The sequence below is a fragment of the Strix aluco genome, chromosome 4, assembly GCF_031877795.1.
Source record: "Strix aluco isolate bStrAlu1 chromosome 4, bStrAlu1.hap1, whole genome shotgun sequence".
NCBI classification, from domain to species: domain Eukaryota; kingdom Metazoa; phylum Chordata; class Aves; order Strigiformes; family Strigidae; genus Strix; species Strix aluco.
This window is the reverse complement of record NC_133934.1, coordinates 34270845-34342933: the sequence shown is the minus strand read 5'-3', so window position 1 is coordinate 34342933 and position 72089 is coordinate 34270845. Positions and strand designations below refer to the sequence as shown.

At 39.4% G+C, this 72089-nt stretch overlaps 2 protein-coding genes across 3 annotated transcripts; both read left to right on the top strand.

Annotated features, from left to right (window-relative positions):
* Positions 1–33542: 33542 nt before the first annotated feature.
* FRG1 (FSHD region gene 1) lies at positions 33543–41073 on the top strand. Its single transcript, XM_074822685.1, has 9 exons — positions 33543–33681; positions 34058–34125; positions 35462–35584; positions 36515–36572; positions 36750–36864; positions 37252–37356; positions 38121–38212; positions 39260–39370; positions 40258–41073. The coding sequence occupies exons 1-9, from the start codon at positions 33620–33622 to the stop codon at positions 40292–40294; spliced, it is 771 nt and encodes a 256-aa protein (XP_074678786.1). The 5' UTR covers positions 33543–33619; the 3' UTR covers positions 40295–41073.
* Positions 41074–44586: 3513 nt separating this feature from the next.
* On the top strand, positions 44587–61852 carry ASAH1 (N-acylsphingosine amidohydrolase 1). Of its 2 annotated transcripts, none has more exons than XM_074822684.1 (14): positions 44587–44781; positions 51044–51090; positions 51282–51372; positions 52591–52677; positions 53678–53756; positions 54612–54686; positions 55490–55535; positions 56975–57119; positions 58303–58357; positions 58564–58645; positions 59247–59378; positions 59618–59741; positions 60299–60355; positions 61025–61852. In XM_074822684.1, exons 3-14 carry the CDS (start codon positions 51352–51354, stop codon positions 61112–61114), a joined length of 993 nt encoding a protein of 330 aa, XP_074678785.1. In that variant the 5' UTR covers positions 44587–44781; positions 51044–51090; positions 51282–51351; the 3' UTR covers positions 61115–61852. The 2 variants fall into 2 exon arrangements, with proteins under 2 accessions (XP_074678785.1, XP_074678784.1); XM_074822683.1 differs by lacking the exon at positions 44587–44781 and adding an exon at positions 46183–46335.
* The last annotated feature ends 10237 nt before the right edge of the window (positions 61853–72089 follow it).

The following is a 72089-nucleotide window of genomic DNA, read 5'->3' as shown; positions in this document are numbered from 1 at the left end:
GATAAAAGGGTAAAATCCTGATCCAAAACATGCTGGTGTCAATGGAAAAACTGATCAAGCTCTGATTTCCATGGGCAAAGATGAGACTAGGGGACAGGTCAGGGTTCAGGGGATGGATAGAGAAATAAATTACTGAAATGTCAGCTAGAGCATGAATTGGGATCTCATCAGCTATTCTGCAGTAATTGTCCCAGTGGAAGGTATTTGTTCCCTATAGCGCACATGAAATAACTTGCCTGTGCCCCAATGATCAGCAATTTATTTACATTCACTTCAGGTATCTAAGAAAGGCATGTAGACACTTGCCATGATACAAAAGATATGTTGCAAATTTGCACCTAGCCTACCATATATTAACCTGTTTAAATAGCCACACCCTTCCTTTCCAACATATTGTTTGTCCTCACTATTACAAGCGAAGAAGAGAATTCTAACAAAATGTCAATAGCTGCCATGGCACTTATGACTTAACCAGGCTAGACATTCGCACGATAACCATCATTACAGTATTAGGGGCAAAATACATTGACTGAGAGTAGCAAAAGATTTTTTTGCAGTCAGTTCTGACTCTCACTTGCCTTCGTACTGATATCTGAATGTGCCTTTTTCCTCCTTCCTCACTGAAAGTCTAGCCTGGAATACTAAGTATGCCCTAGTCAGCAAGCAGGGAAGTTTGGTCAGTCAGGGGCTGGAGAAAAACCTCACTTTCCTCCTTATGGACAGTTTTGCATGGTGTCTGGCCATGGATTCAGCTGTACAGGGGCAAATAATCCTCAGAATTTCCTTTAGCAGGTACCATTAGTTATTTTTGTTCAGAGGTAGATAGAGTTTCACAGATATGAATCCCAGTGGAACTGAGTTTGAGGCTCCAAGAAGCACTCCTCACTTAATGTTTGGGAACAAATCCCAATTGCTTGTGAAGAAAATAACTTAAACTACACTCTCATATAGGCACACAGTCTCACTCTCAATCCCTGAAAATCAGGAAGAAGTTCCCAAATATGACCTATGTACCAGAATACCCACATGAGAGAGAGTTGTATTTTATGTGATGATGAATCACATCAGTGACAGGAAAAATCTGGAATCTTTAATTCTAACTCAAGGAAGTCATGTAAATCACATACAAGGAATGATAAACAGATTTGAAGATTCAGATTAATATGACATCCCAGCCCTGTATACTCAGCAGCTTACTATGCTACTTCAATTTACCAAATAGTTTTAATTGAGAGAAAAGGAAAGTTCTGCTACATTCTCAAAACCAACAGAGAAAAAGTGATTCCCTCTTCACTCCTGATATGAATATGCCTGACATATCAGTACCAGCACTTACCAGTATAGACCTGAACCTAGATCAGCAAATGTCTAGTACTCTTCCTATGCAGATGTTGGCATTCCTGAAGTTATTTCCCTGGACTATGAGATGAGAAAAGAAATAAGGAAATGGGACCACTCTTACAGAGAACCACAGACCCCCTTGCACAATGTCAAAAAACTATTCACCAGGGCAAAATCTCATGTCACACGTTTTTGAGGATTATATTTCAATATTTCTGCATGTGAATTATATACACACAATCCCACCAAACTATTGGATTACTACAATCAATTTACTATGGGATTACTTAAATACCATACTATGTATCCAATGACTAACTGCACATAGTGTGTGTGATGTTCTGACTTGAGTGAGCTCAGCTCAAAAGGCACCTGCACAAAGCTTTTCAAAGCAACTGCAATAAATTTTACTGGATGTGGGAAACCTTATGAAAATTAAATAATGTCATGCTTTACAAGCATTTCATTCAATGTGACTAAACACATGGATAGCATTGAGGATGATATTTAACTTTTTCCATGTGCAGATTTAATACTGCACAAAAATTTGAGTCCCCTATTGCTAATTTTCCACCATGTGGTAACTATTTAGTTGTTTTTTAAACGTTACTGAATTACAGAGTTGAATTACAGAGCACAGCAACTACCAGTGGGCGTTGGATGGATGGATGGATGGATGGATGGATGTCCCTCTGGCTTAGCACAGGGTCACATATACTGGCATTAAATCATGACAGTATTCCTGTGGCAGTAGTGGTTAGGTTAACATGCTAGGTTCCATGCTAGTTTGCAAAATCACATGCTTATGTACTTCTAAAAATAGAGAATATTAATGTCAGATTTGATTGATGCAACTCCATCAGGTTTCCGTCATTTTTAGTACACCTGTGACAATAACATACTGTACAGAGGTGGAAAGTCCTGTTAGCATACATAGCTCAATTAAATCAAGTTAGACTAATTTATACAGCTGTGCAGGTCCAGATGTAAACTGAGAAGTGTCCATGAAATCTGAGGTTAGAAGCATTCACAACATGGAAATCATGGAAAATGTACATTTTTCAGCTTCTCTTTAGTTTACAACCTTAATCACTCTTTTTGGAGAAAGAAGCACTTTTACAGATCCACTGCAAACCACCACAGGAGAAAGAGAAACAATCACCACAAACACTTCATTTTTTCAGTATCAGCGATGAAGATCATTCATTTCTAGTGAGTGCAACAGATCTTAGTTGCCTTTAAAACATCTTTTAAAATGTAACTTTTTTTTTTTTGTCTACATTATATACTAATATACATTACCGCTGTGGTATCTGAACATGTTCCTCAGAAGCATGAAAAGATCTGCCACATCTTATGCACCCCAAAAATGTGTACAAATATACCGCACTACTACAAGATTTATGGAGTATTAACAACTCTCTTAAAGCATCCAAATTCATATTTCCTAAATTATTTTATTTCTTTACTTGCAACATCCTTGGTGGTGTTTGAGAGAACACTCACTGCAACAAAACAGACCATAATAATAATGTTGTTGATAAGAATGGAACAAAGAGTCCAATGCCTAGCAGTGTGAGCGTGAAGATTTTAGTTATTCTTTTTAGAAGAGTCAGTGGTAATTAATGGAGCCTTAGCCAGGTTTAAATAATTCTGTGCTAGTCAATGTCTCTCAGTATTGAGGAGAGCAAAGATTTCTCTCACAGTTTCTACTACCCAATATTTGTAAACACATACATAGTAAAAGACTGAGTAGTAGTTAAATATATGTCCCAGTCATCTGCCACTGTATTACAGAGACATTGTACATACAGCACAATCTACCTAAGGTAGTAAAGGGAGCAAGGTGTGAGCTAACTACCTTATAAACTGCCAGTTCCAACTTATATCTGCCAAAAGTCTCTGTATTATTATTATTATCAAGAATGGTAAAAGGCAGAGGAATGGATAGAAGTAGACCCTCCCCTGTAAAATGGCAACCGAGATGAAAGGTGGTGGGATTGCAAAGAAGGAATAAAGAATAAAGGTATGGGGAATACCCACGGGGGGGGGGGGGGGGAAGATAAAGACAAAAGTAGAAGGGGCAAAAAGATTGTCAAAGTAGTATCCATTCCTATGATTACCATAAAAAATTTCTGTTCAAGACATTGTACAACATTGTTGTACTGAATCCGCTTCCATACATCTGTTCAGAAAGGTCTGTATTCTGCAGAGGTTTATGATAGAAAAATCACTACTTTTACCCCAGGACACAAAGGGGCTAAGCTTCAGAATACACATTAATTCTCAGAATATCCTTTGTCCTAAATTGGTACCGAGACCCTTGAATTGTGTCCCTGTCCTTGTATCAGTAATTCCCCATGTGTATTTTGCTGGAGAGTATTATGTATATTAATAGCCTTTGATAGGCATTTCCACACATTTTTCGCTCTTGTTTTATTTAAATGTTACTGTATTTTACTTATCATTTTTGTTTACAGAAGAATCCTTGGAACTATTAAATTGCGTATAAACTATTGGAAGATTCAGACAGCATTGGTCTGGCCTTTCTACTTCTTTGTGCTTGATATCAGACATAAACAGTACTTTCCCTGGCTAACTATTTTTTGGCATGAGGCATATCGAAGACCATAGCATTTTTAAAATATTAATTAGATACTACAATTACAACTGTGTCGACAATCAGCAGTACTTATTCTTCTTTTGTTAATAATGCCGAGCTCCCAAGAGCTCATTAACAGTCCTCATCTAGACAATCATTAAAGCATCATGTCTGATGAACAGGATATGGGTCAGTGAATTAGCAAGTAGTCTTTCACTAAGACATCACTCCACAGTTACAGCATGGCTTGTTAGGCCAAGTACAAAATGAATGTACTCCAATTGCCTCTTGCTCAAAAGGCAAGTTCTTTCATCTGTTGTTTCCACTACAGGCACTAGACCCTTTGCTCTACTCTATCAGCCTCTAGTGTTTCAAAATTTCACAAAATATAGGAAAGAGGACTACATAGCATGTGTTTATAAACAAGTAGTTCCTGTAGAGAGAGGCTTATTTTTCAATACAGACATAAGATTGTTTGTAATAGGTCTTATCTGACTGTAATGGTCAAAAACCTTAAAATAGCTCTTCCAAACTGACAGACCTTCTGTATAATTCTTGCATTATAATAAGAAAGCAGTTCATTAGTACCTAAAGAATTACATCTCTGCAGGAGGTTAATACCATTCTCTTTCTGCTGTTGACGCGATAATCTTTCCCAGGATTTCAAAGCTCCTCCTAGCACCCTGTGGAGGACAAAGCTTGTTGTAGGTGAAGGGAACTGAGTGTTTCTACATCATACTACCATTTCCTTTGTTTGGAAATTTAAAAGACATTGTTGTAGAAAGCTACCTAATAAATCTATCATTTGTTGTATTATGTTCTATAGAGAGAGAACCTATCTTTCATTATGTAGAGGCCAAAAGGCCAAAAGTACAGATTTGTGTGTGTGTGCCCATCACCGCAGAACAGAAAAAAGAAGCGCAATGAAGTAATCTCTCCCAAGGAAAAGAACATTGTCATCTGCCTTAAAGAAAAAAACAAAGCATTTCAAAACCCATCTCAGAGATCAGTTTAGAATGCAGACATCATAACACCTAACCCAGAGAAACTAACATCTTTCCTGCACCTTTTTGCACATATCTTATTATTTTCTGCATCCTGTATATAAGTATTTGCCAGTTCAATTAATATTGTAAAGATATTTTCATCATAACTGAGAAGGCAGACATGTATTCTCTCATTTCAAACCGCTCTCTTAAAGACTGAATTGATCACATGGGGTTTACATATTCTGTGCTAACTTCTTATTGCAACTGCAATTAGACTGTAAAACAGCGAAGAAATGCTAGTGAAGCTAACTTACCTCTGTATGAGAAAAGCTTTTTTCTGCCTCCCTGAGCAAGTTACAACACCAGGCATCAATATTTATTCATGGGAGGAGGAGGAAGGAGCAGGAGCACCTGCAATCAGGTATAGTGCAGACAACAGATGCTGGGCAAACTACAAAAGAATGCTACTGACGCAGTGGGAGTAGACAGCCAGACCTTTGACAGCCTCACCATCTAGCACTGAGCCAAAACACCCAACTTGCTGAGCAACATGCTAGCTGAAACCAAACTCAGACTGATCCAGTGCAAAGGTGAAAAGATGGTGCAGTAGCTTCAGAGTGACACTATGCTACTTATGCTCCTGTGGTTTTATTTCATCTGGCTGAGCTGTTATTTTCTTCACCAAACATCTGTTTGTCATCTCTGCCTCTGCTTATGGATCTACACTGGTACAGTGTTGATATGGGAGCACTCAGAGTGAAATCAGATACCGAGCTCCTGAACATCCTTCTTAAATCATTTCCTGGCATTACTGGATGAGCTGCCTACAGTATAGATCTAATGCCAAAAGCAGCTACTGCTGTTTTATGTTGCTCTGATACTTGTCAGGGAAGAAAGCAAGCAGGCACTTATAGCTGCTGGTAACTACCTTAAAATACTTGCTGGGGAAATAAGATTAACCACAGTTATCAAAATACAATGACAAGAATCTTGTACATATAAGCATGCACATCAATATACAGAATGGAAGATTAATCTAAACCAGAAACTTTCTTCACTATCTCTATTTAAGTCTTAGAATCTATTTTTGCATTTGCATTTTATCCATACACATGATTTAATGAATACATTTGTCCCAAATGCCCAACAAATTAGCACCATTGTGGAGAAAGCTATAACCCATCTGTCCAGGCACAGGGTGTAGGATAATCTCTGCACATCAGCTACTGAACTTGTTACCAAAAATTGTGGTGAGCCCACCTATCTGTCAGCTCCTATTCAAATCCAAGCCTTAATCTTCAACAGAAATGAAAACATTCCATTCTACTTCTACTCCCAAATCTACCTGTGGTTTGAGACAAACAGAAAGGAACAGCAGGGGGTAAGGAAAAGTGCTACAAAAGGGAAAGAGGCAGAAGAGAAAAAAGGGAAAGTAAATAAAAGCCTTTCCCCTCCAAAATTATCTTTCACCAAAGGAAAGCGAGAGATTATAACTGTGGGAACAATTGGTTTTGTCAACAAGAGTTGTCAGATAACAGCTTTGGACTTGTTTAAAGTACCATAGATGAGAAATCTAGATGTTTGCATTGTTCTGAGGAAGAAAAAGCAGTAAAGAGAAGTGTTTAAGTGTCCCTGACATGTAAAACTAAACTCTGCAGTTTAAAGACAGATTGCTTTGATTCCTAGTGACATTACCCTGCCACTTTTAAAGATCAGAGGGGCTTTGTGAAGCTCTGTGATTGTTGGCATATTCACCACATAGGAAAACTGACTATAAAGCAAAAATATAAATGAACACTGAATTGTTGAGTGTGACGGGAATACTGCCTCTGTCCCTGTTTAGATAGACTGAAGACTCAAATGGGGAAGTGAACAATAAAAAGCTGAGTTTTCTCATAATTTACATCCATTTTTTTTTTCCCTACATGCTGCTGCTGCTCATCCTCTCGTGTGTTGTCAAACCTTATGCACCCATAAAGTAGTGGGAAACAGGTGAGAAGAGTAACAACACGTGGGACACAATACACATCAGCCAGGAAGGAGCTAAGAAACAAAAGGCAAAAATTGCTTTGAAAACTAGGAATACTACAGGGAAATAGAAGTTCTTCTTGAATTTTTTCTTCTTCAATATCCGATTACACTCTATTGAAATGAGATCCTGTGTTATATTTTTATCTACTACATCACTGCACATTTATCATTAGATTTCTCTACTTATACATTGCTCTCCAAGTAGATTCCCATTATCCTTCTGATATGTACCATCTAGAGAGCAAACTAAAATGGATTTCATTATCTATCATCACTTTACAGAAAAAAAAAAAGTATCTCAAAACCAATTACATAAGTCAGTTTCTCTACAGTACAGCTAAATGGGAGGCCCCTTTAGAACTGAACAGTTTTCTCAACGTTAAAAAGGATGAAGTTTTAAGTTATGGTCAAAGTTACAAGGCCACTATGATATTTAAGCAGCTTTCCCTCACATTGGACCTGTACATAAACAGGTGATCTTCCTTCCCAGTGCTTTCAGTTTCCAAGCCTCGGGTATTGATGTAGATTCAGAAAATCTAGTATCAATGGTGATTGGATTTGACACAAAAAAAAAAAAAGTCTAAATACACATAAATATGAAAACAGGATACATGAACCCACCAAGAAGAAAAGATTTTGAGGATTTTGTATGTAACATTTCTAAATTTTGCAATAATTCATTAACTTTCAAAACACTCCTAATCCAGGGGAAATGTAAAAGAATGTAATATAGCTAGCACAAGCAGGGCTGAACAAATTAAGGAAACAAGCTTCATTGCCACTGCATGGCCTATTTCACACACATCACCACCCTGCTAAAACAGAACATGCATGGCTGAGAAAGCTCTTATCCCTGTAAGAGGGTACTCGTACTTGGAAATGCAACAGTGCTTCACAAGTATATAAAACACATCTCAACAGAGAGTCATATATATACAATTAGTTTCTATACATGTGAATGTTGATACATGCTATACTACAAGTACAAACGTTCCTATGGCAGTGTAATTTTTAACGTGTTTTAATAGAAAACTACTTCTGTAAATATTAAGTGTAATTGTATGTGCATATATGGTATGTGTAATACACACAATTACTCAGAACTTTCTCCATCTTGCATTTTTACAAATGGAGCACTAGAGCCTCAATACTAACCTCAACACACTTTCCTCCCAGAAGCCTTCCAGCAAAGATGCTTGGGTATTATATGAACTAAGACTTGAACACAAGTGAAGGATTTTGGTGTTGCAGAGTGTTCTTAATATTTCTTATTCCTTGCAAAAGTACTTGGATATGTTTTCAGTGTGATTATGTCATGGTTTAAACCCAGCTGGCAGCCAAACACCACACAGCCGCTCGCTCACCCTCCCCCCCCGAGGCTAGTTTATGCTCATTTAAACTATAGCTATTATTCATATGTTCACAGAATACAAAGCTCTCCAAGGGCTGCACTTGGAAGCAGCAGTCACACCAGCTTTCCTGGCAATTTCCACTCTTATAAAATCAGCCAGTGGAAGCACTGGGTATCCAGTCATTATCTCCCTATATCTTCATATAGGAAACACATCTTCATATGTTAGGGAGGAACATCTTCATATTCCCCTTTTCCAGCTTTCACCTCTGCAGCTTTTTCTTCCCAAGTCAAGCACAGTTTGGAAAGGAGATACATTAGGCAAAGAAAAGAACCCTTTTGCTCCAGTTAAATAAATAAATAAATAAATAAATAAATAAATGAAACTGCCTCCCCCTCCATGTTTCTCACATGTAATCTTGAACTGGTAAAGAGTTTGTATCAAACCACTCCTTGTACCTATTTAGAGGATGTGGATGTATGCACGCACTTAAATGCACATGCACATTGCTGTACTACACATCTAAAAGCAGTGCCTCAAGCTAAATGAGAGAATTTGTCTTTTGTTTGCTTCTTCAGTCCAGTAGCAAATTATGCCTAAGAAAAAATAACAGGGCATAGCAGTAGGCTGCTGTGAAAATTACTAAATCAGAAGCAATCACTGCTTTAGCTCGGTTTCTCAAGTGCTGCTTTGTAAGTGATCTTTGAAAGGCTTGGATAGGCTGAATAGCCTTTCTCTGATCACAGGGGATGAAGCTCCGTCTACTTTGCACAAAGCTTAAGTAGCAGAAATTCTTCAATGTACCAAAAGGAGGTGTGGAGCACTTGGGATAAAGGGGACAAGGCCTTCACAGAGCTAGTTATCAGGCTGTCATCCACACCATTACCCGTTATATAGCTACTGTTCATTCTCTAATTACCACAGGATAAATTGGTACAAATTTAAAGTGGGTGACAACAGCTACACAGTATCTGTCCATTATTAATGCAGTGGTACCCCAAGATCCATGCTATACAGCTGATCTCCTAGGGACAAAATAAAGTTGCCTTACACAAGCTTCAAGGTACAATTGTAACAGCTTGTCTGCATCCCTACACTTACATAATATTGTCCCTTTTCTCGTTTGTTTTCAGAGACAGCTGTGGAAGCAGAGAGTCCACAGCCCTCCTGTGGCCTATTGCATCGCCTATGCAGCTTTCTCAAATGGCTTAATTATGTACCCTTGGGAGATTTTAACATCAATTAACTAAAATTGTTCTACAAAAGTAAACAATGGACAAAATCCTGTTTGCATTACTCAAACAGTTTAGAATACTTGTTACTGAATGAGTGGCGAGAGTGTATTTTCCAGGCCCTTTTGTGCCTGATTCACATCAGTCACATCCAAAGATGAGCTGATAACAGGCCCCAGTAGCAGAATTTTAGCTTGGTGATCAAGATGGAGCAGTTCAGTTTAACTCTGAAAAGCCTTTTATCAGTTCCTGTTTGTTGGCCCAGAGATGATCATCAAACAAAGCAGGATTTGGCCCACAGTGTGCTCCATTTTGAAAGTACACAGCTGGGATTGCCAGCATAAGCAAATGTTGGCAATGTTTAACTCTGACAGGGATGCTCTGCTACATATGCTATGGGACTGTCCAAATCCCTGGCAAAAAATAAAGTTCCAGTGTTTAAGTAACCAAAGATTTACAAATTCCACATTTGATTATTTTAGAAGCTCTAACTGTACTCCCAAGGATGGCTACAGCACTAGAAGAAGATTGTTCTGAGGATGATTCATTGCCAAAAGAGAAATCCTTATCAACCAGAAATCAGCAAGAGACAGTTTCTCAGATTCGTTGCAAGAATTAGCTCTGAAGTGTTTAGTTTTTAAAGGAAATCTCCTTCCACCCAGAGTCCTGGATCACTTTTATTAAAGACCAAACCTTCCTCACTTTATCACCTAAGTATCTGCTGGTACTGGCTATAAATCAGGAACTCAGAAGAGAAGCTGAATCTATATCATGGTTACTGTGGCCAGCTCGTCTCCGTTTGTTTAAATCGCCTCCTGTAACAGATTCGCTGAAATTGGTCCAGGAATGCTAAAGTGTAACAAATTTATGTATATTTGACAAAATGGGCTGCAGCTAGATGGAAGTTATGTACAATAACCCCAACAAATAAAACCTCTTCCTTTATATTTATCTTTCACAAGCTCACATAAACACCTGCCCTCTTTTCTGCACCTTATAGCACTCCAGAGCAGAAGAAAGTTAAGACTGAACCAGCAGACAAATGAAAGCCACCAACACTAAAAAAGACATAAAAATCTAAACTAAATCATAAAATTCTAAAGCAATACCCACTCAATTTCATTTACAATGCTTCCCAACGTAACTCATTCATCCTCTCACTCTATACTGTCTAACTACACAGTAAGCATTTAAAAAAACTTTTTTGTCCTTTTTGATAAAGCACTTTGTACAGTGTTGGCTTTCAACTATTAATAACGATAACCTGTAACTAATGTTTACGTAAATGCAAGTCCCCAAAACACTAACTTGGAAATGGATGGTTATTTACTTAACTTCTAATGAGTACAAACATTCAATCATTAAAATTGATTTATTTCTAAACGTTCATTCTTCCCCATTTAATTTTCTGACAGAAATTACCCATAGGTTAATAGAAAAGTAAAGCTGGAGTAGTCAGCTACAGAATACTGAGCTAGAGGATTTTTACTGTAAATGCAATTTCAAAGACAAGTCTTTTGCACAAGCTTCCTTTCCATTCTTTTCTAACATTTTCTTTTCTTGTCTTTAATTACTTTCAGCAATATTCCAACATAATGAGTTTATTTCAATTTATATTCAAGATTTAGTGCTCACTGAAGAAAAAATTTGCAATAAATGCAAATAATGCACCTTGTCTAGTTCAGGACTCCTGGTCAGGAATCATCATGTGACACTATATACAGCTGTAAGGCACATCTGTATTTCTAGTTCATCTTGCATGGGGCCAAAGCATCAGATCTTCACCAATCATACCCTGGTTTTATACTTCTCAGCTGCAGTCACTTCATTTTCCAAATTCTATTATTTCTAGGTACATTTCTTTCTAACTTTAACGTCCTGGTCAATCTATTCATAATAGTAATCCCTATTCTTCAACTGTTCCTGCGTCTACATGTTTCTCTAGAGGGTGTGTAGCATCCTAGTTGTCATGAACTACTCTCAGTTATTATATCCAAACTCTCATTAATTATCGTACCTCCAAAACTGAAGGGATGTCTGTTCTGAAATTACAAGCTTTGTTCAGGCCACTGTAATCAGGAGCCAAACTCTCATCACTTTTCTGTTAAGTTCCACAAGGTGCCTCCTAACACAAGAGGAAACGTGATTTTCTCAAGAGCTTGAAGTCTTTGCCAGCAACACTAGGACTATATTTTCTCTTCTTAATCAGTTACTAGAGACACAGTGTGAAATGGCTTTTCCGTTCTCTCAGGGTTTTGAGGATGTCAGCTTTATCGTCACTCCTGAAACTGAATGGAATTTTTTTTAAATCCAAAAATTTGTTCAACTGAAAATCTGGAAGATAATTGTTTCAGGCTAAATGAAATACAGTGCTTTGATTAAAACCACCTTAAAATAAAGTTATTCAAATTCTAAATTTGAAGACTCAAGTCAGTTTCCACCCAAGCTCCTTTTCTCTTGCTTCTACAGATGAGGCAGTACAGTGCCAAGTCCTTTCCTCGGAGTGATAAAACCCACTAGTATACTGCAAAGTAGCTGTGAGATATCTCTGCTGGCAAGTCAACTGTAAAATCATATAGATTAGTTGAGAATTGTCCAAGAACTCAGAAATACTCTTTTTATAGTATACACACTGAACTTTCAAAGCAATTGAACAATTTATGATTTTTGTCTCTTGGCCTCCTTACTATTTCTGCCCTTTCTGCATAACTGTTTTAATCAATTCTGGCTTACTCCTACCATGCTCCAAAAAGCTATAATGCTTGTTTACTTTGAATCTCCAGCACAGGCATCAGATATATTTCCAAAGTTACCTCATGAATTTCTCTTCACATGCATTTCTCTTTACAATCACACCTACATTTGTAGATCACTTAGATGAAGAAGGTAAAGTTACATGGAATAAATTATAAATACATATAGATTAAGGTAAACAGTATTTCACCTCTTTTTCTAATCATTATCAGGTACATCAGCCTGGTAATGACAACTGTAGAAATATTTGCCAGAAAAGGAACATGCATGTATGTCATGAGTTATCTGGTCTGAGGGCACCTGTAACACCTGATGGCATTGGCATAATCAGTATCATTTTAATTTTCCTAGTACAGTAGAAATTTGTGCGTGCATGTGTATGCACACATGTCTATGTATAACTGGGATCTAAAATGGTAAGAGAACTATTCCAAAGTCCAAAACTTCCTTTTTAATCTTATCAGATTTTAAATTATTTCTATGATATATCTCACAAGTTTTTCCATAACTTTTAGGCAAAAATCAAACTTTGCACCAAAAAGGAACAAACAACTCATTATTCACACAGATCCATGCCTTTGCTAACCCAAATGGTGGCACGTGAACTCCACTTCATGCACATTTTAGCTGCAACAACGGTGATGTGCATTCTACAATCACTGTAAATCAATACCTAATCTGTTCCCAGATGCTCTACATTTTCCATATGAAATCAGAGTTCTAAAACTAGCATTTTTCAGATATTTCTAATTTGCTGCAATCATTTTTGGACTATGTTTTAAAAAGTACGAAACAATTGTATGCAGTAATTAGTACTTAACGCACCATTTATAATCATCTGTTGAAAACACTTTCTAACTTCTGTCACCATGTTAAAATGCACTGCATGCTCATTATATTTCACAGCAATTTCACCTGGATGTTTTAATTCCATAAAAAAAAACCTTTTCCCCCCAACAATATCTTCACTTTCAGCAAATGTCTAAGCTGTGTCTCAGTGTAGCCTCAAAATTTGCAACTTCATTTTCAACACAAAAATATAGCAATAATGTGTCGAGTTGATGACAAACTAACAATAAAGCCCTTATTAAACTGGCTTCCTAAAAGAGTGATATCATAAAGGAACTTCAGTGAGCAGTATTTGGCACTGGATCCCCCACACAAAAATCTGAACCAAAGGGAGTGCCTGACTCCCCTTGATTTAACTGGGAGTTACATAAATAAAGTTTCATTGGTTGTTTGCTAAGTTGCCTGTATAACACATGGAGAAACTCAGATGTCTCAGAATATGATCCCGAACGAGCAGCCTGGTAAGTAAGTTATTTCAAGCTAACAAATATATTCTAAGAAAAGAGGGTATATGTGGGAGACATCGGCCTGTCAGCCTTGCACAGCCTCTGAGAAGCAGCTAGGCTTTGATGAAAAACAGGCCTTGGAAGAAAGATAAGAAACTGCTGAGTTGTGCCAAGGTGGCAGGGAAAAACAACGGACAGCTGCAACACTGAACTGTGGAAAAGTACTGAACTGTGAGAAGTTACCGCCGCGTGAACAACGTGTGAACAAGAGGGTGATTGGTCTGCACAGAGCGTGTTAGAGTGGTCTTATGCTGATAGGAGAAAAGGTTGATAGCTGTCTAATTGCTGATTTGTTAACTATGAAGTAAGAGCTTTGGCGAGAGCATAAGTATGTACTATTGGAAAAATAAAGGGTCTTTCCTTCTGCGCTTCAATGGAGAGTCCGTGTCTCAGTTGCCATGAGTACATAATAAATTTTTTCCCTTTCCAGGAATCCTCTTGGAACACTACACAAATCCTTATTCTCTAGAGAGATAGAAGACATGGCAAATTATCTACCTTTGAAAAGATGCCCAGCTATCAGAGAGGACTGTGGTCCTCTGATATAGTCAGCAGTAGTCTCAACATGTGGAATTAACTTGGGATCAGCTTCCAGAAAACACAATTTTTTTTTTATTTTTATTTTTTTTTAAAAAGAAGCTAATATTAATTCTCCTTCTTGGGACTAGAAGTTTTACTTAAAAATACAGCTCAGATTGAAATTACTCCTAAAGATGGAAATTTAGGAAAAATACCAGACATGGTAAGAGTTAGAAATGCTGTGTCAGTCTCAGAAAACCTTTCTACCTCACTTCATGTCTCTGAGCTCATGGGTGGCCTACGGCTGCCTGAAGAGATCAAGGGCTGACCTAGAGTGTGTGCTGACACGACCAACCTATTAGGGACTGAAGATAAAAGTATAATACTAGGAACTGATGACAGAATTTGCTCTAATCACTTCCACCTACCTTGATAAAAGAGCAAAGGAAATACCTCTGTCTCAACCATTCAATTTGGGGGAAACTGACTTGTTAGGGAGAAAAAAGAATCGGCAAAATAATGCTTTAAAACATCTGTTAAAAGTCTCTTAATATATCTATGTATGTCTTCAGTTATTTCACCTGAAGGTCAGAGACAGAACTAACCAGTGATTTTTTTTGGTTTGGTACCTAAGCACAAGAAAATCATGAAAGATAAAAATTATACTTGAACTCTATAGTTCAGGTTCACAAATCATTCTGAAAAATAAACTGTTGCCCAAACATTTCAGTTTATTCCCACGACTGAAAAAAACAGATGTGTCATAAGGTAGCAGAGAGCTTTTGGGGGTAATCCTCCTGAGAATACCAACTATTCCCTTTAACTCAGAATTTGTATACTTAGTACTGCTGCATGCAAAGCAATTTTTAAACTAGAGTTTACTTAGATACGAGACCAAAGCCATGTGTTTCACACTGTTAGGACTCATAAGTATAACTGACTTACCAAACAGAGCTTATCCAAATGACAGTGTGAAAGCCTCACTGTTTGCCTGTATTAGTTTTAAGTGCCTTCTAATACCAACTGTCTTCAAAACACATATTTCCAAAAGGACAAAAATAACATTTCTTTCAATCTGCAATATGTTTGGGAAAATATATATTACATACTGTGTTTGTGTGTGTACTTGCAGTGGTCTCAGCTGTTCCCCATCTACAAAACAAGTTACCAGGAGGAGAATGGCATTTTATTTGCAAAGTAATAGCTTTCAAATGAAGAGAACTCAAGCCCTTCGTTTTATTATTATTGCTATATGTTTAAGTGCCACACACTCTAACAGCACTACAGAGAAAGAGAGGATCCCAGACTTGAAGAGACTACAAATTGTGAAGCAATTTCTGACAGTGTTAGATAAAATAGCTCTTCACAACTATTCCTGTGTACAAACAAACAAAAATCACCTATAATTTTTGCCAGGAAAGAAAAGAATGGAGACTGGTTAATGCCAAAATTTGTTTCTAGAAATAAGAACCAGGGAAAGTATTTAATTTTCTTACTTCTCTAATAATGTTCAGTAATCCAGCGTATTACCTTTTAACACCTTTTTCTACAGCTACTCTAATATGGTATGTTTTCTTTCATGTTAATGGGACTAAATCAATTTATGCCATATTCTTTTCTACCATAATATTCCCAAGTGCAAGTGTTGTAGCTTCATTGCCAGTATAGAAACTAGGAATGGGTGGCAAAGTTTAAGACAGAGGACCATATTAACAGCTTAATTATTTTAATTCTTGATTTTCACATCGGTAGCATCAACAAAACTCAGGGAGCTCTAGAGAGGACACTTACATACTTCAGTTGTCTCTTTTGTTTGGTTTGGTTTTTAGGCTATTATTCCAGGTTGCTTTTGTTTTATTTCAGGTGTCAGAGGCCTGAGGAGGTGTTCCTGTATTAGTTTTACGTGGCAAGGAGTGGCCCCTGTGAGGAGGCTTTCACACTGCCATTTGGATAAGCTCTGTTTGGTATGTCAGTTATACTTATGAGTCCTAACAGTGTGAAACACATGGCTTTGGTCTCATATCTACTTTAAGTAAACTCTAGTTTAAAAATTGCTTTGCATGCAGCAGTACTAAGTATACAGGGGCTGCCCCTGTTGTCAACAGAACCAGCTCCAGACCCTACATAGGACACAGCTGAGGACATCAGCCAAGCTGGGGGCACCTCTGTGATAACATACTTCAGAAAGGATAAAAAATGTTGCACAGTAGTTGTGAGGCAGAGGAGTGAGAAGAAATCCTGTAGAAAACCAAGGTCAGCAGAGGAGGGAAACAAGGTGCTCTACAGTGCCAGAGCAGAAATTCTCCGGCAGCCTGTGGAGGAGACCATGGTGAAGCAGAAACTTCCTGCAGCCTATGAAGAGCACCACAGTGAAGCAGGTAGCCTCTGCAGCCCATGGAGGACCCCATACTGCAGCAGGTGGATGTGCCCTGAACAAAGCTGCAGCACACAGAGAACCCATGCTGGAGCAGGCTCCTGGCAGGAACTGCAGCCCATGAGGGACCCACACTGGAGCAATCTCTTCCTGAAGGAGCATAGCCCATGGGAGGGAAAAGTGTGAGGAGGAAGGAGCAGCAGAGACAAACTCTGTTGGACTGACTGCAACCCTGCAATTCCCCATCCTTCTGCATCACTCAGGGCAGGGAGGAGGTAGATGAGGGGGGAATGAAGGAGTGAAGTTGATCCTGGCAAGGAGAGGGGGGCGGGGTGTTTTTAGTTTTGTCTTTGTTTCTTATCATCCCCCTCTATTTTTAATTGGCAATAAATTAAAGTAACTTTCTTCAAGTCTGTTTTGCCCATGATAGTAATGGGTAAGTGATCTCCCTGTCTTTATCTCAACCCATTAACTTTTACATCTCATTTTCTTCCCCTGTCCTGTTGAGAAGGTAGAGTGAAAGAGAAGCTGGGCAGGCATCTAGCAGTCACCCAAGGCCAACCTGCCACGGGTCCTTAAAGACTTTTACAGACTGGGTTTCTTGGGACACTTCACCATCATGGACCCTTCTTTTCCTATTAGCAATAGAGATTAACCCCAGAAATGGCACTTACTGCATACTCCTTAGACATATTCTCTCATTCATTAGATACTTCTATTTGGAACATATTCAGCATTTACCTTGATTTACATCATTTGACAAACATTTTTTCCCATACAGCTTTACCTATAATTGTACATATGCTACACACAGCTGCATCATCATCAAACACGTTTGTTATATTTACTGCTTACTTTGAGGGGACAAAATAGTGAGCATCTGAAATTTCATCCAAATCTTTAAGTAATTTCTTTAACTGAATACAGATGATCTATGGATATATACTATTATTCTCAGCTGCATCAAAAATTTTAGAAGGTGTTTTATTTGTACCAAATCCCCATTCCAAATGTTTATGACTTGGTTATAACCAAGAAATAAAACCAGAAAATCTCTTCTCATCTTCCCATTGTCTATTCAAAATTTATTACACAGTAAGATATGTCATTTTGAATAATAACTACTAGAGCTGGGACAATTAAATTTCTGTTATACTTATTTTGCTTTCTGAAGAAGTCAAATGTTATAGCATATTCAAAATCATACATGTAGATGTTACCAGATCAAAATTATATTGCTGATTAAACTGTGAAAATTGTGCAACAAACCTGTAATGCCCAACAGCCTACCTAATACTGATTCGGAAAACAAAACAAGATATTTCTCTGTCAAAATTCTCATCAGAATCATGTACGTGAACACAAATGGGGAAAAACTTACCCAGGGTCATTAAGTTCATTCCCTTGATACCCACCAGGAGTGCCTTTTAGAAATGTGCCAAACTCCATCCTAAAAGCAGCTAGTTGTTTTTCTAATTTCCACTTACATTTATTACTGTCCACCTTATCACCACCTACTCTCAACTTTACCTTTTATAATTCTTCGTTTCTGCTTACCACCTGATATATTAATAAAAAACTCTAATAGCCGCCTTTCAGCCCTCATTTTGCTAAGCTAAACAAGCCAAGCCCTTTCGCTTTCTTCTTATATGTCCTCCATTTTCCTCGTTATTCTAATAGCAATTATTTGCACCTGTTCAATTTTCATTTTCTCTTTATTGAATATGAGTGACCAGAACTGCACACCATGTTTCAGGTAACGCCTCTTCAGGAACCCCACAGTGATATTCATCATTCCCTGTATTTTCTGGATATGTTTTGATTGATAGAGTGGAAATTTATCTTTTTTTTTTTTTTTTTACATTAGCAACACTTTTCAAGTTAACCACATCCTTCTCTAATTTAAGCCATCATTCATTAAGTGTTACTATATCAAATTCTATAATGAAATCCAATTAGATGAGATCTGATGTATCACCTTTGTTGAGAAAATGTGGTACCAAATCAAAGAAAGTAGTAACATTAATTTTGTGCAACCTTTCAAAAAACACTGTGGCATTTTAATCCCATTTTAATCCATGCCTTTAAATTGCATTTCTGTCTGTAGGCTTGAAGACAACTGTGGACAGTTTTACTGACCTGCAGTTCTCATGACGACTTTTGCCTGCTTCTCAAATACTTCTTAATTTTTAACTCTGCTGGCCTCTGGAACACCCCTTTGCTTTGTTTAAAATATTTGCTACTGAAGCTACAACAGTTCTGAGAATTCTGAGATGGAAATTATCTCATCAATCCCACTTGAGTGTACTAAGAATTTACATTTCTAGCCTGCTCATAGGCACTGCAATTTACATGCTCTCTTTCCATTATCCCTCTCACCTCAATGTCACTATTTTTTATTGAGAAAGCATGCAGTTAGTTCTGGGGTTCTAGACCTACAGGATCCTTTATCTTCACCTGTATAAGTCTTCATCTTCTGCCTTTTAATTTCTAAATTCTCTCCAAGGTGCTTATTCATCCAGCTAAATGTCTAAGTTTTTTCTTCTTAGTTGGGATAAATTTTCCCAATACATTCAGCAATTTACAAGCATTCTCCATATTCAAGTTCCTGAGTTCTTCAGGATAGCTGAATCTACTATGCATTTTCTGTTTGAAAAGCCCACTATTATTATTTCACTGAATTTAAAATAAATTTACTAATGATCACTTAACCCATAGTTACTTTCTCTGACCTCCTGTTTTATAGTCAGAATCGTTTAGGTCAGAAGGGATCTCTTGAGATCCAGCCCTTTGAGTCCAAACCCCATGCTCAAGCAGGGCCAGCTAGAGCAGGTTGCCCAGGACCACAATGCCCTCTTACTCGATGAAAATAAGTTACATAACACAATGTCCTATTGTTCCAGTACCATTGGGCAGCAAAAACGTCCTGAAATTCAAGCACTAATAAAAAATACTATAAAACTCACTTTTATTAATGTTGTTTACTAGCATTAGTCATAGCTAAAAAAATTTCCAGACCCTAGAGGCTCTAGCCAAACAGCTACTCTACTCTACCAACAGCATAGTGAAAAGCATCTGTACTGCATCTAAAAACCTACCAGGATGTTTGGAGCTTTGTAAAAGCACAGTCACTTCAAGTCATATCCAAACTAAGTTAAACTTAATTTACCCTCAAGTTCAGCAACACAGGAGAGCTGAGTAAGGTGCAAAAAGCAGGTAAATACTCAAGCAGTCAACCTGTTAGAAGTTGTAGTCATGGCAGTAAGTCTAATACAGACAAACCCAGGATCAACATAGACGATGTAAATTTGATATGCAGTCTTAATATGTATCTACCTGCTGGAGAAAGCAGAACTGATCAAATGGATGACTGCTTCTCAATCTAGCATCACATTTGAAGCCATAGCTGCTTTTCAGATATTCTTTCAAAAATACGCAGGCTCCATCTATTCTTATTGCACTGTATTGTATTGTAAGACATACAGACAGGGTTATTTAAGACAGCATCAAAGATTGGTTTTTGATTTTTATACTAGTAGTCAGAAATCATGTGAAAACCAACCATTTTTTTGTGTGTTGGTTAGTTCTCTAAACCTTAATTAAAAACAAAGTTTTGATATTTCTATTTGAAACAGAAGAAACACACATGCACACAATCCTTCCCTCCCCACAAACCTAGTGTCATACAGAATACAAGAGAAACTGATAGGGGAAAAAAACCCAAAACTTTCTCCTCCTGCTGTGCTGGCTTTGACAGGGTTAAGTGAGCACTCCTCATATCATCTGTGTACTGCCGGTTCAGATAAATGGATTTCATTTGATTGATTACTTGTACTTGATAAGGTTCTTGGATTGATTCTGGTGGCTCACAATGCCTTCCAGGCACAGGATGTTATTCTTACTACTGCATCCATGTCTTTCACAATAGAGTGTTTTTTTCTAAGAAACGCAGGCATTGTGAAACTAAAATGTCACCAAAATCAGTTTCTCCATTTTTTTTAAAATGAGGGAAATTCTGTAAAATGAAATCAATTCTGTGCCAGCACAATAACCGTAACAACCAGAAATATCAAGAGAGCTTGAAAAAAAAATATTATTTTTTCCCTCTTCTATCAGTGCTGGACAATATGAAGGAACTGTGGAATCCATGATTCACCTTTTTAACGCACAGCTAGAAAAGTATCTAAATATGTTGTTTCAAATCACAGAAGCTGCTCTTACAGAGCAGGCAAGTATTTTTTGACCGAATCAATTAGCAGCAGCAGCAACTCAGGTTCCTATAATTGAAAAAGTAAGTCTCTCTGCCCATTCATCCTCATCTCAAATACAGTTAATATTAATGTCCGGTGAACTATTTTGCATCCCTTCCTCACCTTCTCACTAACTTGCATAGTCTCAAAATATTCATATGTCTTTGTATATCTTCATCTTGTGCACCATCTGTAATAAGATAGATACTAACATCTAATTACCTAACAGAAATGCCAGTAGCATTCCTCACTAATAATAAACTGTTTTAAGAGCTTCATTTTCTAATTAATTCATAGAAGCCAGAGAACTGATTTATTATCCACACAGTCTGGTGACTCTTTTGAACTTCCAAGACTGGGCTCATCTTTTTGGAGCACATGGAAATTCTTACTAGAATAGCAGTTCACAGTATTTCTGCGTATGATCTTATCAAGAAAATGTAGAGATTATTAAAATAACTAAACTTTTAAAATATCTTCCTGCTTTCTGTGTGAACTTGGAGAATACTTTACCTACATGAGTTTATCCCTGGCCTTCAGAACTAGAGAACCAGCTCTGGTTTTTATACATATCCCCTGGTCAAAATATGCTAGGACTATTTTAATCTTCTCCTGGCATTTTCTTGAATCTCATCCAGCTCTTTCCTCCACGTTAGCCTGCTGTAAATTGGAGCTTTGGGACTGGCTGCACAAAAGAACTCCCACATTGCAACAGCTATTGCATTACACCACCTGTCTCACACATCCTGCCTTCCTAGGGAATCCTGCCCCATGGAAAGCACCTGAGGCCTAACTGCAGAAGTGGTCAACCCTGGCAGCAGTATCTGTGAATGGCAGCCCCTTCCTCTGCCACAGCTACCATTTCCAGAGCTTACCAGTCTTGTAGCAGAGAGAACAGAACAAATCACATGTTACCTCCTCGTCTTCCACAACTCAGTAGCCTGTATGCTCACATAATGTTAAAGAGATGGTTGTTAAAGTCAGTATTCTCACCTGTGAGTTATGACTCACCGTAACTGCTAGACAAGCACTAGAGTAATCCCAGCAAGTATGTCAGGGATCACAAATCAGAACCTTTACTAACCTAAGAGTAGTGTTTACTAGGACTAAACACACTGTCCGTAACCTGGTGAGTAGGAAATGCCAGAGAAGGTGTTTTCAATTCTGCCTTTCCTCAGAAGTTACATCCTCCCTCCCGCACAGTCCAGAGAGGCAACTAGCCCTGGTGAGGATTCACACCTCTGCATCCTCTATATGTATATAGAACAGACAGCAGTAACTGGTGCTCTTAAAATCAAATTGATATTGGTTTTTCTAGGCAAACTGTAATAACATCATATGGAAAAAATGAAAGCCATACTCAGAGGACTGTTATCACTAGGTCTTGGATCCTGGAACCAGGAGATACCGATTCAAAACCAGACAGAGCAGGGTATCAAATCCTGGTCTCTGACATACTGGATGATCACTTAAGTGATATGATAAAAAGGTGAAGGATGTCTGGGTCAAGGGATTTATATCAAGTGTGCTAGTTTAGAAATATTTTTTTAAAAAGTCTTTGGCTTACTGTAGAGCAATATGTTCAAGCACCATCTTCGTACATTCAGGGCCAGTTCTCTTATACTCGTGAGGAATTTCACACCTGTGCCTGAGCTTTCCTTTCAAATTAGCTGTTCATCAACTCTATTACTAAACAAACATGAAGCAGCTGTAGCACTCAGACTATGATTAAAATTAAACCCTTCAAATCCAGCCTAGCTTAGAGAACCTCTGTACAGTTGTTCTCAATTGATTAACTCCAACTGGCTCACTACTAAAAGTAATCTATTAATTTAAGTCTGAAAAAAGCTTCAAATAAAGCATTTCACATAGAGAGGATACAAATGATATTTCAAGTAAAACACAAAAAGATGATGCCACTAAAATGCTTTAACAAAAATAAATAATTTATAGTTTTAAATTGCTTTTCTTTGCCTTCGAGCAGTCAAACTGTGGATTATTTTATTGATTCAACATTCATCATTTTGCTTTGCACAACACTGGAAAAACAGAATAATGCCCTTATTGGTCTTCTAAGGGAGGTAACAGAAGATGTTAGGAACTACAAACCAATCAGTCCACTATCAGCTGCATGCACCACCTGTGGCAAAATAGTGAGTGCTTACCAGAGGGCTGGGTTCCAACTATGCTACAGAATAGGTTTTCGATCTGAACTTTCCCGAATACATACCCACTCTGTTCAGTCAATGAAATAAAGGAAAAGACAAATAGGGCTGATTCATAGGTCTGCATTATCCTGTTTAATCATGATGTGATGCATTAAATTATAGAGCTAGAAAGTTAGCTACACAGTAGGCGAAGAAGTCTTCTGCATCAACTTTTAAAACATTTCAAGAAACAATTCTTTGCCTTTACAACCTTTCCTTAAGAGAAAATATGAATCTACATGTGAACATCTCTGCTGCTAGCTGCAGCTCATAAATATGAGCAATAGTAGCCCAATCACATACTGTCCTTTTCCTTGTTTCTATTTTAGGTTGACAGGTTTTGCCTCAAGATCCACATCATTTTTACTGGTATGACTAAAGGGCTGAATCCTCTCCATGTAATGTTCTAGTTAAATTATCGGTATTTCACTGGAACCTAAACAGCCCCATAAATGTACCTTCGTTAGTATTCTCATGACTCCGCTCTCCACCTGCTCACTGACTTCAGCCTTTGAAGTCTGCCAGTATCTTCCCCACAAGATGGAGCTGGGTGTGGATTCACTTTGACACTGTTTCCATCCCCACCTGTCTATCACATCCTATGGTACATGGAAAAATAAACTCACAATACCATCTAACAGTTATGAGACAAATAGCCTGAGGCACTGCGTAATCCCAGATCCCAGCTCTGTCTCTGACCCAGACTGACACATTATAGTCTCAAAAAACTGGCACACAATTGAGGAAACTGCCTGATGCAGTTCTCAGAATTGTAACAGATTTAAAAGCCATGCCAAATTAATGTTAAAAAATAAAAGAGAGATGTCTGTGGCTCTTTTATGGGAGCTGGGAAGAAATAAAAGGCAACACTTCTGTGGTTGAGTATGCTTCAGGGCTGAATGAAGGCACCATACAGCACGCAGCCTGCGTAGGGAATCTTAAAACTCTTCAGGAGGAGGAAGAAACAGGAAACCCCAAGGATCTGACCCTTCAGACATCACCCGAGAGGATGGCTACATTGCATTTCTCATGCCAAGAGCAGACCACCACCTCAACAGTAGCCAAAACCATGTCACCAATCCAGCCAGGATTATTCCCTAGCCTCTCTGCAGGGAGACACTTTGTGGAGGCATTAGACAGTACTATGCATCCAGATAAAATGAGCACTCTGTCACCAACATCAAAGGAGTCATTTGAAAAAACAGATACCTCCAGACTCTTCCTCTTTCCACTAGTAAGGGACTCACGGGTAACCTTTAGAAAACTACATCACCTCCAGATGACTTTCCTCTGAATCACACTCCCACACTGACATGCCTCTCTGTGAAAGTATCTCTGGTACCAAGGCTTAAACTTAATTTACCCTGAAGTTCACCAGCCTCAGAGGAGAACAGAGTGAAGTGCAAAAGCTGGTAAACACTCAAGCAGTCAACCTGTTAGAAGTTGTAGTCATAGCATTATAGTCATAAATCTGATAGAGAAAAACTCAAGATCAACACAGACAATGTAGATTTGATATCCAGTCTTAATATGTATCTACCTGCTGGAAAGAGCAGAACTGATCAAATGGATGACTGCTTCTCAATTTAGCATCACATTCGAAGCCATAATTGCTTTTTAGATGTCCTTTCAAAAATACACATCACTGGCACCAATCTGGGGAGTCTTGTCACATGCCTCCACATGCAGGAGAGGAAACAAGAGGTGGCACCTGAAAATATATCTAGCATCTCTTATCAGCACCCACACCCCAAGAAGCAGAGGGAGAAAAGACCTGGCACCTTCAGGTCAGAGGCGTGAGATAGTTGCTAGGTAAAGCAAGGAAGGGGGTTTCACACAGCATTCAAGAGCCTGAGAGCTCTCTTTCCATTCTTCCCTTTTTAGAGTTGTCACTGTCATTCCGCAGGCAAATGCTCTATTTGCAAGTGTGGGTGCAGGTAGATTAGGTCTTACACTGCTACAAACCCTTGATTTTTAATAACTGTATTGCCTTGGACTCATGTTGATCCCACAGGTTGCTTTTGTTTATCATTGCCTTTAGCAGTCAGGTCACAGTGTGGTCAGTGTTTATGTTTGTTGTCTTCCTGTGAGTAATTCATCTCAGGCATGATATAAGACTACAGTAAGTCTGAACTGACACTGAAGCTTTCCAGACTGCTGTAGTAAACTACCATGAACAGCGTTTCAAACAATATTTGAAAATATTATGTGGTTGTGAACCTTGACTATTATACACAGCTACCAAGAAGCGCTGTCCTTTACACACTCCATCAGCCCCTGAGAAGAAGTCTGACTTATGTATAAACATCCTCTCTTCCTTTCAATGTCCCAGCACATCAGAGGAGCACTGAAGGACTATTAAGAGTGTCCCGGCTTGCAGGGCTCAATTCTTGCCTCACACCACAAGACTACCAAAACTGTTTTTACACTGAAAAACTAAAAAATGGCTCTACTTAAACAACATGAGCCTGTTCCCTGAATTTCATGACATTTGGGGGAAAACAAGCCAAAAAACATTGCTCTCTTCTTTTTCCACTCTAACTTCAGCCAGCTGCACTTGCCATGCTCTTGCATCTTGTCCCTTGGTGGGGGGCCCCTGCACTTGCTGGACAGAGGGAATCTCTCTGTCTCCAGGGGAAAATGAGGTGTATGGCTATGGTGTGCATAGCCTACATATCTGACCATAGATCCATAGATTGGCCATTGGTACTGCTGAGGCCCAGGGAAGTATGGTATTTCTTTTAAGCAGACTGCTTGTGGGTTTCCACTGGATACCGGAGAAAAATGCATGTACCATTTGTGGATCTAGCAGAGCTAGACATTTTGTACCTCCTAGATATGGCAATTCTGGACACCTCAGGCAGTGATGAAACCTGAGCTAGATCTTGGTCATCTGCAACAAAGACAATGGCATCAATAGATCCTACCAACACTGAATTATTCCGCTGGATCCAACGTAACCAGATCCAAGAATGATTCCTACCCACCACAGGACTAAACACCTGAAGGAGGTCTGGGAGAATTTCAGGCCTAGTGCTCTGGACCGGTTACAGCAGATCCTCACACACACCCCTAGGGACTCCACCCCCCAAACAGGCCAAAGAACAGTATGGATATGGCTCTGCTCCATTAAGAAGTTAGTTGTATAAATTACACTCCATGTATTGCACATGCCAGAAATTCTGCCTGGATTATTCCCTAGGACTCCATTTCAGCCAGCCTGTACTCTGGGATGCACTGAAACACTTTAGCCAGTCTCACAGACTTCACCTTTTAAGATCTAAACCACATCATGCCTTGTCACAACATAGTTTCATGAAGCTGTGACAGCAAAAAGACTATTTTTATCTTTAGCAAATTAGATTTGGGATTTTCAGGAGCAGGAGAGATCCCTTCAGCAAAATAAAGTTTAATTGGGAAAAAACAGTTCGTGCTTCACCTAGACTGTTAGAAAAGCACTGACATACACTAAGGGTATGTTGTGGGGAAAACAGCCTGAAAGCAGGTGATGCATACTGAAATGTTCCCTCTCCTTTTCTCTCAGGATCAGATTATGGGAAGATCAGCAGTTTCAACTCCCACTCACTTACCTGCTGTGACAGGACACAAGCCAACAGATGTTGCCAACTCAAAGCACTCAACGATCATTAGTCAGGCTAAAAATCTCACAACAATGGCTTTAAAAGCAATATTCTGAAAAACAATAGATGTGATCTTTTGTTCTGCCTTTCAAATTTTTAAACCCTTACAATCAGGTTCTATGTCTCTTCTTCATAACCATGAGGGACTGGAATTCTGGATTGCATTGTATTTTTTCAGTGGAAGCTAAAAATCTGACATCATTCATTCATTCAAGTTACTGAAGCTTTAAAAAAAAAAGTAAAACTGCATTAGGATGGTGAATGCTGCCATCTCTGGCTGCCGTATTTCAAAACAGTTTCCATATATTGTGTTATGGGTTAGAAACTTTATTTCCAAATGTGAAGAAGGGGATTATTGTAAACTCAGAGCTGGTTTTGTTCTGCTTGTGCTGCTTTTAGAAAGCCTAACACAAAAAGCTGGGCAAACCAGACTTACTAGATATGTGATGGGCAAAATTAAAAACAAAAGTACAATGAGATACTGATGATAGTCCTGATTAAGATGAGTATCAGGAAGTTCTACACTTGCCTTTCATCTCTTTAACTGCCTCAGAATCTAATATTGTCATCATTTGGAGGCTCTCTGGATGGAAAAACAAGTAGGATAGTCTGAGTTAGGCCCTCACAAATGAGCAGGAGTTAAGTGTATTTATTTCTCTTTTATATTTGGCCCAAGAAGGGGGAAAATAAAAAAAAGTGGAACCATCATTACTTACATTTTACACATTTAAAAGGAAGTGAGTGGACAGGGATAACAAATAGCTCAGAATTCCCTCCAAAGCAAAAAAAAGTTTTATCTATCTTTGCCTAGACTATACCTATTCTATATGCAATAGTCTACAGGTCTCCCTTCCACCTCCACAATCGCTAAGTCCATACAAAAGCATTTTTTACAAGACATTCACTGCCACTGCATTAGGAAAAATTGCCTTTCTGTGGAAGACCATCTGCATTCAGGACAAATTACACAGAATCAGGAGCTTTGGAGGATAAGAGAGGAAAATCACTTAGAACAGCTCTTCAAATTCAAATGGGCAATGAAAACAATCATAGCAGGTAAATGCTCCAGTCCTGTTAGAGAAAAAAAAAAAAAAAAAGCAGAAAGAAATTACATGGCAATCCTGGGGGAGAGGAAACATAATTTACAAAGAAAAAGTGTACAGTTTTATGGCCAGGAGGACAGCAGGACTGAAAATGAACACCCTGCCACGGACCTATTCTCTTTTTAAGTACTGCCAATTCATATCTTATTCGAATTATAAAGGACACACATGTAGTTTCAGGGGACATGGAGTAAGAAAAATATATAGCCCAAAAAGAAGTCACATACTTTTGCAGGGGCGGGAGGGAGGAGATTACCCTCTGTAAGCCACTTCTCAGAAGGAATGCTATGAAGGTGAGCACACCCTTCCTAGACCATGCAAAACCACCTGTTTATTTCTAAATCACAGAAGAAATACAAAAAGGAAGAAACCTTTTTTGAAACACTCAAAAAAAAAAAAAAGCACTAGTTAGAAGCTGTATTTAAATTAAACTTGATTATAGGCTAACAAAGAACAACTGCAAAAGTGCTACATATATATGAAACAGCAAATCTTTCCCCATGGATCCTGTGGCTTTCCTAATGAGATAAACAAACTCAACCACAAATAACAAGGGAACCGTGGCTCACTGGAGACAAGAAAAAAGTGTGTCCCAGAGAGGGAAAAGTCTGCATATGAACACATAGCACAAAGAGGTAACTTGCCACAAAAATCTTGTCGAGTTTAATTTATAGTTGAATCCACATTTGCTGTACAGTACCAGTACCAGTGAATAAGGGAATGGGTTTTCAACTACATTTGCATCGAACATGCTAGCTATTTGTCAGAAAATGCCAAAAACATCAAATACACTCAACTTACAGAATCAAATTTCCATCCCATAAAATCTGAAATTATAGTATGTAGTAATAGGTTGCTTCTTAAGCACTGTAAATAATGCAGTTTGATTTTTCACTCATTAGTGTTCAACGATTTACTAGGTTTTCCTCACAGGCTCCTTTCTGCATGAGGGCTCTCTCCCATCTCTAGTAAGATGGGAGTTCATATTGCAACCCTTCCCCCCATCAGGGAAGTTATAGGTCTTTTTCCTACTTACCTAACAACAGTTTCAGAACTCACCAGAGTTCAATTATTGTTGTGACCTCCACCTGTCTGTTAAATTGGAAAACTGGCAAGTTAAAAAAATAATGAATAAGAAATATAGACTAATAGGCAGAGAGAGAAGCACGTTCATATGCATACAAAAAATTTCCTTAGTACATCAGGATAAAAATCAGAGCAATTAGTGGAAAAGAATAACATAATTTGAAGTACACATGATAAGGCATTTGGGATGACAAGCAGAAACCAGAAGGCCTGAGCCCAAGTAAACATGATACAGAGTTAGAATCTGCATGAGGCCATGGTACATTCACAGTTGCCTTTTCATTTCTCTTGCATTCCCTCAGTGTCCAACAAAAAGGGATTTGGGTATGTGTTCTGTCTCCCATCACCAAACTGTAGAGCAGAGTCTCAATATCTGGAGATCCAGATATTGAGAAGGCCACAAAAACTTAGCCACAGTAACTTTACAGAGCACCAGCAGAGAAATGTGAGGGAGTGATCAGGCAAGGCAGAAGAAGCTGAGAAGCCACAATCAACACAGGGTCTCTGAACTAGGGATGATGAGAACTGGGGAGTCTGAGCTGGGGGTCCATCCTGCTCCTGACAGCCTGAGAAAGCCTTTTGCAAATACTACCACTATACCATAAGCTGAGGAGTAGAAATGCCATTTTGAGAATATTTACTTACCTGTGCTATAAATCTAACAATAACATTTTAGGTTTTAAAAAAAGGTAATTTCAGGTCACATTTAAAATTTAGAAGTTATAATATAAGCATTTTCAGCATGTAGTATTAAAAATGCCAAGAATCAAATTAGGGTTTTACTTACATCTGTCATGTCACTGTGGTATGCACCACCATGTCCTGGGGATGCTTCAACACTCTCACGCAACCGTTGCTGAACATCATGAGAAACCACCACAACATTTCAGTGTATGTACTTTGTCCCACTGGGGAAAAATTAAAATATAGTTGCTCTGGTTCTAACTCACATCAGATTTCACTCCTTCTGTAAATGAGTAAACAAAACTATATCAGTCTTGGCTGTTACATCAGTCAGCAGCTTAGATATTTCACAAGGGCCCCATACTTATAAATGAAAGCAAAAAAGAAAGGCATATAAACTATCTGTCAACTCTGCTATCAAGAGAGCTAATTCAAGTTTCTCTGGTTTGGGGAAGTATTTTTATATTTCCTAACATAAATAAACAAGACAGAGGAAAACTCCAGTGCCCAAGTTTTGGTCTAGGCTCTTATGACACTAGGCTATATTCATGGATACTCAGTTTCAGCTCTCCACTTTCATCAATCCTGAGTGTCTATAGGAAACATTGTTTGTAATGATCCCCTTCAAACTTGACTGATGAAAGTGCACATTTTGCAAATGACACCTCAGCCAATCTGCCCCATCTGCATGAGAGACGGCAAATGATTTCACTCTTTAGGCATTCAAAATAAAATGCACATGCGGCAAATTCCAAGCTGGCAGGAAAATCCAGTCATTAAAAAAGTGATTTGTTTTCTACATTTGCAAACACAAAGGCTCCATTTATTTCCATTGCCATAAAGAAAATGAACTGTTATATTTTTTTAAGCAATCATAGCCAGCACATTTTGGAAATGTTTTCATTTCAAAAATACTAACTAGCAAATTAGAGTTTAAATAGCTTTTCTAAAGTGGTACCATTTTAGATACAGTTTTCTGATTCATGGCATCACTTTGCCCTGCGGGAACAGGTTTTACTGTCTTCTGTATATACTGTAGTGGCATCACTGTTTGTTGCTGGAGTCAGTAAATTAAAGAAGAGATCTAAACTACGTGAATTTTAAATAAAATTATATTCATTAACAAGAAGAAGTATTTTACACTATGGAAGCCTGAAAAAAATATACATTGCTTTTAAAATTAGAAATTTATGATGTCTGTCCTTCTGTTTTTCCCTCTTTCTCTCCATAATGGGGGAAAAAGAACAGCAAGTAAAGAAAATAGCAAACATAATTGATATAGCCCCATCCTAAGAAAGCTCATAAACATGCTTAACTTTACACAGACTGAATTGCTTAATTGAACTCACTGGGACCACTCCCAGTGCAAAAATGTAAGCATGTGTGTAATCTTTTCCAGGATCAGGATAGGTAAGGGTGATCTGTAATGAAAATAAAACTATTCATTTTTTTCAAATTTCTTAATCTCTATTTATTCTTGTGGCTATAGCAACATCTGGTGGACAAATAGCAAAATATAAAGCCCATGCACTTCCATCATATGATATAAATATATGCTTTTTAAAATACAGCTCTGCTTACTTGCTTTCTTTTTTTTTAAAGTTTATGAGAAAAAACAATAATTTAACTTAAGTAATTCTTCATAACTTTAAAGTTATTATGTCTCTTATAAAATGCTTTATATTCTTAACCAAAAGTGGTCAAGGCATCTTTGTTTCATAACATACCAAAATACTACCTTTTCCTCTCCCATCTTACCTCTCAGGCAAGTGCTTGCCTGCTCTGAAGTGCCAGTCATGGAGTATCAGTGTATACTGGCCCACTTTGACAAGAGTACAGAAATACCCCACAAATGCTAAGGTTGCACAGTTAAGCAGTCAAAAAATAGGATCTATCATAAATGAAGTTGTAAAGTTAACACAGAGTTAAGAAAACAATAAAGAACCCCTGCAGATTTACTGTCCACAGAATCAAAGAACTCAAAATAAAACCCCAAAATAACCAAAACACTGAAGGGCAAGTTAGCACGCAAGGGGGGCTGAGTAATCAGCATGCTGACAGGCGTTCTTTTTGCTTCACTCTTTTCCTCTGTGCTTTCTCCTAATTCCTACGTAACTGCTCTCTCATTTTTCATATTCCCTTTTACTAAAATTTTTGCCTTATAGGCATATTTGTTTAGAAGCACCAAAAAAGTATTTAATGATAAAATGAGAGTCAATTAGAACTGTATTTGCTAAAACTGCTCGATGCTGAGGTTAGCTTGAATTAATTTCCAAAGGGCTGGAGACATGAGAATGTAGAACAAAATATGAATATATTGACTAACATGTTTTAAGAGTGAACAAGCCATTGTATCTACCACCAAAAACAAGGAGGAAAGTAACTAAGGAACAACCATTCTATTATTGGTTGTAGTCTGGCTAGGTATCTCAATCTCATATTTGGAAATCTGGATCTTCTCTGGTCCTTCACACAAGAGTAAAATGTGCGGGACCTTCACAACCTGACTGCACACAAGACTTTGCTAATGCAATACTTCCCTGGCTGCAGCTTCATGAAGAGACCAGAAGTGGTCAGCAAGCTGTCCATCATTGCCTGCAGCTTTCCATACTGCCTATTTTTTCAGCTTTTACTGTAAGAACTAATTGCAAGATGCAAGTTCCGGGGACTGCTAAATCAATAAATCAGTAAAGTCACGTACTGTCTACTACAGCAACATTCTGCTTCAAGTTATCCACTTCCCAAACACTGATCAAGGAAATGACTTTCACTGACAAACTGCAACATCTGAAGACACTAGCAAGAAAGTAGCATGCCAGAGACACCAAAAAAAAAAACCCTATTCTGTACTTAGACGCACCAGCAGCTTGATTCAAGTATTGCTTTTGCTGACAAGCCTATGCCTCCTCCCAACCATCTTCTCCCCAAAGCTCCAAAGTGGGGGACTTGCCAAAAACTCCTAAAAGTCCATCACTGTTACTTTCATTTTACATGGCAGGTACAACCACTCCAGCTTCACAGATAAAAATATGGGGTTAGTCATGTTAGGCTGGAAATTGAAAGCATTCTGGTGAGAAGTGGCAGGGTCCAAAGAATCTGTGAAGACACCTGCAGTCATCCACAAACTCCAGGGTCATCCACTGGGACATTACACATGCAGAGTTTTATCACCTGGCCATGATTTCAGTGATTTTAAAAGCCTTAACATAACCATGTATAAGACTCTTATTTCTCACTTGTAGAAGAGACCTCTGAGATGCTGAGAACCTGCAAGCATAGAAAGGTAATGAAATCAGTAACCAAAAAGGAAGCAATCCAATGCAAGCATCTCTGTATGCGTATATGTACAACAAGATTTGATAGGGATATCTTTCATTTGACCAGCTAATAAAAACAGCAGACAACCTTTTTGTCCCAGAACTCCTTCCATTGATGTGAAGTAGAAACAACAGACTAGAAGACTAAACACAAATTACTGCTCTAATTGGGAGTCTAATCACACAAGTACTGGCAAGGCCATTCCCCAGAGAAGAAGGAATAGTGGTCCTGTTGAGAAGGTGGTAAGTTAACTGTGTGGGAGAAAGGTGGCTGTACCCCTAGGGGTTTCCCTCAGGTAGATTTTACCCTGTGGAATATGAAGCGGCTAACAGGATGGGAAAAATCATCATGAACTTCATTTTGCCCCTAGCTTGGTGCACTAGTTGACTTACAAGCTTTACTTTCCCAATTTGTCTTCACAGGCTTCCCTTGTAGCCTGCAGTCCTGCAAAGCGCTAAAGCAACCAGTGGAGCCCAGACAGACTTAGAAGGGGAAGGTGCATAGAGACATGCTCTTAAACGTAATTTTAAACTTTTCTTGTTTTATTTCCCCCCACCCCCCTTAACTTCAGTGTCCACGACCCGCTCCCTGCGCTGAGGGCAAGCGGACCTCCCGCTGCCGCGCTGGCCCCGCCCCACGGCGCATGCGCGCGCCGACACGCCCCACGGGCGGCAGCGGGTGCGCGCTCAGCAAGGAGCGGATGAAGGTTGTCGCTCCGGGGCTTCCGTCCAGGCGGCGGGGCGTGGCCGTGGCTGTCCTTCCGTGCTTGCCGTAGCCCGACATGGCGGAGTATTCCTGCGTTAAATCCACCAAGCTCGTCCTCAAAGGGGCGAAAGAGAAAAGGTGAGGAGTGAGTTGCTTGCTGCTATCACCTCTGCCCCAGGCTCCCCGCCTCGGCCGCTGTGGCAGCAGCCGCCGTGCTGCCAGCTCGACAGTGCTTGGGGCCGGGAACGCCGGCCGGGCTCCTCTCGCTGCGTTGGGGTCGCGTCGGAGGCTGGATGGGGGTGAGGCCAGGCTGGGCCGCCCAGTCCCTCCGGGGGACTGCGGGTATGCCTGGGCACGCTGGCCAGGGCAGGGGTTGTTGGGTGGTCAGCCCCTTGCTCCCGGCTGGTGTCACTGACCCGCTCCTGCAGGGCTCAGGAGCGAGGCCGTGCGAGAGAGCTCGCTGGGGAAGAGCCGGTAGAGGCATGTACTTATTTCTTTGCATCTCCCTTTACAGCAAGAAAAAGCACAAGGAGAAGAAAAGGAAAAGGGAAGAGGATGCGGCAGAGCAACTTGATATTGTTGGTGAGCTGCTTTCCAGGAATTATGGAAACTATAGTGGGTAGCAGAAGCTAAAGAGATTGTTATAGTACTTTGTAAACCAAGTATAGTCCCTGTAGAGATTTATAACTATTTCTCACACCACGTTATTTGTATGTTGGGATCTCCCTAGACTCCACATGGAACTTCTGACACTGATGTGTCACCACTTATCATTTTAGCTAAAGTATGTTCTTATGTAATCTCATCTTGGATTTTTTTTTTTCCTTAATGATATTTGCTTTAGGAGGAGAAACTTTTTAGTGCTGTAATGCCGTTATTCAATGATTGCATTTCTATGTAAACAATTTGCATTTTCTGTTACTGTTACTTTTATTATTAGCACACATTACCAGATAAATGTAATTTTCTATTATGTGTATATAGGCATAAGCTAAAGCAGTGCAACAGGAAGTCATACTTGTTGCTGTGTTAAAACAAATTAGGATATGTGAGAAAATGGGCTGTTCTGTCTTAAACTAGAAGAATGTTACAGATGTTTTGTATTCTTCAGTTTAGCCAGGTTTCAAAGTGGAGAGATTTTGAAAATTCATACATGGATTTTTGATCCCTGACTGTATAGGACAAGATGATTAGCTCCATATGTTGTATAAAGATAGGGAAAGATTTACGTCTGCTTGAGACAGAATAGCCAAATGTACCATGTGGAAAAAAGATATTGTGTTCAGATTAATGAAAAATAGTTATTATCCTAATCAGGTAAGACAGTATACCAGGAGAAGATTTCGCTTTGTAAAAAAATATGAATGTCATAATGTTAAATCATGCATATAGGTTGGGCTACCTTTAACTTTGGTAGAATTCTGTGGGGCTCAAATGTTCAAACACAGATTGGCTTGAACAACTGAAGTCTAGGATTACAGCTCACATGAAGTAATTTAACAGCAAGATGAGACAGTTTATCTGTTTCTGTTCTGTTGGAAAATCTAGTAACTGGATATGGCCCCAAATCTGCAGGAAGCTGGTTCAAAGGAAAAAAAACCCCAACCTTCCTTGCAAGGTGTGCCATTGCTGCATCAGCTGAATGGATCAACTTGCTCTATGGACTAATGTAAAGAAGCATAGGAGCCTGTAACTAGGGATGGCAGGGTGGGTAGAACAGCAGGATTTACTGATTCAGCAGCAACACCATTAAATTGTTTCTGTACTATGAAATAATGCACAAAGATCTTGAGATAGCAATAGCAATTGTATCTTTAGAATTTCAAATCTCACAGAAGACACAGAAGTATCATCTCTTGAACTACTGTAATCAGAAGTTGTAATTACTCTTATTAACTGTCATGGTTTTGTATTTTAGGAAGCTGGTGGGCTATCAGTAATTTCGGTGAAATTACAGGAACTATAGCTATAGAAATGGATAAAGGAGCTTACATCCATGCCCTCGACAATGGCTTGTTTACTCTTGGAGCGCCACATAAAGGTTTGTTTCAGGAAATTTGGAAATAAGCAGTTTTAGTAATGAAAGGCATAAAAGTAGTATCTCTTAAAGGCAAGCAGTTCTACTGCTAGAAACAGTTTATTACAAATAATGCAATAATCCTAGCTGTAGCATGCAGATGATTTCAGCCTAATGACTGCCAATCAGTTTCACTTAATCTAGCTTCTTGCTGTTTTATGTGTACAGTAAATTGAAATTCATTGGAGACTATCACCTGTTAAAGGCCATACCACTTAATGGATAAACAGCAGTATAACTTTTATTAAATCCTATAAAATCTTTATGGTGTCAGTTGAAGAGTGAAATTCAAGGCACATGAGTTGCAAGGCTTATTGCAGCATCCTTACCTTAATTACTTGTTTTGTTGCTGCACAAGTGGGCTACTAACGTGGTGGGATAATTAGCTCATCCTTACTTTGAATTTGAGAGCCATCAGTTAGACAAGGACTGTTCCAGAATCCTGACTGTGTTTCACTTCCAGGGTGAGATCAAAGCAACAACAGCAATATTATCTCATTTTGGTTTTGACGGATGGAGAGGCTAGTAGCTTTTAGGATACTGAGTAGCTGAACTGTAATATATTTTGTTATGGAAAAAATAACATTAACAAGGAGATTTAAGGTTTTCAAAGCCACCTGGAGAACATTCTCAATCCTTCTGTAAATTTACATTTGTCATTCTTTTGTATCTTGTTTTAAGCACTCTAAATATATGAATATAAATGAGCACCTGCATTGCTTTTTTACAAGTGAATATTCAAAAAAGGAATTTTTAAAGAAATAAAGTATTGCAGCTTTCCATAGTATTTAGCAATGGCCGGTGTTTAATTCTTTGTGAAGCTACAGTATTAACAGGCTAAAACGTTGTATGTTTAATACTTCATACGTAACTAATGGAAAATTCATTCTTCAGATGATGAAGGTCCTAGTCCTCCTGAGCAGTTTACAGCTGTAAAGTTGTCTGATACAAGGTAATTTGTGTAACAATGTTACAAATTTTGATACTTGTTACCTTTCTTTCTGGTGTGAATACCTGTTTTAATATTCTCTTGAAATGCATTGTCTACTAATAACGTGTTTGTGTTGAATATTGTGAATTGCTTGAATTAAAAACATTCATTATTGCTTTCCTGCATTTTCTCATGGAGGATTGCTCTGAAGTCTGGTTATGGCAAATACCTTGGTATAAATTCAGATGGACTTGTTGTTGGACGTTCAGATGCAATAGGATCAAGAGAGCAATGGGAACCTGTCTTCCAAGATGTAAGCTGTTTGGAATAGTTCATTTGGTGTTCCTAGCATTTGACTGTATTTTGAGTTAATCTATATTGATGTTCTTTGTCTGTGGAGTAAAAGCCTTTTGCAGTCTTTTCTATACTGTAACTTTTAATCTTCTGTTTTCCCAACTGCAATGCCTTTACTATAACTGAAAGTTCTTAAAATAACTTCAAGTTACTGCATTTTGGCAGCTATAAGCATCTTAAGAATGAAGGAGCCAGCGAGTCTGCTGGATAGGTATTGAAGTGTTTGTATATAAAAGAATAAAATGCATTTACAGAGTTTTTTGGTTTATTTTAGAGGATAAATGTTAAAAATTGAGGATTATACGCAAACTCTTTATACTAACAATATGTGATACTGTTTCTGCAGAAGAAAATGGCATTACTAGCAGCAAATAGCCGTTTTATTAGATGTAATGAAGAAGGAGACATAGAAGCCAAAAGCAAAACTGCAGGGGAAGAAGAAATGATAAAGGTAACTCACAACTTTTACAATTGATACAGGATTGGCACAGATACTCAAAAAACCCAGGTGTCTTTGTGCTACAATTTATTGTTAATACAGTTGTAATAGCTTTCTATAAGCTGTCAAGTGATTTGGCCTCAGGAAAGGTAAATGAGCTCCAGGGCTGCATAAACTGAAATGCTTCCAGTACAGACATCCGGAAGATATTTTACCTCTACAGAAGGGCAAGATGCTGGGGGGCAAGTCTACATGATAATCCAGATAGTTCAGAACAGCTTCGTATGGAAGAGATGAATCATGATTGAAGCAGGGACAGAGAAGAGTTTACCAGAATGATGCAGGAGGGGCGATCTTTTATGTAAGAGAATGTAAACAGACTATCTTGACTTCATCTGGACATGGAAAATACAGGTGTGCCTCCAAATAGAGATAGGTGTCTACTAGTCTGAGCAATAATATTTTTAAGTCAGTCTCTGAAAAAGTCATTTTACCCCTGCTAAAACTAAGAACTATAATGGTGCTGCTTTGATATGAAGGTGATTATGTCTTACAGTAGTATCAAGGATTACACTTAATATTTACCATATTTCAGGTAGCTCTTGCTTCTATTGCAGTTGTCTCCAGTTGTGAATTAACCAGCTTGAAAGCTGTGAATTTAAAAAGTCACTGTGAGTCTCATTCTTTTATGAAGAATGTTGTCATCTTTAACCTGTAACTTCTGGCTTTAAAAATACAGATGTTTTCGAGTTTGTTTTTTTTCTCTCAATGACTAGATTCGTACTTGTGCTGAAAGAGAAGCTAAGAAGAAAGATGATGTTCCACAAGAAGACAAAGGAAACGTTAAACAGTGTGAAATCAATTATGTGTACGTAGTTTAGAGCTGTTAACAGGCTCAAATACCTTTTTTCACTTTTCTTTGGTGTTGCCTTTGTTGGAAGGGCCAAACTCCCAGCCAGCCTTTCACTCACGTTCCCCTCAGCAGGATAAGGGAAGAAAATGGGATGAGAAAGCTCATGGGTTGAGATAAAGACAGGGAGATTGCATACCAGCTACCCTCACAGTCAACAGACTCAACTTGTGGAAAATTAATTCAATTTATTGCCTATTGAAGTAGACTTGGGTAGTGAGAAACAAAGACAAAAATTAAAACCAACACCTTTTCTTCCTCCATCTGCCAACCTCAGGTTCACTCCAGATTCCTCTACCTGCTCCCCCAAGCAGGATGGAGGTATGGGTCAATACACAGTGGTTTCTCTCTGCCACTCGTTTCCTCTCCCACTTTTCCCCTGCTCTGGCATGGTCCTCTCCATGGGCTGGAAGGGAATACCTGCTGCACCACCTGAAGCACCTCTTCCTTCTCCTTCCCTGTCCTTGATGTTCAAACTGCCATTTTGCACTTTTCTTTTTTTCCCTCTGCCAGTGTGGCATTTTGCCCTTTCTTAAATATGTTTTCAGAGGTGCCATCAGCTTTGCTCAGCGACTCAGCTGTGTCCTGTGGTGGTCCATTGTGGAGTCAGCTACATCCAGCACAGGGAAGCCCCTGGCCTCTTCACACAGAGCCCACCCCTGCAGCTCCTCCACTACCAGTACTTTGTCACCTACACCCAATACACTTTTGCTCCCTGACTTGGCATGCTAGTAGCTGAGGAAGGGGTTCTTTAGAACTTGTAACCATGTCATGCTAATCATGTAGGGGTTCATTTCCAAATGCCAAAAAAAAAAACCTGAGTAGTTTTCACCTACAGAAGTCTTGGTGCAATATTTGGTACTGTGATGGTTTGCTGGATTTTATTAGGCCGCTTGTCTACTGCATACTAGAAATTACGATTCTTATCATAGTTGTTGTTTTATTGAAACACAAAGCTTTAAAGAACTTACACTTTTTAACATTTTCTTTCTTCCCCCCCTACAGAAAGAAATTCCAAAGTTTTCAAGACAAAAAGCTTAAAATAAGCAAAGAAGATACAAAAGCCCTCAGAAAAGCCAGGAAGGAGGGCACTTTTCATGAAATGCTGCTTGACAGGTACTTCTAAGTACAAGAAATAATGTACTGATTTAAAAACCACTGGGAGATGGGATTACAGTAAACCTGGGGTACAAAAGAGAGATAGACTTCAGTGGGCTGGGGTGTTGAGCATTTCCTATCTGGTCAGTGTTATCCATGAGTTCTGGGGTTGTCTTTTTTTTTTTTTTAATTCTGAATTTCCACTTCTTTAGCTGAAGTTTGCAGGTTTGGATTTACTCAGAAATTAATTCTTTTGGAAGTCTTTAGGTTGTTCAGTTTGTTTTGTACAGAGGAGTTGAAGGATGAATCTTTTTAATCACAAAAATTAAGTTAATTTTTAACATTTTCAATACCTATGGCACCAGAAGATTTTGGAGAGGGGAAGGCTGCATTTTTAAAGAGAAATAGCATTTACTAAGAATAATTTTCATGTTATTTAGTGGGGATATATTTATTTTTTTTCCGCCTGAGCTGAGACTATAGAAAGTGTCTTCAATTTTTAAAACATTTTGTATTGGTATACAGTATAAATACTTGCATTAATTCAGTGGGTGGAATGCAGAAGACTATTTCTGATAATTGCAAGTGATGTGAGAACATTCCTGGACCATCACAGATTGAGTGTCAGTTTCAAATCACACTGAAATGGAATTCCATTTCTCAGTGGACAAAATGGAATTCATGATGATTTGAAGGGAGAGACAAGGTTAACTTCAGACATTGCAGTTTTAGCTCCGTAAGAAAACAAAATTAACAAATCCAAAGTGTTGTTCAGCTTTTATATGTGCTTTGAAGTCAAGTTTAAGAAAAATTGCTTTCAATGCTTCCTTAACACTTTGAGGCAGATAAAACAACCAGGTGTAATCTTACTTGGTATTAATCTTGTCATTACTCTTTCCATATAGGAGAGCAAAAGTGAAAGCGGATAGATACTGCAAGTGACAACCAGCTGGTCCATCATCTTCTGCATCTTTGATGATAGGGTCAAATTGAAAACAAGAGTAAAATGTTTTATAGTTATTTTATTGAAGGTGTTCTGCTGAAGTTTTTATTACATTATTTTTAAAGGATCATCTGAGAGCCGTGATTAAGCCTCAAACTAATGTTATCTTTCAGTAATGAATACTATTAAGCTTACTCTAGAACTACATGCTGTTGAAATAGTGAGATAATTATTTAATGGAAAAGAATTTGACCCACTGAATCTTCCAAGGTTGATGAAAGGAACCTGAGCTTAGAGACAGGGCAGAAGACATTAAGGGCAGAAGAGAACAGCTATGAAGTTCAAAAGTAGAGTATGTTAATACATTGAACCATTAAGAAATACGTAACTGTATTGAACAAGAAGAAATAATTGAAAATGCATGCCTTGGAACATATCCTACCAGATCCTGAAGAGGACATCTGCAGAGCCATTCTACACTGCATCAGGTGAGAGCTGGGTCAGAATATTCAGGCTTCATAAAACAATGTTCAGAACAGACCCACAGTTCAAGTTGATAAATGGCATAATCCATATGCTGGAAAAAAGTGTTGAGAAGTCCTAAGAAACCTACTACAAATGAAAATGCAGGTGCTTTGTAAGAAAAGGGGATGGCTCTTTTGTGTTAGCAGGCTGCGTATTTGGCAAGAGAGAAAAATTGATTTTGCAAACTTGTTTGTTTTTTATGGCATGGACTTTAATAAAACAGCAGGGACTTTTTTTTAAGGTCACAGTATAATATGCATTCCTAATATCTCATAAAATATGGTTACCCCTCTCTGCTCTGATTACCAAGAAGCTTTTCAGTAACAACATCTCCATAGGAACTACCTCAGTCAGAACAATTGCTTACTCTCTCCACAGCTTCTGTAATTGCATCATAAAGATTACGTGGTAACAGTGTTGAGGAATTCTATGGTAATAATTTGAATTGTCTCCATGGAGCTTCTCCTAGCTGTCAATTTGAACTGCACACATAGTACAAAACTGTAAGCTTATGCAAGATAATGATGTGTCTAAAAAGAGCCCAAGAACGGACCAGTAAAGTCAGGTCAGTAATGGCAATTTAAATCCGTCTAATTTCATAGGCAGTTGGTCTTGAAGAAGCATAAAGAATTTAAATACATCATAACTGTTTAAGACCTCTAGTGACTTTTCAGTATGAAAAGTAGTTATAGCTGGTTAGGGAAGGCTAGCTGAGGTTAGCAATAAAGCATTTATTTTTCAAGAATTTAGCAAAATAAGGATATAGCCCATACAGATTTTATGGAACCAAAAGAAGAAAAAACACAGGCTGGGCCCATTCGTGATGTAACATAAGGATTCTCAGAAACTTGTTTGTTTCCTGAAAAGCAAACAAAAATCCACACCTTTCTCTGATGGCATTCCATACCCAGCTCTATCCAGCCGAGTACAGAAATTTTTGCTACAGGGCTTTTCCCTCTAAGGTAGTAGAACTTACTTGTTTTATATCTGTTAAACCTACTGTTCAATTAATACGTATTATACAAGAATAGGCATACTCACTAGTTCCTGGTATGAATAGCTATTTTGGAATGAGTGTGTTCCCACTTTAGCTTTTTGTGCTGAGGTTGATACTAAATGAGAAATCAAAATGCCCTCTCTGGGGAGCGGTTTGTGCAACTATATTGGGATAGTTATGCTTGTAACTTTCTTCTGTGGCCAAATCCATGGAGACCTTCCTATCATTCCAGCTGCTCCATAAGATTCTGTATTTTAATTCTGAGAGAAGTTATACTAGAATGTAGAGAAATTAAAAGCAAGGTCTATGCTGAATTTTAAAAATTGCTGAAAAGAAATCAAATGGGAATTGTTCCCTCCATTTTTACAGGTACAAACAACTCCTCCGTAGCTGTTTTTTAGACTTAAATGATCTTCTTGAATGAGAATTGTCTTTTCCCCCATATCTATAACTTACCTAGTTACTACATTTCAGAACATACTGTTAACAAAAATAGAATAGTATCAGATTATCATGTAAACTGATCAAATGCTTGCCCTTTTTACCACTATCAAGTTCAACAGTTTCATTTTAAAATTTTCACAGATTTAATTTCTAGTTCTAGTACAAAACTTTGAGTTTACTCTTCAAGCTTACCACATAGCAGGAATGACTGAAAATTATCTTTATTTCCCATCACTTTCTATTAACTACACATTTTTTTCAAAGCAAGCAGTTGCTGGTGTTTGTAGTGAGATTCTGCATTAAAACATTTGCAAAAAGAAACTAAAGCAGAACTCTTTGATTCTGTTTTTTTAAGTATCTCCAGAATTATATTAAAATGCCCTCACATATCAATAATCCAGTTACAAAATCTTACTAACTGTATCACTTGTGAATATTTGGCTTGTATTAAGGGAACGGCTCCAAGAAAAATTAAAGGTATATGTACCAGTGGTAAGCTATTTGCCATATAGCTTAAGCCCTGGGAGACAGACTGTAACAATGATATAGACCAGAGAGAAAGATCCCTGATTTTTAGTGGTCTTGAGAGAGAATAGTTGACTTCTCCAGGGAACTCTATATAACCTGATTACTCTCAAATAAAAATAGATATCCTGTCAATCAAAGAGAGCCACCATGCAGGCATAGTGTGTGGTTGGCTTTTTTTACCAGTAGCAGAAATGGTCAAGCAGGTGAAGCTGATTGTATATGTAGCTTAGAGGCTTTTGGATCACAGTGTGTGCCCATATGCTCTGTGACTCAATTTTTGTAAAGAAGAGGGCTATGCTGCCTTTTCCATGGTGAGTACAGGCCGTATTTTAAGTTCCTGTATTGTTGGAAAAGGTGCATTGCGTGTGCCCAGGAGGTCTGACAGAAGTGTGAGCACTGAATTTGTGGGGAGAAGGCCAAAAGCTGGAAATAAATAGATGATTGTTGGCAAATGCTCCTGGCCAGAGTCTGAGGAATTCTTGGATGAAAATGCAGCATAGCTGTGGGTTGTACCATCACAGGAAAAAATGTAATTCATTTTTTCCCAGAGCTCTTCAGCCTGGTCTAGGACTGGGGATTAGGGCTCATTAAGTAGTTCCAGTTGTAGGTACCACGCTACATGTCCATCCCCAGAAATGTAAGTAACGTGATGGACAATCATTGCAATGTCATGGACCTGGAAGTGGCCTACTGCCAAAACACTGGGAAAGGGGCAGCACCACAAGGAGCAGGCTGTGGGCCAGAGTAATTATTTATTGGGGAGTTCATTGCAGGTGTCATTGATCCACAGTCACTGTGAATCTTAAACGCAGCTGAAGTGAATGCTGATGGTTGAAGTAGACTGATGTTACAGCATCTGTTTTTCCTTCTGAGAATACATTGTTTAAATAAAATCATGCCTGGTAGAACTCATAAAAATGATTACTCAAAAACAGATGCAGCTGGAAGCAGGAATCTGCTATGCTGGTGGAAAGAGTGCTGAAGGGAGTACTTGGAATCTGAAAAAGACCCTGAGAACTACCTGTGGAAAGGAAATAAGTCCACTCCATATTTATCAATGTAAATAGGAGAATGCAAGGTGTAGACACTGTTAAGTAGTCATAAGTGATAGTAAAGGAAAAATGGAACTGAGAGGCATGTTTGTTACAGAGCTAGGAATAAATGAAACGCGAAGAAATGTCAGAGCAAATTAAATGAGACTGTCCCAAGGAGGGATTGGATTCCCCTTCCAAGAGGAAGTAGTGGATTTGGCAAGGGACTGGCAGCCCTGCAGGGAATAAGGATATTGTAGTAGCAGTGGGGTTGCCTTCTGTGTTGGGACTAATGATACACTAGATTCTTGCTGAAAAATGTGTCCTGAGATAACACAGAAGCAGAGATCTGGGGAATTCACCGGCATTTGAGTTCCAGGAAAAGGAAATCAAAGGTATGACAAAACAGTGAAGATCAGTATGTGAGTTAAACTGTTGCTATAAGGAGTCCACTGGATATTTTCCCATTTGAAATATTCATGGGGTCTTCTTGGTGATACTGTGTCCTGGCAGTTAAGTGCAAAGAGCTTTAATTTAAGTGAAACAGAGAGAAAAGGGGAAGGAATTTGTGCAGCCTCTACTCTGAAGGAAGGAACAGATCTGGGGTATGGTAATACAGTACTGGATAGATGAGTATGAGAACACAAGGGTGGATGTTAAGTACTAGTTATCAGTGACACCAGCTGTCAGGTACTACAGTTAATGAGTAAACTGCACATCTTAAGAACCTTTTTTCTTCTGACTTAACTTAGATTTTTGAAAACTGACAGAAGAAACCTAGACAACAAAATGGAGGGCCTAAAAGTACTGGTGTGGACCCTGCAGACAAGGTGTCTATGGGAACACAGCAGAATAGCCATAGTCGGAAAAACACGGGTACTGGAGGATGTTAACTATTCCTTAAACTGAGAATTTCTTTACCGGTGAAAGAAAACTAGAAGTACAAAGAGGCTTCAGAAAAGTAAGTTGTAAATGTATAATGTGATGATGGCATAATTTTGTCTTCAGAGCATTCAGAAAGAGTTTTTCATTTTCCAAAGTTGTCATTTATTTTCTATTGTTAAAAATGTCCTAAAAATAGTAAAGCATCTAGAGAAAGATAGTAAACCATCTAAAAGCTGTCTCTTCCAGAAATAAAAGGTGAGTAAAAGGGGTTGCAGATGTTTAGAAAATAACTGGACCAACTTAATCTGACTATTTTCTACTGTAGATAATAGTACATTCAGATACCTGCAAGTAAATACAAAATTATTGTCTTACAGGTGTTTGTCTGGGGCCTGTAGAAACTACCTGATTTCCTATTTGTGAAAGATGCTCCCATGAAAATCTTGAGGTTTCTCCTGCTGTAATTTTCCTCATTTCCTAAATCCGCTGATTGGTTCTGTATCTTCTTCCAGCCGTGCTTAACTTTTCTGCCTTGGTCTCTAAAGCTGTGTGCAATTCCAAGTTTACGTTCTGGCTGGTTCCTTCCTACACACTGCTGCACACCCTCCTTTTGCCCAAGGCTTTCACACCTTACAATGCATTTCTTTTATCCTTTCCTGTTTCATAATTTCTGCAGTGCCATACAGCTTTCCAGTCAAGTATTGCCAAGGACTTCCCTTCTTTTTCTTGCCACCCCCAGTTTGTTTTATAAGAGACTTAATTAATTGCACAGCCAATTAAGTCATGATATTAAAGCTGTTGCTTTTTTGTGTGCTGAAAAATGTGACATATCTCAGGCCCTGCATAAAACACAAGACACAAGCTAAAACACAGGCATCCGAGAAGGTTTTTAGTATTTATTCGTGGTGCTTCCAACAACTGTTCCTAACATATACAATCATTATATGTTCATTTGCTCACACTAAAATTATGCTTCTTTATTGTAAGCTATTTGGAGTATGCACCTTACTCTGCTGCTGGCTTGTACTTGGTATTACAACAAATATACCATTTACATATGGAAGTGAATAAATTATAGGCAACGTGCTTAGACACAGCATATCATACCCTGTATTTCTATGAGACTCACTCCAGTTGCCTGTTTCCTGCACTCTCAAGCAGGCAAGATGGAGAAAACTCCTTTTTCCTGAAGAAGGCACCTGCCTTGCATTTCACATTACCATAAAACCTGTGTAAAATCTCCCAAGGACACATAGAGTAATTAAAAATCACAATATTTACCAAGGGAAAACTGGTGCTACGGGTTTGCTCTTAGTGTTGCCTGAGAGAGGCGATTTTATTTCAGACTTTCTCGTGCGGAACTTCCTTCCTTTGAAAGTACGACTTAAAAATCAATTCCTCTGCTTTATTGAAATTAAAAGGGAGGGCGTGGGCGGCGGCGGCAAGGCCGGGGCGGCGGCGCGCCGCCGCCTTCCCCCTCATGACAGGTGGGGCGGGGCGATGTCATGTGGGCCGCCGCACCGGGAAGCGCCGAGCTGAGCCGGGAAGGAGGATGGCGGGCTGGGGCCAGGCGCTGCTGTCGCCCACCGCGCTGCTCGTCGTGGCGCAGCTCGTCTGGGCGCCGGACCCGGTGAGCCGGGTGAGGGGAGGGAGAGGGGACGGAGCGGAGCGGAGCCGATCGCCCCCGGCCTTCTCTGGAGGAGGTGGCGGGGTGAGAGGCGGCCGGCCCCGCCCGAGGGGCTGGCGAGGCTCCGGAGGGCCGGGGGAGTGTGAGGGGAGCTGGCTGCTGTGCCGCTCTTCCCCACGCAGGGGGCCAAGCGTGCTTTTAAGTTCACGCGTGTGAATTTAAGGTAGCGTCTCGCTGCCCTCACGGACTTGGTGACTTTTAAATGGCTCCTCTGGCAACCGGCGTGGCCGCGGTTACAAGTCCTGATGTTTATCTGGTGTGTTTTACAAGTCCTTGCTCGTTCCTGCGTTCAGTTTCATATACATCTATGATGTAAATATTGTGATGTTACACCAAAGCAGTGATTTTCAAAAGGAAAGTTGAGAAGGCATAGCTAAAAGTACATATGCTTTTGAATCTGCTTAGTGTATTTGATACAGCTTCACCCAAGGGGAGACGTGTAGAGCAGGTGGGCTTGGGGTGTCTTTTTTTTTTTTTTTTTTTTTTTTTTTTTTTTAAACTGTATGGGTGAATATTTAACTTCTGGAGGAATTGTGAAGTCGAGGGTGGAGAGTTATTTGGAACAGGCTGGCTTCCATCTCCTGGGCATGTAAACAGCTGTTCTTGCTTCCTGATGAATTTTTTTATTCCTGAAGGAGCAAAGCAGACTTTCATTTCTTCCGTTTCTGAATCTCCTCATCCTCTGTGAAGAAGACAGGTTTTTAAATATCTCTGAATTTCAAAATATTCTTTTGCAATTTATCTTAAAATATTTTGGGAACATACTGCTTCCTTTATTCTTTGATGTCTCTAAGACTTTTCCTAGCAAATTATATTGATTTCAGGAAAATGACTATGGGTTTTGGGAGAGGGGAGAACTGCGGGAAAGGCTTTGGAGGACTGTGGACATCTGTATGACCCGTGTTCCCTTAGCATTCTGCCTATGCAGAATTAGGCCCTCTTCTGTGCACCCCATCCCGTCTTTCCCCCCAAGAGCAGCTTTCCAATACTATAAGCCAGCTCTAGCTTAAAACACCTTCAGAATTATAGCCAAAAGCTTCCTGGGGTGTGGAGTGGGGGAGAAAGTGCCATCTATCAGCAAAGTCTATCATTAGAGCTTGATTTTGCATTTGATTGTAGTTGGTACATCTTCACACTTGCACAATACCCACTGGGTGTCCAGGTTGCATGTTGTGCTGCTGTGCAGCCAGATATCAGGCTCGGATATGTTACTTTGGGTTGAGATGCTGGGATGCATCATTTGCTGAAGAATGAACAATGATTGTTGTTTTCCTGCGTACAGCTGGTTGGGTTCTTTCCGTTAACAGAGAACACGGAAGCTAAATGCCATGAATTACATCTCAGTGGTGCAGACTGTCAGTCCCTTTAGCTTTCGGTTAGGCCCCTTCGATCATACTGAACTTTTTGTCCAAACTGTAATTTAAATTGGCTTGCTCCCAATTTCTTCAGCACTGCAAGAGTACTCTTTATTTTCATGTTCAGAAAGGTGAGCAGTGTTGGGGCTGCTGCAGCACAATAGAATGCTGCATTGCTGTCATCCCGTAAGGAAGAAAAATGTGTTGCACCACAGGATTCATAGACCAGAAGATGCCGAATATAATAGATTACTTTGTCAGAAAGAGCTTGAATGCCATATCCTTAAACTGTAGAATCGTGTTTCATAGCTCAAAGAGGTCATTTGATAATTATTAATATGAAGATGAGAAACACTGAATACTAAGGAAGGATGCCAGAGATGGTCCACCTCAAAAATACCTTTGAGGGTAATAAAGAAACTGCTGGCATTCTTTAGACTGGACAAACTACATTCAGCCTATTTCATATTAATGAAAGCAGGCTAGGTTTTAAAATATTTACTCAGCAGTCATTAAACCATGCATTAATTTTCAACCTACGAGTAACAGGCAGTTTAAAACAAACAAACAAACAAAAAAGGAGCATTTAATCAGCATTCAAGAATAGCTGTAGTCCTCCTAGGGAGTTCAATGCATGTTTGAAAAGCAAATTTATAGTGATGACCTCCTGTTTGGAGCCAGCTTCTGCTGGCTTTTTCTAGGAGACTAGTTGTGGTTTGTCATGTTGGAAAGTCAGGGCAATCCTCTCATGCTGGAAGGCTGCTCCTGCTTCACTCAGACAGCATTTATTGTTCCTCTTCCAGTGTCAAGGTGCTGCAGAGGGGAGGATCTCGCTGACCACAGCAGTAACTTCATAGCTGCTTATTTCAGTCTGGTGATAGTGCCTGGTGGTTTTGCTGTTGCTGTAAGAAAATTCTTTAGGTGTCTTTTTTTCTACCTTGTCATAAAAGTTTGCAGTAAGTCTTTAGCTGATTGCAAAAGGTAACAATTTTTTCTTACTCATTAGAACTTTGTGCAAAAAAACCAAAACAAAACAAAAAAATACCACTGCTAGTTTTCTGGTTGTTTTGACATCTTTTTAAATTACTGGTCATGTGCCAACACACAATAGTTTACCTAAAGAAAATGTTAATAATCTTGGCTTTCTTCAGATGTCTCAGTGCTAGCAGTTTTGGAAGATGTACGGGTTGAGGATTATTGGTTTCTTTAGCTTGCTTTATACATAGACAGATGAGAAGTCTAAAATTACTGACATGTAAGGAGGGAACATTTTCTCTGTTTCTCTCCCTTAACTCTTCCCTTACTGCTGCTTTCCCCACCCCTTTTGTGGCTTAGGTTGCAAAGGGTTGGGAAGATAAAAACAGCTTCAAATACAAGATTAAAATCATGAATCTGTCAGGAGTGACATAACATTTAGTACGTGGAATATCACTTACTTAAAATCCTCTGAAATCAGTTTGCGTAGTTGCCGCTCTTTCCTTTGTGTACGCATGGACTATACTGACAGATTAACTGAACTTTCATCCATTTTGGATAATTTTTTGTTATAGACTGTACCTGTCAAGAAGTGTATTTTGACAGCAGATATTTCCTGAAGGTCCAAATCTGTGCATGCATTGCAGTAGGATTTATATGTAATGTCACTTTTTCTGATTGATTTTAGTACTGAAGGATGGAAAATTTCACAAGACAATTGCATTAATACTGTTAAGTATTTGCTTGGCTTTGCACAAAGCCTCTGACTAATTAGTCATCTGATATCTTCCCCTATGCTCCTTGTTTTGAAACTTCCTCACTTCAAAAATTAAACAGCCTCTTGTGTTTGACCTTTTGTTCCAGCTGTGCAAAGGCTGTAACTGCACTGCAGTGAAATCTAGGAAACATATAGATAGTTCTATACCTTTGTCTCGCATGTAGGAAAACCAAAATTCATCTCAGGCTTTCCCCCAGCTACTGGAAACAATGCAAAAAGAAAACACAACACACAGAAACCAATCCCACTTTAAAATTCCTGTTTCCAGTTCTAACAAATTATGCCAGTGCTTAAAGTTTGTGTCATTAAGTAAGACATTGTGTTTTCTAGGTTAATGCATTAAAAACAGATAATGTGATTAGCCCAAAGAGAATGTGCACATTAGTTAGCTTGTTTGTCCCAGATACGTAGCTGCTAGAAATCTTGTCTCAGTTTTTACTGGAGCCAGAATGCATTATAAGGGCACACTTGTAATCTAATTAGTACAGCCAAATAAATACTGGAAATCAAGGGGGGGGAGGGGGGGGAGGTGGTGGACGGATCCTGACATGGTTTTGTTTCTGTTCTGTCTCCCAAACGCTTGTGCTTTGGGAGCCTTTGTATGAGCTCCCAGAACAGCAGGTGTACCTTTCCTTTTTCCTAGAGGGACATACTGTGCTCTTACGAGCTTACTGATATGCTCAGATAGCTGGGGGACCAGAACTGGTCTGCTCTCAACTGGTTTGAAGCACAAGTGCAGCTAGTAGGCATTTGCTTGCATTTCATTGGGTAAAACATGCAATTATAATTGTGGCATGTAGATGCATATGTTTATGTATGTATATGCATGCTTTATGTAACTGATGGGAAAACACCCTTGCATTCACTTTGAGTATACCTAAATATAGTTCTCAAACTTTCATTTGTAACTAGCCATGCTTACAGGAATGAAGGTAACTACTTTTTAGTTATATTCCTGCAATGCACCTCTCGTAATACTTACCACCCGTTCTGCAGTGCTCTTCCACACTAAATAAAATGCCACACCATATAGCTCATTCCTCTGGCTGAGTAGTTTGCCCAAAGTTGAGTGTGTTTTCTCTGCCCCAGCTACACAATGAAGCTTAACACTAAGCATAATTATGAATGACGCTATAAAATGAGATTGTGAATTGAACGAACGGAAAAACTGGTCCGTATTGAGATGTAAGGTTTCTGAACTTGTCTAAAGAATGTGCTTTTGAAGTGCTCTTCCTTGGATCACACTGAGTAAAAATGGGTTTGGATATTTATCATAAACTTGTGGTGTTTGCCTTGGACTACATTAGGCAAGTTGTCTGAAGGGCTGTCAGACAGCACGGGGAAGTTGCTGTTTGCCCCCTACCTCTTGTCTTCTCCTCTGCACCCTTTCCAAAGTCCTAAGACCTTCCCTTCCTTTATTATCAAATCATCATGAATTGAATTAGCTGACTAGTCCTAAAGGTTTAATTCAAAACTGAGTCTGCTAGAATAATAAAGTGTTTTAACAAAGAGGCTGAATACTAATGTTGCACTGTCTTTACAGTATGGAGAAGAGTGCAGGAGTAAAACATACCCTCCTTCAGGACCAACGTAAGTAATCTGATTCCACTTTTCTAACAAATTACAGAAAAGTAGTGATTTGCAAGTCGGAACAGGGGTTTTTTTGTAACTTGTTCCTGTTGCAGATCTAGAAAATGCTAGTTACAGGTGGGAAGCACCTATTTTGTCAAATGTGTTCTCAAAGCCGCCTTTAAATTTGAACTCTTGTACTTATCTTTCAGGTTCAAAGGGAATGTACCCACATACGTCATAAATCTTGATTTACCTCCCAGCAAAAGATGGGATAACTTGATGCACGACAAAAAGACAGAGGTATGAAAGGCAGAGCTTACTTTGAAGCTTAGCAGGTATAAAACTAGCATGTGGCCTTTTATTTTGAGAAAAGGTTTGGAGAGGAATACTTATGCTAAAGTTCTCTGAAAGGGATAATATTTCTAGTTGATTTTTCTAATAGGCTCTAGACTAGAATAATTGCATGAGTAAAACATTTTTCTGTTCAATGCTTGAGCTAGCAGCATCAAGTATAGGGGCGCTGATGTTTGGGATGTAGAGGAATAAAAACTAGTGTGGCATAAAGCAGCCTTTCATTTATCAAAGCTCTTTAGTCATGAAGTAGTACAGAATGAAGGGGGAGGAGTACACCAAAGGGACAGCCTCAGAAAACTGAAGTGAAACTGAGGCAACATCTCTTCTCCTCTGCACATTCCTGCTTCTCTCAAAACACTGCATGAAGTGATGAAATGGCAAGGGGGAAATGAAGAACTTCGTTTTCAGGGATGCTGGTTCCAGCATGGGTGCTTACACAGCAGAAATATTTTTAAAAATACTCGAGCCTATTTTATACTACTTAAACCAGCTGTTCTTCAGAAGGTTGCTGAAAATTCAATTCAGTAATGCTTAATTTCTCAAAAAAGGCCAGGTGTATCCCTGCTGACTTTGACCTTTCAACTCTGAAAGCCAGACAATTTTATACCATAATATTTATTTTAAAAGTCTCATTTAAGCCAGTGGGTGTTGGAAGGTTCAGGCTGCACCTTAAATTCTGAAAGGCTTTATCTCACATGTACTTTGGAGTTAGATCACATAGAGTGGCCATTCACATGTTGCAAACAGAAAGCATGTGCTTTTATAAGAAATTTATTGAGTCTTTTTGGCTTCAGGAACATCAGCGCTTAAGCACAGAGCTTTTAATTAACATTTTTAAAGATAGAATTCTGAGTGCAGAGTATTAAAATGTGGTCAAAGGAGCAGAAGATAAGGATGGCTTTTTCCTGGAGTTTGTTTTCTCCGGTAGAGGGACATGGTGGAGCTAATCTAGAAAAGTTATTTGAATAAAGCTTGAAGAGTGACTCCTTAGTGGGGAGTTGGGTGTGTTTTTCTCACCAAGAACACCACATTTAGCACTTTCTTTAAATATGTATTTGTTCAGCAAAATGGTTTTTTGAAAAGTATGTGAAGGAGTTCTGTTAGTATTCTAGCAATTCTTATGCTCAAGATCTTTTATTCAATAAAAGCCCTTGTTCTTTTCAGCTGAAGACTGTGGTCCAGAATATTAAAGATATAGCAAATACTTTCTTCCCCAGTGGCAAAGTTGTTGACATAGTGGATAACAAAATAGTAAGTATTTTCAGCTTCATTATTTTTTTACTGTTATGCTCTGACTACCAGAATTAGAATGCTACTAAATTGGGCAATTAAGAACTTTACAAGTGATAATTCTTCCACTTGCAGAACAAAAATGCTGTTTTGAAGAGTTACTCTGAAATTTTCCCTTCTTGGTGAAATTTTGCCTTCTTGACTACTCAGAATTCCTCTGAAACCATTGAACCTAAAATGCCATGTGTCTCTTCCTCCTCTAATTTTTTCTAAGATCTTTTCAAGTTTGGTTTAGTCATGCTAGACATGTACGGTGCTGACTTAGTCACTGTAGCAAAACACTTCACTGAAATTCTCTTTGCCATGTTCAACTCCTTTTAAACAGCAGAATAAAATCAGGTTTTGAAAACTGTAGCAAATGTCTGATTACAGGCGCAACTTTGACTGGGCCTCATCTTAAAAAATAATTTGATTCTAATTAAAATAGGCTTTGGCATAGAATCAGGACAGGAGACAACCGTGTAGTGCTAGAGACAGCAAAAGGTCAGATCTGCCCCCCATCTTTATTTACAGCAGCCTTAGGTCATGCTGCCACTCTTCATTTGTATTCCTCTGTGCCTGAGTGAGGTTAACGTAAAGGTAGTATATACAGTCAGACCAATGTGTGAAAGTTAGGGATTCCCTTAAACGCTGACGTCAAGCTCAGTTCCAGTTGAGCTCTTAACATGTAAGAGTCCTACTTCACTCTCTTGCGTCTGTTGCTGCTCGTGATAGTTAAGATACTGTGCTAATCTCCACTGCTCACATGGCGGTATTTTGATAAGTAATTGTTTTTACTCTCCCTAAGTATATACTTGTCTTCCAAGTACTCTACAAATATCCTCAAGTTCTACAGGCTGCAGAGGAATTAAATACTCAATTTAACAGTCGTGAGAAGGATGTACCTATTGGGGAGAGGTTTGTTTTAAGTAAAAAAATAGCGTGAATTTACACAAACAACGTCCAAAACTTTTCGTTTCAGGCTCATCTGACCGCCACACTTCCTTATCCTTTCAATGAAGAACTCCAAGGGATTGCAAATTCGTCTGGGATTCCTTTGGGTAATAGTTTCCAACACTTTATTAACATAGTGGAAAATGAGGAATCCAGACTCCTTTTAGATTAGTATGTGTACCAATCTGCAGTATAGTTGTAGTCATCTGTGACTTTAACAAATAAATTAAGTAGATAAAGCAATAAATTGCATCTCACACTAAATGAAAACAGTATTTTAGAGGAGAATGGCAATAAATCATGTAAGCCTTTCATCAGGCTGGGACTTCTCTGTAGAGCTTTGGGTGTTGAGTTTTGGGTGCTGGAGCAAGTCTCAGCTCCTGTGCACCAGGATTTGGGGGAATCTTTGATTCTCATTGGTTTCCTATTCAGCTGTGTCTGCCGTTGACATACCAAGAAGGCAAGGCTCAGTTTCATGCTGTGCTTTCTTTTCCTTGTGATCCTTGCCACATCCTGCTGTCTTCCTTCCGCACCTCCTGCAAAAGAATGCAATTCCAGGTGAGAAGTAGACACTGAATTCTTCCAGAATTGAGACTGAGAAGATCCATATGCTTCCCTCGTACAGGAGCAGTACACCTGGTGCTAGTCAGCAGCTCTTGTGTGGGAATAGTGGTACACAGAGTAGCTTGCTTCTTTAAAGCGAATTTTATAGCTTGTTTTGAAGTTTCCAGAGTAGGAGGTAGCAATGACTGTCAGCTTTCTGTATGGTAAGGCAGAAGGCCAAAGGATTCTGATCCTTCTATTTGCCTTTCAGGAAGCTTGATTTTGCTGAACCGGTTATTGAATGAGGTTTAAACAGAAATTCTTAAGAGAAATATTATAGAATGTTGAACTTTGTAGTACGCTTTTTTCCTAACCATTTCATGGAAAAATTGTCAAACTATTGTTTCTTTTTGTTCTAGGGGAAATTGTTATTTTTAACATCTTTTATGAAATTTTTACTGTATGTACATCAATAGTGGCGGAAGATAAAACAGGTAATGCATCCCAGAATAGTGTTAACAGTTTTCTCTTATGTAGGAGAGGGTCTGCCTCAATTGTACAAACAGTCCTTCTCAACTACAGGCAAGAATGTCTAGTAGAAGAGACTAAAAGCAACGATAATAAACGGTATTCCTTGAGAAGGGAATTGTGAACTCATAGGTGTCTTACGTTAAAAAAAAAGGAAAAAATACTTTCAAAGATGGTTTGGTTTTGTTGAGGGTTTTTTGTGGTGTTTGGGGTGGGGTTTTTTTTAATAGGTGGCATTTGTTTTTCCAGGAAACACCAGCCAGACACCTGATATTTTCTCAGTGCCATGAGGGATTCTAGTGCAATCCATTTTGCATTTAGTTTCTATCTATCGCAAATGTATGGTGCTAGAGAAAATTGATAGTCTGTTTTAAGAAAAGAGACTTACTGAGTTCAGCAGCCCTTATCTGCATCTGTTCCAGCTTAGGAAATTTCTGAGGGTTTCTCAGAGAGCTTACAAATGTCTCGCTTGTAGAGGAAGCTCAAGGTATTGCAGTTGCATTAAGATAATGTGAAAAGCATCTGAGGCTGAGATGGACTGCAGTTTACAAAATTACTTGATTTCAATTATGGCAAAACACTTCTCTGATCCAAAACCCCCCACCATTTTTCTGTACTTATGAAAAGGGGAACTAGACAATGGTGTTTTCCCTGCTTACCTTCCCAGGTATTTTTCCTGCTTACTCATTTCCTGGTTTTGTAAGATGAAATTTATGTCTCTTTCTTTAGAAAATTGTATTTGATTATTTATTTATTTATTGTTACATAGGGAAACTGTACCATGCCAGAAACTTGGATTTTGGACTCTTTCTTGGGTACGTACCTAAACTTGTGCCTTTTATTTTTATTCTTTTTAAACCCAAAGAAAAAGTTAGCTGAACTTGAAATTTCTACACGCATTCTTTGAGTCTAAATGATGACTTGGTTGTTATTAAGACTGTGACAAGTAATTCTGCATTGCACGCTGTGAAAAAAGGCTAAAATGAACAAAAGGATTGTTCCGCTGATCTTGGGTCAAACTACTCCAAGCGTGTTGGGAATGACTTTGTAAAACAGTTGTGTTCCAGTGTTACTTAGTGTTTTCTCAGCTCCAGTTAAAACTGTCTCGACTCAAAGAACAGTCCCTGTAACCTTACCTCTGAGATACGGTATATCTTGTTCTTTACATGATGGGACAGAAGCATCAATTTTAGTGTATGCAGTGAATTATAGATTGGATTCGGGCTTGGTTTTGTGGTTGTTTCTTTTCCAGATTATTCCCACAGCTACTGTACTGTGCTCTACTGGTACTTTCTGTCATTCATCATTTCTACTCAGAAGCCAGTGGTCTGTATTCCACTGACTTAACATTGTCATTCATTTGGATACAAACTCTGTAGTTTGTTGCCCAGCACTGGATTCTCTTTTAGTTCTCATTTCATACCTCATGATCAGGTAGTTCAGTGTTTGCTTTTATTATCCCAGTATATTTTGTAATGTCACTCATTCAGATGACTCTCAATGCCCAGATGGAATTTAAATGTCCATCTTCATTAAAATTCTTACCTGCCTATCAAAAACTCAGATGATGTCAACTGTGACTCCCCCTGTCCCTTCATTTGGCTTGTGTTGAACGTCTTCCACTTAGAAATACTGGGAACACGCTCCCTGAAAATTAAGGCAACTTTCAAAGCTGTTCCCAAAACCTGGATTGTTTTCAGAGAATTTAATGGTCTTCTAGGTGTTCTTTAGCACCCTTTTGCCTAGAAACTGTTCTAGCTTATTTTACAAACTAGAACTGGGACTTCCCTTCATGTAGAGACAATCCAGTAGTACATGGTTTGTTTTCTCCCTTTTGAAAAGTAAGAATTTGAGGGAACAGGCTCATTCTGCTGCAGAAAAAGCTACCCATGCTTTCAGGGTACAGTAGGCTTGGTGTTACAGGCAGTACCCGTAGCAGCCTCCCTTTGGCAGCAGGAATAGAGCAAAGTTATGTGTGTTCAAAACAAACCAGCTGTAATGGCGGTGCTGTTGAATACTGAGTAGTATATTTGCTCTTGGTTCATACAAAACTTGGTTCTTTTCACTGACTGCCTATGCCTTTAGACTTCCTGGCTGTTCCTTGCTGGTGCTGCTCAGGTAACTACTGAGCAGTGGTGTTGGCTGACATGAGTAAGATCAGAGGAGAGGCATCACACACAGGAAATCTGCGTGCTGTGAAGTTTCAAAAGCTATGGATGGAGGGAAGTTTCAAATGCTGTACCGTCTCCTGCAGGTGGGATGTTAAAAATAATTCCTGGACTTTAACTCGGGAACTGAAGCCTCTAGTAGTAAACTTGGACTTCCAAAGAAACAACAAAACAGTATTCAAGTCTACAAATTTTGCAGGATACATAGGCATGGTGTCTGGAGTCAAACCAGTAAGTATGAGGAGAGGGTCTTGTCGGTTTGTTAATAATGCTTCAGACTTTCCTTTAAGATATAAATTTTCCTGCTTTCAACCTCTGCCTTGGGATGGTTTTTAATAAATGACCTCTTAATTGTGGTACACAGTATAGCTATTTGAAGAAAGGTAAAAGAAACTGCACTCTTCCTTGTAAAAGGAAATTGCCTAAATGAAATATTTATGCTTGGACAATTCTTAAAAACGATGTTGAACTCTGAATACGAACAGGAGTGAATACAAAGTGCTAAAGTGGTTGGAGTTTCTTGCTAGCCAATAGATATTGCTGTGATCCCAGAGGTGAAACGGCATACTTGTGCTGTTTTAATTCCTTCTCCAATCCTTCCTGGAAAATGAGTCCTGCATTGCAAGATTTTAATTTTTTTTTTTTTTTAATAGGCACCTGAAATCTGGGGTTAATCTACATCTTAAAAAACAGCATTATAGAACTTTACCAGGTCTCCAGTTTACCACAACTCCTCCTTTTCTACATGCTCTGCCTTTATTCTCTGTTCCAGGTGGCCCTTTTCATAGTAGAGCACTTCTGACATAAATCCCTGCATTGTATCAATTTATTTTTGTCTTCTGGTCAAATGAATTGGGAAGAGTCCATGCTGAAAATAATCCAGTGTAGCTGAACTCCACTTTTCCTCTGAAGGAAACACTAGTTGAAGACTGGGATTTGAGTTTGAATTGCATGTTGCAAGTAGTGTGGATTGAATTGTCTACAGCTGCATGCCCATGTGAACAGCAGTAACATATCAGGGTGTACTTAGCACTGGGACTTAAAGATCTGCTTTCAGACTACAGTAGTATTCAGAGGTCTGAGAGTATACAGTAGGGGAAGGAAAACTGGTAATTCAGTGATGCAGCAAGGACCAAGAGAAAAACGGCCACAGGCTTGACTTAGCATAAAAGCATGGTTTGCTGCATTGCTGTGCCAGGTCAGAAAACTGTCAATTATCATTTCTACTTACTCAAGCAGTGGTAAATTAGGTTCTTCTCCACATGGGCTTGATCTTGCAGCCCATTACTCAAAGGGGAAGAATCTAATGAACAAGAAGCTCAATTGGCATATAAATTGCAATGTTGCCTCTTGTTTATTACTGGTATTAATGGGTTGGCGATGGATAAAGGTTGGCTTGTTTAATGCTTTTCAGGACTTGTTCACCCTGACAATGAATGAGCGTTTCAGTCTTGATGGTGGTTATGTTGGTGAGTAATGCTCATTTCTTTCATTATTTCTGGACAAGTTTTCCAGACCTTGGGCATACCCGTTACCTTAACAAACGGGCACACAAATGGTGAAAAGATTGCAGATGAGTAAGACAAAACACAGTTCATTTTAAAGTCTGTGAGAGTTAGAATAGTGTGAGTGAACCTTCTGAAAACAAATTATTGTAACCAGTGATATTTTGCAGGAATCTTCGAATGGTTTCTTGGTAGAAGAGATGGTATGTGGATGGGCTTTCTTACAAGATCAGTATTAGAAAATGCTACAAGGTATTCCCCCCCACCCTCTAAATATTCTACAGCTTTAATCTGCTTTGCTTTCAACTAGCGTGAATAATGTAGATGTACGCTTAGTATCTAATGATAGAGAATCTTCCTAGAAGCCTTAACGTTAAATAGTTCTGATTTTGCTGGTACACTGTGGGGGAGGAGGCATCACACATGATCCCTTAGAACCTCTCAAATTGTTCTCAGATTTTTTTTTTCTCCTAATGAACCTATCAGTATCTGAATGCATAACAACTTTCTGTATCAAAACACATCCAACAGGTAGTAGTATATTATAGGAAGTAAACAGAAACAAAGCTCTCATGCAGTAAATAAATTCAGTGGAATATGACACAGCATATCATCATTTTATTCCTGTTTTAAATGCAGAAAAAGTGCAAAGAGCACCTCTCAACAACCATTCTTGAAGTACAGAGTGGAGGAGCTTTGCTTAAAGGTGTTTCTTCATTGTGATACAATCTCCTCCTATGTGCATAAAAGGGGAAGTAACTACCCAAACTTTTTCTAGGTCTGTGAAACTCCTTCTTAAGTACTTGAACCATTTATAGCATTTAATAGTCCAACACGACTTTGTTATCTGCAGTTACCAGGATGCAAAAGAGAAACTGGCAAAAACAAGACTGCTGGCTCCAGCTTACTTTATACTGGGTGGAAAAAATTCTGGAGAAGGGTGTGTGATAACTCGTTCCAGGACAGCTACTCTGGATATCTGGGAGTGAGTATGCTTGACCTGACACCTGATTCAGCCTTCCAGAAGAGGACAGGTTCCACCAATAATTGTGTCCTATGTTTCTTGTGACTCCTGTTGTGCAAGAACTTGCTTCTTTAGCATCATTGAAAAATATCACAGCAAGCCTAAAAAAAGTCCGGCTGTATATAGTACATACTATATATGTACTTACTACTTAGAGAATACTTAGAGAAGCAAAACACAAATATATACCTCTTTTCCAGCCTTGATATCAAGAAAGGCACGTGGTACGTGTTAGAGACAAACTACGATCGCTGGAAGCCTCCGCTAATCTTGGATAATCGTAGAACACCTGCAATGAAATGCCTGAACCAGACAATGCAAGAGGTAAACATCCTCTGAATACCTCATCTTGCTGTTTTGAAACTCCCACGTTACAGTGCTGACCTGACACAGCCAGGAGCATTCAGGGCATTACAAGCACAGCTGTAATGACAGAAGTGGCTGACGTTTTTGTGACAATTTGTGCTTCTGGGTAATAAAGTACCAGCTGGCTCTTTACACAAATGTGCTTTAGTTTTAGGCTTTCTCTTTAGCTAGGTGGGTTTCCTGCAAGCATTTTCTGCAGCTGTGTATGCAGGGGGATAAACCTGGACATACTTTGAGAGAGATTTTCAGTGTTTCCTAGGCTGCTTTCTCTCCAGTGAAATTCAAACACACGTTGTCAGGCAGCAAACACTGACACTTGAATGTCCCATGCTGTACTGAGATCTGGTCTGCTCAAGTTTTTGCAACCCATGTTCTTCTGATCTCAAGATGTATGAGTATCACATACTCTTAAAGCTTTGTCTTATTATCTAATTGAGCAGTAAAAAAGTTATAGTTCTCAGCATTTACACTAACAGGTTCATGTCCATTGACATCAATGTATTATTTTCTTTCAGAACATCTCCTTACCGACAATTTATGATGTTCTCTCCACAAAGCCTGTCCTCAATAAGGTAATGCTTCTATTTCTGCGGAAAGTTTAGAGTGGGGGGCAGACTACTGAATACTGTACACCTGAGGAGGAGGTCACAGTGGTACATGCAGGGCTTTGTTAGGTGAAAACATGCACGTAAAAACGAAACAAATTCCACATTACTTTGTAAAAGCAAAATGTAATTGCTGGAATAGCTGTTTTCTAAAGGCCCTACAGCTTTAAAACTCCAAGTAGCCTGAGCCCTTTCCTCATAGCTGGCTCTGGTCTGAGGCATCATTTGCGCTACAGGCATCTTAAGGACCCTTCTAACCTGAATTAACCTGTGATACATGCCTTTGTAAGTAGCATGAAATAAGCTAATATACTGATGATTTAGGGATACTACAGGCATGTGCTTCTTGCGACAGAGGGTGTTTTAGTCTGAACTTGAGGGTTTGGTGTTAGGAAAAAAAAAAGATTAAAGGGGTGAGAAGAGTTTTTGAGTGATAAAGTTTAGTTACTCTATTAAGTGGAGGCAGCATTCTTGGCTGAGGACACAAGATTGCATGTTACTGACTAAATAAGAGAAATGCTCATTTTAGTTGAACTGTTCAGCTAATATCAGAGATAGTTTTTCACTAATTGCTGTAATGAGGCTTTCTCTTCTTTTTCCTTTTCTTTTTCCTTCTTACTCCCACCTGCCTGTTAGCTGACTGTGTGCACAACGCTGATGGCTGTGTATAATGGTCATACAGAGACTTACCTGCGGGAATGCCCAGATCCCTGTAGCCCTTGGTAGTCCTGTACCTTTCCTCTGTTGGAAGCTGCTTGTCTGAATTGGAAGTCCTCCAAGAAAAAATACTTCTGGAAGAAGATTCCTCCGTCTAACCCCTTTCTTCAGAAATCCAGTAGCTATATAGAAATGTCAATGAGCTTTTAACAGTGGAGGACCCTATCTCACAGTGGACTTTCTTGCTTCCTGATCAGCAGTTCTGCTGATGAGAAATGTATCCTAATGAATGTCTGGTTTGATTTCAGCCATTTCTGCCAAATGAGTTCAGCAGTTAGCTCTAGATCTCTTCAGTCGTGACAGTATTCTTGGTTTGGTTTGTTGTTGGTTTGTGGGTTTGTTATTTTTTTGTTGTTTGGTTGGGGTTTTTTTAGGTTACAATACTTCTAAAGCACACATGAGTTAAAATGGCACCTACCAAGCATGAAAAAGAATTGGGTATAAGAAGGCAATCTGGGACAGTACAGTTCTGTTATTCTTTATGAAGCACTTAAGATGAATTGTTAGTGTTCTGGTCCAATATGAGGATATGTCTAAGATGCTCTGTTATAAGATAACCTACCAAGTGTCATACCTAGTCACAGAAACAGGGTCTTGGGGAAAATATCTAAAATGAGATCTGAGCCAAAACATGTCTTTTCACTGATTTATAGAACTTTTGCTGAAGCTCACTCTTGGCCTGTTAACACATTTTTTTTAATATATATTTTTCTGTTCTCTCAAAAAAATAAACACTAATACAGTAAATATTTTTAAGAACTGCTTTCTTTGACTAAAGTACACATGCGCTGATCTCATACCTCAGTGGAAGTCACCATGCATGTTACATATCATGTGGCAGAAAGGGCATTCACTTCCAAATAGACTGATTTTAACAGTGTCTGAAAAGCTGATAGCTTTCTTAAACTGACAGTTAAAGCTATTACCGTGAGGGGAAGTAGCCAACTACTGATAATGGTTGGGTTGTTTGGGGGGATTTTGTTTTGTTGGTTGGTTTTTGGAAAGTGGGAGAGGGAAGCTAAGTCAGACCACACCATTGGCCAGAATTCAAATTAGTAAAGGTCCTTTAAAAATAGAAATACACTAGGAAGCAGATAATGTAGAAGGCAGTAGTTTTATCTGTGTCATGGTCTGCATTGCTGGGACTAGTTTCCAGTGCCAACTCTCGTGTTTTATAATGCGCAAAGAGAAGACACTGGAGAGTAAGCTTAAGGGCTGGTATATATGGTAGTTCACTTGTAATCTTTCCTTAACCATCCTAGGAAAGAGGTGTAATTCATATTCCTATAGAGCCATTAACTTAAAGTTGCCACTGGTGTAAAGGAAGTGTTTGCTGTCTCTGGTTTCTGCAGAGATGGTATTGCATAAGGCATTCTAACTAAAACCTGCAAGTTCATGACATCCAGTCACAATGGGATTCTTGATAGCCAGGATATGCAGAACAGTATTGGTGTAGTGCAGAAGTTCAGAACAGAGGATACTATAGTTTTGTGTTCCAAACAGTAAAGGCTACTATATTTTTTTAAATAATTGTAAATTTAACAGAAGTCTACAGAAGGGGAAACAACTTACTGCCTATAAATCTGAGATACAAAGTCAACTTTCATCCAAGTATGACTGGCTAAATTGATTTAGTATTGCTTCCTTTTCCAAAAGAAATACTAAAATTTCTCCAAGGCTTTTGATATGGTTCCCCACAGCCTACTCCTAGAGAAACTGACATGTTAAGATATAGACAAGTGGTCTGTGCAGTGGGTGAGGAACTGGCTGACAGGCCACACCCAGAGGGTGGTGGTAAATAGCTCCTTTTCAAACTCGGGTCTCCCAGGGATCGATATTGGGCCCAACACTGTTTAATATCTTCATAAGTGATCTGGATGATGGGATCCTGATGAAGATTGCCGATTATACAAAACTGAGTGGGGAAGTGGACACTTCGGAAGGCAGAGCCACCCTGCAGAAAGACCTGGATAGTCTGGAAGAGTGGGCTAACTCCTTACGAAGTTCAACAAGCACAAGTGTAAAGTCCTGCACCTGGGAAAACATAATCCAGGAGTGCAGCGCAGGCTGGGATCCACCTGGCTGGGGACCAGCTCTGTGGAAAGGGACCTGGGGGTCCTGGTGGACAACAAGCTCAACATGAGAGAACAGCATGCTGCTGCAGCACAGAAAGCCAATGGGATGCTGGGTTGCACCAACAAGGGCATCACCAGCAGAGATAAAGAAGTCATCATCCCACTCTGCTCAGCGCTTGTCAGGCCACACCTGGAATACTGCGTTCAGTTTTTGTCCCCACTATACAAAAAAAGATGTGGACAGGCTGGAGAGGGTCCAGAGGAGGGCCACAAAGATGATCAAGGGACTGGGAAGCCAGCAACATGAGGAAAGGCTGAGAGAATTGCGTTTGTTCAGCCTTGAGAAGAGAAGGCCTAGGGGAGACCTCATCACCATGTTCCAGTATTTAAAGGGTGGCTACAAATGGAGACTCCCTCTTTACAAGGAGTCACACAGAAAAGCCAAGAGGTAATGGGTACAAGTTACTCCTGGGGAGATTCCGACTGAACACAAGGAAAATTTTTCACAATGAGAACAATCAGCCATTTTTCAAGGTTCAGCTGGACAGGGTGCTGGGCCATCTTGTCTAGACCATGCTTTTGCCAAGAAAGGTTGGACCAGATGATCCTTGAACACCAGCCTGGTATTTGATGATAACCTTTAATCATCCCTTGTTTCAGTAACTAGGTTACCAGCTTACAGCAAACTCTGTTCATGTTAGAGGTCTCCCTCCGTAAACACTTTAGCAGCTGATAAAGAAACATGGCTTCTGGTTGAAGAAAATGAAGCACTGATGTTCTAGGCCTAGAACAATGCCTGTAGTAGCATAGCAGGAAGCAATTCAGAGGGGTGTAAAGCACTGACAGATTGAGAGGACACAGAAATCAGCATCCCATTATTTAAACTGACATTAAAAAAAAGGGCTAGTCTAGTTGTATGTCTAATTTTTTTTAACTGCAGTATGCAAGCAGAAGCATGTTAGCATGATTGTACTACCAGAATCCATTTTTAATCTCAATCATGAATGTTGAACCTATGTAAACTAAAATCAACATAGCAGCATGATTTAGATTAGGGAAAAATGCATGTATAGCGTGAAATGCAGCTTTTGGGACATTTGATTCATATAAAATGGTTAAACCAAGTCAGATGTTACAGTCTGTACCGTGAAGAGCACATCCTATACTTCTGAGTCTGAACCTTAATCTGGTAGGGGGTTGTTCAGATTGATTTAGAATTAGTTGCGTAACAACCATAATCAAATTACTTTGTCATTTAAAAATAAGTTTACTTACTTAATTAGTCCTGTCCCACTTAAGCATATGTGGAGCAAGGCAGTGTAGACTATTTACAGTCATTAACTAATGAGCTTTCAGTATGTCCCTTGTGCAAGACAGTCCACATTTCCACACTGGAAATTGCTTTACAATTGCAAAAGCACAGCTAAACCCCATGGATGTCCGTCCAGAGCCTGAATGCCTATGCCTACCATTGTCTAAAATAAACAAAGCTATTTAAAAACAAAAACCCCAACAAGCTGTGTCTTACTGTGTCTGCCTTCGTATAGAAAAAGTGATAAATGTGATTGCTTATTGATTTAATTTTCATCTGTCAACTTTGAAAGCACTTGTTCTGAAGGTCTTCCTCAAGCCCAACAAAATGTTTAATTTGCTCTTGTTACAAATAGACATCCACTTTTAACATCAGTTTACTGCCTCCCCCCTGCTGCTGCTGCCCTAAGCATTGTCATGGAAGCTAAAACCGTTTCACTGAAGAAATGTATACAGCCACTTGCAATTTGGGGATTTAATTTAGCTTTTTTTTTTTTTTAAACAGACACAATGAAAATTGGTATGTTTCTTCATTTGGTGTGCATGTAGTTGAGGTACCTCACAAACATCAGGAGGGTGGTCTGATTTTTCTTTTTTAGGTTTGATTAACATACTTTTTTATTATTATTACTGCATAGTCTAGCTCTATGAAGAAAAGACAGTCCTTGGTAGCTTCCAGCAGATTTTTACTGTTGTATGTAAATACAAAGAGTTAATCCAGTTTATTCTGAACTTGATTAAATAAGGGATTACAGGAAAGACAAAGCATTTGTTTGGGCACTGACATTTAAATGCAAAAAATGTCAGTTTGCCAAGAAAATTTTACACTCCTACAACTTAAGAAACCAATGCAGTGAAGCCCGAAACCATTTCAGAGGAAGAAAGAATGGTGTCTCGCATGTCAATAAGCAAAATGTTGGTAGCTAGTGAGGACAGGACAATCCAGGAAAGGCATTTGATTTCATCAAAAGCAAGCAGTAGTTTTGGGACACACATGCAAGTGAGTTTGCATTAGAGTCAGTTCCAAGTTAAGGCCTTGCTTAGGAGCAAAACTCCATAGCAGCAGCCACAGATGTCCTGGAAAGTATCTGCAAGGAAAGCAGCAAGAGTAAGTAGAAGCCTTGAGCTGGAGCAAGCAGGCGTGATGGAGAGTGGACTGACAGGGAGCAGCGGAGAGCTTTAGGCAGGCACTACAACTAACAAACTACTCCTCCCTCCCAGCACAGCCAGCTCGTGGGGCTACAGGTGGAAGGAGAAAGAAGTGTGAACAAAAGCTCAAAATCTTAGATTTCACCTTAGTGGCAACAGCTGGCAAATGACCTGCTTATGCCACAGATCATCAGATGGATTCTTCTGCTTTTGGAGGTGAGAAGGGCACACCCAAACTCTCCAAAGCAGCAAAACCTCTCATCCTTTGCACCAGAAGAACAAGATGAGCCAGAAAGAGTAATGCTCAGTCAAGGCAGTGGCAGAAACCACACTTTGCCTTAGGAAGAAAACTCCAGATATTTATGCATTTTATAAGAAGCTGCCTTTGACTGTTAAAAGAGTCTGGAAACACAGCATACCAATTGGCTAAATACTGTGATCAAGAAGCAAGCAGACCATGCAGTTGCTCCCTCTAAGTCTGCCTACCAGTTTTTCAGATCATCGTAACTTGCAGTATCAAAGATTTTAAACGTCTTTTGTAGCTAAGTCTGCTCCCACACTCTGTTACTTGGAGAGGACAATCATTATAAAGGAGTTAGTCTGTTTACATACTGAGAAGCACTGTACTCAGGACATTTTCCGATCTACAGTGAATCAGCTCTGAACTATATTAATTGTATATAGGACAATCTTGCTCAGTCTAATTTATTTTGCAAAGTGTGTTCTCCTAGGTCAAGGGTTACGCATGAGCAACAGAAGAATCCCACTAGTAAGGCTGTCTTTGTTGGGTATTCTGGATTTAAGGTAACTGCAGTCATAAGGCTTGCTTAATGTTTTCCACTATTAGTCTTGTCTGTCTTTGAATCTCACTGAGCTTTCTCTATTAGGCAGATACCCAATGTAGAAAAAAAATTCATCCCTGGACTTTTCCCTCTTCATATTTCAGTGAAAATGGTTCATCTTGTTAAGAAAGAGAAACAAAAAAAAAAAAATTTTTTTTGCTCTGTAGTAAAAAAAGATACAAGCATTGAGTTGTAGTGAAGTGCTGAAGTGCCATCTTGGTTTTTAAGCGGAACTTTAATTCAGGTACCTAGAGGTGTTTGGATTAGACATAGCCTTTTCTGAGGCTACACCCACCATCTGAATTATACCAGTATTTAAACCTTTGAGTAGCTATATATAATTTGCATAAACTTAGTTCCCAAAATGCTACATCTGCATTGCTGCAAGAGATGGACATGCACCATCCCCTGAGAGCTGGAAACAGTTCTCTTAAGACAGCCACGTCCAGCTGCAGAAAGTATGCTTTCTGCATGACCCAGGTGAGGAAAAGAAACAGAAGCAACTGGATGGAGAGGGGAAAACAGGGGGGAAAGGGGGAGGGAAGAGAGGAGCAGGAGCCAGAGTGTCAGGACATGTCAGAGGAAAGAGAAGTAGAACAGGAAGACAGCCGAGAGTGGCAGGCTGTGAAGATCCAGCAACTGCAGTATATTCCTCTCCTGACCCCATTAATCCCTATATTAAGCACTCCTTTGCTGTCATCTGAAACCCCAACCAAAATGTGCCTCCCCACCCGCAGCAGCTGCTGTTACCACATTTTTTCAAGTTATGCTGAGAGACAGTAGATCTAAACTAATCCTCTAAGAAAAGAACATTGAAATTAAAAATACATATTATCCCAAACACTGTTCTTCAGATTTAAAAGCAAGATAAGTTACATTAAGAGTATACTAAGGCTGTGAAGCATCCAGAAGCCAACAAGCGTAGCAGCCACTCATTCCCTTTCCTTTTTGAATGAGTCTCTTTGTATGATCCCAAAATTCCTTTTACAGAGATCCCTTGTTTCCCTCACTGCACAGGACAGGCTGCATTCTTGTGATGAATGAGGGTGGCATAATAAAGGAGAAAGGCTTCTGCTTTGTTCCAGCTTTCAAGACTGTAAATAAGATAATGCCTTGCAAGAGAAAGGATGGTGTTACAGACCAGGGAGGTTTATGTACTGGGGCAACTGAATTCTCACCCCTTTTCTGCCAGGTGCTGCACAGGCAACCCAGTAGGTTGTGTTGTTTGGCCAGTACCTGGACTGTGATACCTGTGGTTGTATTTTGGAAGTACTGATCACAACAGCAATCAAGACAGAGGGAGCTCTGCTGTGATCCTGTAAAGTACTGTAAAATGTATCCTAATTTTTTACATCTCAGTTCAGGCTCTCAAAATTATCCAGCACTCTTGATTTCAAATTCTGTACCTCAGAGCTCACAGAATCATCTAGGTTGGAAAAGACCTTGAAGATCATCTAGTCCAACCATTAACCTAACACTGACAGTTCCCAACTACACCATATCCCTCAGTGCTATGTCAACCCGACTCTTAAACACCTCCAGGGATGGGGACTCCACCACCTCCCTGGGCAGCCCATTCCAACACCTAACAACCCGTTCTGTAAAGAAATACTTCCTGATATCCAGTCTAAACCTTCCCTGGCACAACTGGAGGCCATTCCCTCTTGTCCTATCGCTTGTTACTTGGTTAAAGAGACTCATCCCCAGCTCTCTGCAACCTCCTTTCAGGTAGCTGTAGAGGGCGATGAGGTCTCCCCTCAGCCTCCTCTTCTCCAGACTAAACAACCCCAGTTCCCTCAGCCGCTCCTCGTACGACATGTGCTCCAGACCCTTCACCAGCTTCGTTGCCCTTCTCTGGACACGCTCAAGTAATTCAATGTCCTTTTTGTAGTGAGGGGCCCAAAACTGAACACAGTAATCAAGGTGTGGCCTCACCAGTGCCGAGTACAGGGGTAAGATCACTTCCCTGTCCCTGCTGGCCATGCTATTTCTGATACAAGCCAGGATGCCATTGGCCTTCTTGGCCACCTGGGCACACTGCTGGCTCATGTTCAGCCGGCTGTCAATCAACACCCCCAGGTCCCTCTCTGACTGGCAGCTCTCCAGCCACTCCTCCCCAAGCCTGTAGTGCTGCTGGGGGTTGTTGTGGCCCAAGTGCAGCACCCGGCATTTGGCCTTATTGAAACTCATACAGTTGGCCTTAGCCCATCGCTCCAGCCTGTCCAGATCTCTCTGCAGAGCCTCCCTACCCTCAAGCAGATCAACACTCCCACCCAACTTGGTGTCATCTGCAAACTTACTGAGGGTGCATTCGATCCCCTCGTCTAGATCATCAATAAAGATGTTAAACAGGAGAGGCCCCAAAACTGAGCCCTGGGGGACACCACTCATGACCAGCCGTCAACTGGATTTAACTCCATTAACCACAACTCTTCGGGCCCCTATAACACAGGCATGATATCCTCTGTCCTTCTAGATATCAGGAAGATTACAACATAAACTAATCCAAAAAGAGGTCCAAAGCCCTCAGACAAAGTTGATTTACTTTGATACCAGCATGCCTTCACGGATCATGGAATTAAGCAATTCAGTGAGATCACCATAGGAAAACTCATGAGAAAATGAACGATCTCAATGCAAGGTTTGGATGGTTCACAAAATAAGCTGGGCTCAGGACCATACACTGAGTGCTGAACATTAACACCCCACAATGCAGAGATTTTGTGAAAGGGCCAGCATGGGAAAAAAAGAGATGTGATTGTGTGATTAAGAGCCCTGTGTGATTAGGGCAGCAGGTTACATATGGGCACTTACTATAATCCTGGTGTTTTCTTATTTTGCAGTGCTTGAATGTGTGAGCTAGACAGCTAGAGATTTTATTTTTTAAACTGAGGGCTGGGTATCAGTGTGGAGAATATAAGATACAGAAGAACATAGCTTCCACATGCCTGTCCAGGGAAAGGCAGAACAGCAGCTGTTCATCCTCGAGAGGACAATAAAGCAACTGGTAATATCGCCCATTTACTCAGGGTGCACATCACAACCTCCCACCAGGCCATCTACACCAACCTCTGCCAACAGGTAAAACATACTGCATTTGCTCTGTGACGATCTTGATTATACCTTTGCCCCCTGAAGCAGCAACCCACTAATTTTCTCCTTCAACCTCTGATTGGACTCTGTGTTTATTTCTTCCACTTGATTATCTGCCTCCTTTTCATCAAGTAGCCTGCAAGTGCAGTGCATCCCCATACCATTTGAGATAAACATCCCAGCCACCCAAATGGGTTTGAAACGAAGCCAGGCGACTTTGCCTATCCCCATTTCAAGCTCCCACTTTCAGTAATGTCTCTGTTACACAACATCGCAACAACATACCGGCACAAATCCTGCTTCCCACGGCCCTCGGTACCAGGGCTACCCGCAGTCAGAAATACCTGCTCAAACCACAATTTTCTTTCTTTTTTTTTTTTTTTTTTCTTTTTTTTTTTTTCCCCCCGATTTTCACTCCTGCTCTGAGCGTGCGGGACAAAGGCAGCACAGCATGAGCCCATACAGAATTGCCTCCCAGCACCAAACAGGCAGACACCTGGCCGAACAGCACCTTTGCTACACCAAGATCTACCTCTGCTACATGGAGGTTAACTGTCCTTGCCAAACAACCCCAGTGTTGTCAGCCATAGCTTGCAGAGGTGATTGTGATTTCCTGTTTCTCAAAGCGGTGTTACCAGCCGGACCATCGCTCTCCTTAATTTAGAAAGCTGTTCCATGTTTTCTCGTGATCTGGTTCTACACCTCCACACACAGGCTGAGGACTGCCACAGCACTAAGGTTTCACAACACTTTCCCTGTTCAAAACAGTCGGCGAGGAAACCCACAGGTATTTTCATTGTAAACATTTCCCACAGACTAAACTCAACAGGTACCAGCAAGTAGTCTTGCTCCTTTGCATTTCCTGGTGTAACATGACAACAAAGGAGCATGCTCAAGAACCACTACATAGAGTGAGGTATATCTGCTTAATTTTACCTGTGTGAACATTTTAAGTTTGCAGTTGAAGGTTTATCACAATTACACTTTTCAGCTGTGGGTATCCACCAAATAGTTTCTTATTTAATGGAACAAAAAAGACTAGTAGCATGGGTTTTCCTAGCATAAGGCATGAAACCAATCCGGACTACTATAAATCACAAGTAAGAGCAGAGCTAATCTTGAGGATTTTTTTTTATAGTCATCTGTTCCTGCAGTTTCTAAACCGCAGTCTCAAACCTCTAAAGTATTTTCAAATCTAAATTCTTGCTACAGATACTAAAATATGAGGTTTCTTTTCTGGTACTGACTATTTCTCAGAGGCGCTACCTTCTGTAGTGACATTTACAGATGTCAGTCCTACAACCTGCGTATGCAGACAAGCGCCTGCACCTTTGGGGCTCTCCATGTGCCAGGTAAGTTGGAGAGTCAGAGTTCCAGCAACAAACAGCACCAACAAAAACACAATATATGCTGCAGCACATACCAAGAAGACCCAAGTCACATCACTGTAAAACACTAGCCTCCACTCTGCATACATAAAAAAAACATATGAAAGACACATAGATTTAAGATGGAATATGATGACTGCAATCCTAACTGAATTCAGCATTTTAATCCTAAACTGTACAGTGCCTGGCAACCTTATTTCAACATTGGTTTTAACGACAGATGTCTAACCCATAAAAGAAATACTAACTTTATCTTCTGGAGAAATACAGTGAAAAATTGCTTTTTGTTTCATTTTGAACACATATACCACTTGAAAAGATTAATAAGTAAAAATGCAAAAAATAGTAAACATATAAATTCCAGCTTTTTTCTTTGCAAAATATTTAAGTTTCCAAATTTGTTTGGTTATGAAAGCTTCTAAACACAAATTATGTAAATTACTCATACTAAATAGTTGGTTTGCAGCAACAAAAAAGAGTTAATTATTATGTTACTTTTAGTCTTCTAAGGTCACGCTAATGAAAACACTAATCAAAGATTGCAGTCACTTAACATTTTCAGTCCTTGCCTGTTGTAGGTGGATTTCATTGAGCAATAAGATTTACAGCTTTATGATGATGCAACGTATATAAGGCTGAATTCGTTCAGTTGCTAATGAAATGTGATTTGGGGACTCTCTTGCTCCAGCTGGGTGGTAATTAGGGCTTATCACTGATAGGTCTAGGAAAAGGCTGGGAAATACTTAAGCTTGTTTTGCAGTTACTTTGAGCTCTTAGGAAAGAAGTGATTCTTCTATAAATAGCAGCCTGAAGTTTTCTGCCTGTCCAAGTGAGGTAATGATACAGTTTTTAACTTCCTTATATGAGTTAGATGAAGTCTCACAAAAGACTAATAAATCTTTCTGGTTTAGTGCTTTTTAAAGTGTGAGATGGGTAGTTTGCCTTCTCAGGCAGCTCAAGTAAAATGTTAATTAAGCAAGTGGCTTCAGAGAAAGCTTGTAGAACTTGCTCTATATGACATCTGTTAACTTGAAATTCTGCTTTTGATAGTTGCCTGCCAGCACAACAAACAACTCTGTGTAGGTTTTCTAAAGCAAAAAGAGGATCTTAAAGGTAGTTCCTGCTT

Bases quoted from the DNA above. Each gene is read 5' to 3' on its own strand.
- FRG1 (XM_074822685.1), top strand. From the start codon at position 33,620: ATGGCGGAGTATTCCTGCGTTAAATCCACCAAGCTCGTCCTCAAAGGG. The intron at 35,585-36,514 runs GTTTGTTTCAGG...TTCATTCTTCAG, and splicing joins TCTTGGAGCGCCACATAAAG to ATGATGAAGGTCCTAGTCCT. The intron at 39,371-40,257 runs GTACTTCTAAGT...CTTTCCATATAG, and splicing joins CATGAAATGCTGCTTGACAG to GAGAGCAAAAGTGAAAGCGG.
- ASAH1 (XM_074822683.1), top strand. From the start codon at position 46,186: ATGACAGGTGGGGCGGGGCGATGTCATGTGGGCCGCCGCACCGGGAAG. The intron at 53,757-54,611 runs GTAATAGTTTCC...TTTTTGTTCTAG, and splicing joins TTCGTCTGGGATTCCTTTGG to GGGAAATTGTTATTTTTAAC. The intron at 57,120-58,302 runs GTAAGTATGAGG...AATGCTTTTCAG, and splicing joins TGGTGTCTGGAGTCAAACCA to GACTTGTTCACCCTGACAAT.